The sequence below is a fragment of the Artemia franciscana genome, chromosome 14, assembly GCF_032884065.1.
Source record: "Artemia franciscana chromosome 14, ASM3288406v1, whole genome shotgun sequence".
In the NCBI taxonomy this organism is placed as follows: Eukaryota; Metazoa; Arthropoda; class Branchiopoda; order Anostraca; family Artemiidae; genus Artemia; species Artemia franciscana.
In genome coordinates this window covers 14,289,437-14,361,525 of record NC_088876.1, presented here as the reverse complement: position 1 = coordinate 14,361,525, position 72,089 = coordinate 14,289,437, and the positions used below count along the sequence as shown (strand labels likewise).

Genomic DNA, 72,089 nt, shown 5'->3' with positions numbered 1-72,089 from the left:
AGATCTGATCAACCATTCGTAAGTTAAAAATACTTATTTTTTTCTATTTTTTCCGAATTAACGGGCCCCCCACTCCCCCTCCCCACAGATGGCCAAATCGGGAAAACGACTATTTCTAATTTAATTTGGTCTGGCCCCTGATACGCCCGCCAAATTTCATCGTCCTAGCTTACCTGGAAGTGCCTAAAGTAGCAAAACTGGGACTCGTTTCAGCCAATAATTTGGTCTCTGAGAACGTATGCCCCCTCTTTACGCTTCGTGTATCATTCTAAGCTCAAATTACTCAACAAGAATTTCTGGTGGTTTAAAAGGGATACTTCTTCTGTATCTCCTGTATCTCCAACCATTTACACCCGATGGATCACAATTTCCTTACTATTGCCTCCAAACTTCGTTATTGCCTCCAAACTTCGTTGTACTCTGTACCTCTCTCCCAAAAATTTTTCCTTATCAGTAACTAAATAAATATTTGCTGGGGGTAGTTGCCTTTGCTGAAATTAGACTTCTAACTCCAAAATATTGAAATAAATCGTACTGATTTTTATACTAAATTTTGTTTTATTAAGAATGTTGTTGTTGCTGTTGGTTTCGTGGGCATAAAACATGTTTGTAATTGCACTACATGTAAGACCCTATGATTCTTAGGATAATGGAACCTTAAAATTCGGCATTTGGAATGCTCTTTACCAACTTTACTTTAAAAATAATTTAACAGCCTTAAAAAAGGTTGGCTGAATTTAGCACCAGTCATAGACATGGTCACCTAGTATTTAATACAGGGCCTTAAAATATTTGTGTAATAGGTCATTTTACAAATTTCAAAATTGTGGCTGAACTTTGTGGATGTTGACAACTTCCCAAAAATTAACGAATAAAAATTTTCATATTTTTTAGAAAACGATATTCTATATGAAAACGTTTTGTCCCCTCCTGAAAAAGTTCCATTTTGAGTACCGGGACAAAAACAGTCATCGAAGAAAAAGAGCAAATATGTCAATATTTTACTATAACTGTTTTGACAATTAGAGATCTGACACTGTTTTCCTGATTACCATTCCGTCAAAAGTAATGTATACAATCATTTATAGATTCGGACTTCAAGGTTACTCACCTTGATTTTCTGGGGGTAATGTGTGTGCAGGGGATGGGGTATTGATCTTTCTGGAATTTAAATTTGTCAAGTCCGTGAAACAGACGAAGAAGAATATAAAAAGGAAGATACACTGTCTGTCATGATATTAAGGTGCGACGTGGTGGAAAATTAAGTATATTTATAGAACAAAACAGCTGAAAGTAAGGAGCAACATTAAAACTTAAAACGAACAGACATTATTCCGTGTACCAGAGGGAGTCATAGATGTAGCATGCCTAAGCACTGTTTTCCAAAAGAAGTTCGAGGCGGAGCAACCTTGTTGTTTATCAAAGGAAGCCAGGAATTCAGCGTAAGTATTGTTGGCCAAAATAAGTTAGAGACAGAGTATGGATACTGATTGATAAAAGGTGATCAGAGGCGTAGCATATACACTATCAAGCAAAGGCTTCCTCAATGATATTGAGTGAATGATATTGAGTGACTTGTGCCTGAATGGCACAAGTCACTTATATTTAGGTGAAGGTGGGAGAGAAACTGTACAGGATGCAAGCGGTACGGCCTTACTTTGACTAGTGTTGGCTAAATGTGTAATAAGTAAAGCATATGCACTGCTAGCCAAATGATTAAGGAAATGAGCCGATATTGTTGAAAATATCAAAGAAGGAGAGTCAAGGACGGAGCGTAAGCACCTTTGACCAGAAGAGGATAGAGATAGAGCATCCTTGCTGTTTCTAAAAGAGGGTCAGAGAAGCATTGCACATATTATTCATCAAAGGGGGTGGGTCGAAGACAAAGAATTTGAACCATGGATGAAAGTTTTCAAAGTATCGCGAGTCAAATGAGTGCAACATTGTTATCTTTGCAAAGTATGGAGTGATATAATTGGAGAGGCACGAGCCTCTAAGTATGACTTTGAGTGTTCAAATCTTTCAGACTAAAAAGCCTTGCGTGACTTTAGCTTTCACAAGACGAAACCTAACCGCAACTATGCTATTAAAAAATGACAAAAAAAAATGAATAGGGGAAGTTGAAGTAAGTCAAAGGACGTCACTTTATACTCTCCACTTATACAGACTGAACGCCCTTGTATGGCTCTGGTGTAACATATCCACCTTTCTAATAGAATCTACCTTTTAAGAACTAGTTTTATAAGGGCTGTTTGCGTGGTTTGGAGGTCCTCACGCCTGGGAATGCTGTAAACTTTTGAGTGTAAGTCATAGAGCGGGAAACATGCCACGTAATTTTAATGCAATGTGGATCAGTTTTATCTTGTAATCTATATGAGATTCTAGAAGCCTAAGTGAAACACGAGTTTATCGAATTTATGATGCTTTGTCTTGTGGAAATGAGAATCAGAAAAACTAGGTTTATAATACCAGAAGGTGGAACTTGGACGATTTAATATAGAAGAACATGTTTCTAAGAACCTTAGAAACCATTTATTTATGGATTTCTGAAGTGCTTAAAGTTAGTTCCTGTCTTGCTTTAAACCAGTCAAGTTCTTGTCTCGTGTTTGCTTTGTATAATAAATACGTAGTTTATAGAAAATACTCTTGCAGTATCTCCTTTTACGAGAACCATTAGCTCTGAAAGATTTGGCTTCACGCTTACCAGTACACGCATACCAACATTATATGTTTATCAATGTAAACCCAGACATAAAAAAAGAGTAGTGAAGGTTTACAATACACTTATATTTGTTAGTGCTCGTTGCATATTCTTTATATTTTATTACCCGTCTGATTAAGGTGGATTTGGAAAATTTTGATCAATTCAAGATGATAATGAAAATTATAAGAAAGGTAGAGAAAGAATGTGTCTCTAGAAGTGAAAATAAAATGATTTCACCTGGGCACAGACCTCAAACAATGCAAAAAATTCCCTAATAATTGACTTCTGCCTTCAGGTTTCACCTATGAATCTGAAAAGAGCATAATTCTGAAGTAAGTATTATAAACAAATAACATCTTTGACATTTTAAATTTTTTGGCTGACAAAAAACACCGTTAGTTACTTTCTAAACGCAAATAACTGATTTTTCTTTTCAGAACAAATAAGCCTTTACTCTTACTACTAATCCTACTATAAAGGGCTATTCATAGCACACTTTCACCACGATCAACCAACAACCATAAAAACTAAAAAAAAAAGATGAAAACGTTCTTTCACAATGGTACCTCAGCAAGAAAGAACTTGAGTCTAATATTGATTATTTTTGTCAGGAAACTTGTGAAGAGAGCTTATGAAGAGAATTTACAGAAAAATTTATTAAAAACAAACTCCCCGTGGCCAGGCACCATTTAGAATTTGTCTCTCTTGATATCATTTACTAAACATTTTTAAAAGGAGCTCCAATGTTTGTCTACAGCAAGAAACATAATAGGCCTGTAGTAAGGGCGTATCTAGGATTTTGTTCGGGGAGGGGGGTACACAAAATAATTTAAGCACCCCATAAAAATTTATTTATATGCTGTTATACTACGCTTTTACGAGTCAGGCAATTTTTTGTCAGGGGGGGGGTTCAAACCCTATAGCACTCCCCTTCATGGATACAGCCTTGGTCTACGGTACTGGTGACAGGATTATGGCTATGGTCGCGTCAATGCTCCTTAAAAGAGAAAAATACACCAGATAAGTCTTGAAAAACATGTTCTATTTTTTATCCTCTTAGTCTGCCTAAGAATATTCCCTCTCACCACCTAAATAATCCTATCTGAATAACTACGAATAATAGCTGTTGATACACTGGCCTTAATATATGAAAAATTGATTAATAAAATTTGTCTATAGTTCAATCAGAAAACAATTTATCATCTTATATTCCAGATCCAAGCTTTGAAATATGAAATATTGAACAACAAAATTTGCCTAAAGTTCAATCAGAAAACACCTTAGTATATTATAGCCTGTTTTTCATACAAAAACAAACTTACACAATCAGCATAGATTTCGAGATTGGACAAAAATAATACACTTGAACTTCTTAAGATCATAATAAGTTACAGATGTAAGCTAAACGTAAGTGAATTGTTGATATTACATAGGAAGACCTAACGGAATCATCAGATAAAAATCTTCGAACAGGTAAAAAGTCCGCTCCGGAAGCAATAATGTCAAAACCACAGAGGTAAAGCCTAATGAAACCTACAAGCAATCTTGGAGACATCCAAGCTACTAATACCAGGAAAAGGTCGACAAATGACAATTTTCAATGGAAAGAACGCCCAGTTTGTCGCGACTTTGTAGTTACTACATCTGTCCCAAGAGATGTGTTTTCGAAGACACGGTGCTTTTACTGAGAAAAGAGGTGACCGCTTTCAAAGAATTGTCGCGACATAAAAATCCTTACAAAGTGATTTTGTCTGACCTTTTACAAAGTTAATTTCAGTAGCTACACCCTTGACCAGTAAAATGATGTACTTTCGGGGCTTGTGATAAAATAAGATATGTCTTGTACTGAGATAGACATCTAACCCTTGAAAATTATAAAATTAGCCAAAAAATACTAGTACTCAAATATCAGTTCACAAAAAACGAAAATTCAACTACTTTGCTAAACTTTACTAAAATTCAAAACTTTGCTATTTCAATTTGCTACTTCACACAACTTTGTTCCAAAGTTTTGAATTAAATTACTAATCAAAGAAGGAAATTGTGGAAAATAAACCTACAATCTTCCCTTTTTTAGGCTGTTCAGACCCAGAGTCAACCATACTCCATTTCTCAATCAAATTCTTTTTAGCTGCAGTAACTGTTGAAAACTAAGATGACACTAGAATTTTTTTTTGGCCTCTAGAGCCAGAAGAGACCACTCCTATTAGTAGCAACCCTCGACCAGACTATAGTTTAGATAGCAAAATGGCTCTGCACTAGATTTTGAGCATTGGAAAGTTTTCTTGGCTTATATCTCTTTTGGGGGCATTTTTATAGCTGACAATCTTAGTCTTGCTAAGCTACTATATTGTTGTTTGCCCCTATCCGCAATGCCGCACTATTTTTTTCACAAAGGGCTATTCTAAGGTGACTTAAGATGTTTTTGTTGGAAAAAAAAACATCGTTTGTATTTTATTGTAAGCGTGATCGATTATAATTATGCGTATGAGCAAACTGCCGCTGAAATTATGCACCCTGACTGGGTTGGTGAGTTTCAATTTAAATAAAGAGACTTAAAATCATTTTCTAAAGATTGTTTCAAATTATTGTTTTGTTCTGCAGGACCCTTTCTCACAGTCTGAAAAGTTTGACCCTTTCTCACAAGTCCACTTTTTAAAACAATAAAACAAACTTTAGCGGAAAGAGTGGGGCGTTTAGGAGGGAACAGCCCCTTTCATATACGGAGTAATTTCTGTTCGTTTTAAATTTTAATGTTGCTCCTTACTTTCAGTTGAAAAAATTTGGTTTTTTATTGAATTTCTTAACGCTTTTGAATCAATACATGATTTATTTTGGCTCTCCGCAAATGAATAATTAAAACGAAATTTGCATATTAATTTTTTTGTGGCTAAATGGCTTTCTCATAGTTTTGGTCGGACGATTTTGAGAAAAGGGGGTAAGGTAGGAGGCCTATTTGCCCTTTAATTTTTCGGTTACTTAAAAAGGTAACTAGAACTTTCAATTTTTTTTACGAACGTTTTTATTAGTAATAAATATACTTAACTTACGAATAAACTTACGTAACGAGCTTCTATTTTCGTATATTTTTATTACGTATATGAGAGGGTTCACCCCCTCGTCAATACCTCGCTCTTTACGCTAAAGCTTAAATTTTATCTCAATTCTTTAAGAATTACCCCTGAAACACAAAGGCCGTAGAATAAACAGTTGAAATTACAAAAAAAAATAGCGTAAAGAACGAGGTATTTAGGAGGAAATGAACCTCCTCATATGTGTAATAATTTCTGTTCGTTTTAAGTTTTAATGCTGCTCCTTGCATCCAGTTGAAAAAACTTTATCATATTTCTTTTTTCATTGTTTTTTTTGAAGAATGCAAGAAAATCCTGCACCCCCTTCGTGGAATGTCTCTTTCCCCTGTGATAAATTCTCCATGGAAAGATCATCCCACTTAACCCCCTCCCCTCGACCCTCCTCCCACCAACCAGAAAAAATCCCCCTGAAAATACACTTCCCAATAACCATTTCAATATGTAAATAATGGTCATAGTTTTTGACTGGCAGCTCCCAAGGGGACTGTGGCGGAGTAAGTCATACCTAAAGACATAGTTATGAGTTTTTTCAACTATGCTTAAAAATGGCCATCTCAAAACTTTCATCCGATGACTTTGGGGAAAAAATGAGCGCGAGAGGAGGCCTAGGTGCCCTCCAATTTTTTTTGGTCCCTTAAAAACGGCACTAGAAATTTTAATTTCCGTTAAATTGGGACCTTTCGCGACATTCTAGGACCACTGGATCGATACGATCATCCCTGGGGAACAAAAAAAAAAACAAAATAAAACAAATAAACACGTACCCGTGATCGGTCTTCTGACAAAAAAAATACCAAATTCCACATTTTTTGTAAATAAGCGCTTGAAACTACTACAGTAGGGTTTCTGATACGCTGAATGTGATGGTTTGAATATCGTTAAGATACTATGACGTTTAAGGGGTGTTTCCCCCTATTTTCGAAAGAAAGGTTGGAGTTTTGGTTTTTGGAGTTTTGGTTACTATTGACCGGGTCGCTCCCTACTACAGTTCGTTACCACGAATTGTTTGATATCAGGGCGAAGAACATGGTCCACCCTCCACATGTATCACAGTCATTTCAAAATGTAACCAATTGACCTCGCTTTTCTGGACCACTGAGCTTACATACTGTGAAATGCATGCGTATGGATAGCGGGCATTACAAACTGTGCCGTCCGTCCTAAATCCGGACCAACGGTCCTGCGGAATTCCGCTATTTTGGTAAATAAATATACTTTTCTTACTTTTCTCTACAAAATTTTTATAATCTTAATTGCTCGTTTCAAAGCTATTGTTTATATCTACTTGTTTTTTGTAAAGTAGTCTTGATAACATCAGCAGAATGTGCCATAAGCACGAAAATAAGCACCATAAGCACCAAAATGCACCAAATAAGGCGTTTTTGGTGCATTCCCGGAGAAAGGCTGGGATAAATAGAAAGGGTTTCCATGGCCGAAAGCCCTTAATAGGAAATTTAAAACTCCCCCTCTTATATTTTTCATCTCAGTACCCCTAGTAAGTGAACACTAAAAGACACGATTTGAAAAAAAGCTACTTAATGAAAAAAAAAATTAATTTTGATTTGGAGCAAACAACTCTTATTTATGTTTATCCTTACAGTAAAGTTTACAAAACCAAATTTTCGGAAAAATACCTTGAAATCTGATGTATCTCTCTTTTTTTCACCCCCTGGGGTGCACTGAGACATCATATAAACCTTTTTAACTCATTTTAAAGCTAATGCTTACATCAATATGCTTAGTAAAATTTATTTTTGACAACACCATCGCAAGATAGCATACGGCTCCAAAAATGGGACTTTTTGTGTCACTTCCAGAGTAGATAGGACGAACAATGTATCATTAAAATCTCCTTGGCTAAAAATTCTCAACTGGACACTTAATGTTCCCCTTGAGTACTCCTCCTCTCAGGCGCCTTAGTACGTAGAAATTAAAAACAAGTTTTGAAAAAAAAACTTCACAGTGAAAAAAATGTTTCCCTCAAATTCAACGCTAAGTCAGGAAAAATGATAAATCCTATTTATATTTATCCGAACAGTAAAAGTAAATTACGGAGACGCAGTAACTCGTTTATTGTTTATATACATAAAAACTAAATGAAAGTTAATTTCAAAAATTGAAGTTTTCTGATGGAAATTAAAACCGAAGTTGAAACTTAAAGTGAATAAAAACTATTTATTCGCAATTCACGTAACATGTATCTGTTAAACTGGTGCAAAAAATCTAGCTTATGATATTTCCCCAAGTTTGTAAAATATTCTGAAAAACTAGTGCAGTACTGAAAACTGACCTTGCTTGATTTTTATTTTAGAATTAAAATTGTGAACAAAATTTTGTGGATTTCCTGACCAGTGAAAGAGTATTCGGAGCCTTATGAATTAGTATTTTATTTTTGCGAGATACCTAAGGAGTTCTATGCTCATCCTGTTTTCTTGCGTCGAATTTGTATTTCCAGTAAAGTGCTAGTTTTCAAGAATTATATGAATATAAGGAAATACCACAACTCAGTTTACCAATTTTGCAGAAAAATATTCTGTAAAATTGGTTGCAGACTAATTTTTGGTGCTTACTTCACATGAATATTTTTTCTTCGATTTAAGTTTCATCTTCGCTCTTTACTTTAATCCGAATCAATTTTTAAACTAAAAGGCGTAGAAAGTTGAATAAAATCAGTGAAATTCTGAACGGCTTGATTCATTAGGAAAAATACGTATTAAACGAATGAAATTCGTATACGGAGTTCAATATAGGGTATTGGTCATACAGAGGCTAATATAGTAAAAGGGCCAAGGAATAAAAGTGTTGCTAATTCATAAACATTAAGAGGCAGGGGCAAAAAAATAATTTTTCAAAATCTAGGAAGGGGACAATTTTGTTGCTAATCAATGAAAGTATCCAAAAAAGTTATTTTTCAATGAAAATACAAAAAAACATTTTTTTAAGATATGGGAGGGGGATCGAGGGCAGATTTAGAGCAAAATCTTGGGAGGCCCAGTGTGACGCACCAATAATTGACCAAATTGACTAGTTTATTTAAAAAAGAGTAAAAACTGAAAAAAATATCGAAGTTGGAAAAATCTCGGGGGTGGGGGTACGGTGTCCCCCTGATCCCCCTGGATCCATCACAGGAGGGGTATTGGAGTGTCAATTTTTTCCTGCCCTATCCCCTTATTGACCCCACTGAAGGTACATATATGCTATAGCGCCTATGTTAAGTTTTTCATCCTTTGACGCGCTGTAAGACAAGTAACAGAATAGATGCCAATTATATAATTTTGACTATATATTTGCACATTAGGGGCGGAGGTCATGGTAAAGTATTTGGTCAGTGTGAAGTTAGAAAACAATTCTTACTTCATAATATTTAGAATAATCGTATCTAACACATTTTGCATGCAGACACGCTATATTTTAGACCTCCCCCAACCCTAATTTGAAAATACATGGCTCATTATATTTTCATCATGTTTTGTGATATCAAACAGTTCGTGGGAACAAACTGAAAGTAAGGAGAAACCCGGCTCAATCGTGACCGAAACTCTAAGAAACGGAACAAGTTTCATTAAGTTCCAGCAAATCTTACCCATCAAAATTTGCGAACCACAGAAAATATGCCTTATTTTCGAAAAAGGGGGGAAACACCTCCCTAAAAGTCATAGAATGTTAATGAAAATCACACCATCAGATTCAGCGTATCTGTGAACTCTACTGGAGAGGTTTCAAGCTCTTATCTTCAAAAATGTGAAAATTTGTATTTTTTGCCAGAAGAAAGATTACGAATGCGTTTTTTTTTCCAGGGGTGATCGTATCGACCCAGTGGTCCTAAAATATCGTGAGAGGGCTCATTCGAACTGAAATTGGAAGTTCTACTGCTCTTTTCAAGTGACAAAAAAAAACTGGAGGGCAACTAGACGCCCTCCCACGCTCATTTTTTCCCAAAGTCACTCGATCAAAATTTTGAGATAGCCATTTTGTTCAGCAAAGTCGAAAAATCTAATAACTATGTCTTTGAGGATGACTTAATCCCCAGCAGTGCCCAGGAGAAGGGCGGAAAGTTATGTACTTTGCCCATTGTTTACACGTAGTATTGGTTATTCGGAAGTATACAGACGTTTTCGGGGGGATTTCTTCTGGTGGGAGGAGGGGGTAATGTGGAAGGATCGTGGGAAGTTTTCATGGGGAAGAGAAATTACTATGAAGGGAGCTCTGGATTTCCAAGTATTATTTAAACATCGATGAGATATTGAATTAAAAAACAAGTTTTTTCAGTTGAAAGTAAGGAGCAACGTTAAAACTTAAAACGGACAGAAATTATTACGTATATGAGGGGGTTCGCCCTCTCGTCAGTACCTCGCTCCTTACGCTAAAGTTTTTTCCAGTACTTTCAAGAGAGCTATGTATTCTAATTAAACGGTCTTTGTGATTCAGGTGTCATTCTTAAATAATTGGGACAAAATTCAAACTTTAGCGTAAAGAGCGAGGTATTGACTAGGGGGCGAATCCTCTAATATACGTAACAGTTTCTGTTCATGTTAAGTTTCAATGTTGCTCCTTACTTTCAGTTGAAAAACTTGTCTTTTTATTTACTTTCATTAGCATTAGTCAGAGAAACAGGTTTTATTTAGATGAAGAGCTTAACATAGGCGCTATTACAGATAAGTACCCCACTAAAGAATAAAGATTCATTTTATGTCACTATAGATATTTGCCTGGTTTAATCGGGGGAACAAATGTTATAATGTTTAGTCATTCAGAGGTGAACACAAGATCTAGCCATTCAATATAAGTTTCCTTCAAAGATTTCCCGTTCATGTATGCTTTTCCATTGTGTGAAAGAAACGTGAACGTTGGTGTTCCATTCAAAGCTCATCAAACATATTTTAGATCGACAATGACATTTCCCATAATCTCTTATGCAAAGTTAGTCTTTTCACTAGAACCGCCAACACGCGTCCGATGTGATGCATCCCCTGCCTAGAACGCTATGGATATTAATCTGGATTTCCGTAGAGCTAATGGGCCACAGTGTGATGGCACCCGGATCAAATCTGTTGCACCAACAATCTCATTAAAACATTGACTTATCTGGAACTGTTCTGTCGCCTTTATACAAAAGGACTGAGATTGAATTTGTGGGGATAGCGCTTGGTAATTGAGTCTTCGTCTGACTGATAAGTAACAGATTCCCTTTGCGGATTTGAACCTAATTTAGAGTGAATCAAAAGAAGGACACAGTAAAAGGCGTTGTGTTTGAAGTCCTCAGGTTTTTTTCTCATTTTGAGAAGTAGAGAAAATTGAAGTGAAAATGATTACTATTCTTCGAAGATTCTGGCCATAACACAGTTATACATTTGACACATTAGATCGCTGAATGAGCAATCTTGATAAATGATCAGTTGATCAAAATGATGACAAACATAAATTCCTGATTTTAATTATATTGTACATTCCAGTGCAAAAATGATTAGAAGGTTTGTGAATTAGAAGGAATGAATGAATGAATTTAATTTATAGCCCGCCATACAACAACAGAAGAATGGGCGGAGTAATAAACAACGAAAGAAACATAAAAATAAACTAACAAGAAAACTTCATATTAACGCATATATAAAACACAAAAATCAAACATTTAGAAATCGGCACAGTAGATCAAATATGTACATACGCATTCAGTAGGACCGCTTAGACCTTTTAATATAGCTCTAAGCGGTATATTTTTGGTATATTTTAGTAGGTAGCTCGTCAGCATAGTTTCTATAAAACAAGGAATTGCTTATTGGGAAAAACTGTTTTGTTGTTTTGTATTGTTATTCATCGCTATCGGGACATCTTATTGACAAGGTACAAAATTAAAATTCAGTTATATGCCTAAAAATGAACTAGTTTCAAGTATTATAAAAATGAACTCGTCTAAGCGAAGACGAACTTTTTCAGCCCAATCAATTGTTTAACAGAGACAGGCTATTTGCCAACAGATTAAAATTCTAGTGATTTGGCTTTTTTTAAAATCGGTCATTGTAATGGACGGCAAGTAACGAACAATCACTGTCACTCCCCGCTCTTTACGCTAAAGTTTTTTACTGTTTTAAAAAGAAGAATTGAGAGAAAGAGTCAAACTTTAGCGTAAAGAGCGGGGCGTTGATGAGGGAGCAGCCTCTTTCATATACGAAGTAATTTCTGTGCGTTTTAAGTTTTAATGTCGCTCCTTACTTTCAGTTAAAAAAACTTGTTTTTTTTATTTAATAAAATAAAATTCAACGTGTCCAAAAATCCTAAATTGATGCTTATAAGTTCTTATACGTAAAAACCTAAAATATGTATGTTCCCCAAACAGAATAGTCATGGATGCTTGTTTATTTGTTGGTTTTTCTTTTTTCGCCAATGGTGATCGTTTCGAACTAGCGGTCATAGAATGCCGGAAGTGACATCACCTGAAAGGCAATTTTAAGCACAAGATATTATGCGCAATTCGAGTTCGATCACATTCACGGTGATGCTTCAATTTTTGCCATTCCTTGTTAAAGTATTGCAATTTGGCCACCACTAGCACCAAGATACTATGGGGCGAAAACTCTGCAACAGCCAATTGGCTTAAAATATTTTAGGTCTATGTATGAAGCTTCCCAACTTCAGAGGCTGGTGCGGCTACGTGATAGTTGATTCATTGCTTCATTGAGGAGAAAATATTTGAAATAAGCATGCAATATAGGTATTAAGGAGCAATAGCTCCTTTCTTCGTACAAAAATATTTTAATGTTTAGTACGGCTTTTAGTAAATAAATAATGGCATAGGTCATAGGTACAAGTCGAGCACATGGACTTCAGTAAACTAGGCGGACAGTACTGCCCCCAAAAAATTATCCACAGCAAGTTGCATTTTTATCATAACTTTATCACTCATAATACAAAATTTAAATGGATTTATTCATTGTATATTTCTAGCAAAAGAGGAAGAAGTCAGTAAATAACCACATTATGGTTCCTTTGATATAGACACTCGGGCATAAATAGATCTCCTGGAGACTGAATAATCGCCTGGAGTTACAAATTTTCGATCGGAGGTCACACTCCGTCATGTCAGCTTCATCTTTAAAAATAAAGTCATGAAGAAAAGTATACCATTAGTTCTGGGAATTTGTTTCTCAGCCACTTCGTCTTTAAGGGCCCAAAACGGTAGGATCCGATCACTTTGCGCAAGAAAGCTGAAAATATACTTACATGATAACTTTCTTCCATTCAGGTTAATCATCCTTTTTATAGAAGGTCTCTTCGCTAATGTTCAGTACTGCCTTCCTAGTTAGAAAGTCCTAGTTCAACTCTGACCGACGGTAAGTTTTATCATAGCTTTTTATCTTAAATATCATATACACCAGATAATGTGAAGAAATCATGGTGTAACGCAAGCCAGTGAACAGCCACCACATATCTAACAAAAACGGGTGACACCATTAGTGATACGGAAGCGGGCCTAAAAAACTAATTCTCAGTGCTGCAAATAATCGATTAAAGCTTTGCTGGTGCTAGGAAAGGAAAAGCATAAGGACCCCTCAAAAAATGTGTGTGGTTATTCCAAGTTGACATTATCTATATGAAGAACGCAAGTCTACTTGTGTGGTGTAGATGTCATGTGTATATTTTAAATTTTTACGCTTTCCTAGCCTGTTATACTTGTTATTATACTTCTGTCCTCTGAAGTACCAAAGACTGTAAAAAAGAAATCTGATAACTTAAGAAAAATTGTAGAAAACCCTGGTTTTTGGGTACGAATAGGGGAAAAACAGTTTCATTTTCATGTCCTTAGTACATTATGTGTGTGCTATTGACAATTCCCAGTTCAGCATCGCCCAAGCTTATCGATTTTAGAAGTATCTTTATCTGCTGGGGGAGAAGTTGATTTGAGTTCAAGTAACACTTTTGGGTAGTTCCTTTTCAGTAACCTTTGAAAACTCCTACGTTGAGGCTAGAAATTGCGCCATTAGTTCCGTTTTCCATTTAAGGAATAACGTTGTAAAATATATAATTTCTTTATGTAAGCAATAACACAATTTTGTTTTTATCATAACTCGAAAATAGTAAATAAAAAAAGTAATTAAATGTCATGAACCTTTACTGACTTTTATAGAGCATGATATTTGATTACAATTTATGGTTTGTATCAGATGCTAAAGTATTTGAGAAGGCATCCATGCAAACTTTTATTTGTGAATATAATAGTTTTTAATGAGAATGCAATATTATGTAATGCTTATTGACCAAAGCTCACCCCAAAATCTGTTTAAGGAGATTTGGCTTAAGATTTTCATAATTGGTCTTAAAGATCTACCGTTTCTATTACGTTCTGAGGAAATAGTAAATTCTTCCTAATGAAAATTCCACACAACATGGAAGTTCAACGGACTAACATGTCTTTACTTCCCGTTTTAATTGGTAGACTTTCTTCTTCTTTTTTAGTTTAGATCACTAGAAAAAGGAAAGAGTTTTCTCTACTTTCAATGGTACATTTCAATCTTGCTTCCTTTCAACTAATGAAATGCAATGGCAAGAATATTTCTTTACAAGAAATCTATACAAAATATCACAAAGAACAAACGTCAATACACATAGCCTATAATAATAATAATAATTTATTTATCACGAACTTCACAAAACAGAAGTTAAGTGGAGTAAATACAAAAAAATGCAAAAGTAAAACAAGAAACCAAGCTAATCACATAAGAAAAAAGACGGATAAGGCGATGAAAACATCCTAGCCTAGAAAGCACTTCAATAGCTAGCTTGGCAGATAACTTTCGAAAACACCAGTAATATCTGTCGCACAATACTTTTGAATCAGTTTTGTATTCCGGTAAGAACGAGGCAGATATAAAAGAAATTTGCAGTACCGGTAATAATTTATACGAGTACGTTTTAGATCACCGGTCAACAGAAGTGGCCGAATACCAGAACAGAAGATAGCGAAGAATACAGTACAGAAGTACAGAAGAATACCTATGTTATGTATTAAATGCAATGCAGTTTTTGCTTCTTAAAGGTGTCCTGTAGCATTATTTTTTTTTATTAATTCTATGATGAACTTGAGTTAGAATAGATCCTAGAAAGTTTCAGCAGAAAGTCTTAGAAACGTGTCACGCCAATAACGTTTACTTGAGGGTTACACTTTTTCCGACACCTTTCCATTTATATCTTGAACCTGAGACTGATATGGAAATTAAAGCTTTAGGGGGAGGATAAGTCAGTTGAAATTCTAAAATCGATTATATCAAAAGCAAAATAACAACTGACTATGTCTTACTTAAGAAATTAATTTATCTTCTGAAAGGAAAAGGCGAAGTAAACGAAGTACTTTTTTGTAAACGCCAAATACTTTTTTTTAAATATTCTCCCAGTTCTGGAATAATTTCAGCGGATTCCCCCGCCCTATTCCTGAGATCGCTATTCGGGTGCCATGAGTTACAACACCTCCTTTATTTAAACTATAAAGCTTATTCAAGACAGGATAAAAAGACAGGAAAAATTATGATAGTTCAATATTATTTTCGTTCTAAGTGCTCTAAAGTGCGTATTACTGCATATAGCAAGATTCTGACAATTACATATTGTTTCCTTGTCATTATTAGAGAAGCGCATCCATTTCTGGTTGACCCTCCTCCTCCATGGAGCAAACTAAAAATGCACAAAGTGGGCTTGCTTACAGGTAACATTACCTATAGAGTGAAGCGTATCAGTCCATGAGGCTCGCGGGCAGCGGGGCGAGATCTGTATTCTATATTCATTCAACAAAGAGTGATAAACCTCAAAAAAGAAGAAAAAACCTCAAACGAGGCTAATTAAATAAATATAGAATACAGACCTCGCCCCGCTTCCCGCGGGGCTCATGTACTAATACACTTCGCTCTTTAGGTAACGTAACCTGTAAGCAAGCCCACTTTACGCATTTTTATTTTGCCCCATGGGGGAGGAGGGTCAACCAGAAATGGATGCGCTTCTAGAATTAGCATTTCTAAGTGCTGTAAACTGGAACGAAAGTAAACATTTACCTTATGATATTATAATGGAAAATTCTGATTGAAATAAGAATTGAAGAAAGGAAGGAATATAATTCCTACGCGATAAGGAATTTTAAAACTACCTTTTATTTATTTGTTTTTTTTTTCGTTTCTCCCTCATTTTAATGTCTGCTTCAAAATTTTTCCACGTTGAAGAGTCTCCACGCGCTGTCCAATGACTTTAATCATGTTCTTTGGAGCGTAGAAATTTCTAACGTAAGGTCTGAAAAGAAGCTAGAGATAAGACTTCCATGATTCTAACATCAAACACGCTAATGGGTTATAGTGGGTGGATATGATTTGGTTTAATGAAGTATGAAAAATGTGTGATGGAACAATGAATGACATGGGAAAGTTGTTTCACTTTTGTTTACACGATGTGTTGACGAGTATTATATTATATAGCCACTGTCAAAGCGAATACATAAGGGAGTTGTAATCTTCAAAAATATTAGGGGATTGTCTTCTAATTTCTTTACAACAGGGAGAGAAGAAATAAAATAGGGAAAATTTATGAGCATGGAGTCCATTGGTAAAAACAACATTATCTTTATTTTAAGTGGATTGAGGCGGCTTAGGTTAAGGTAACTTTTTAGATGAATTGGAATAATTCCTCTATACATTAAAAACAAAAAGGAAAATTAGTATTATCACAAAAGTACATTGTCCTTGTGCATTGTCCCAAAAGTAGTGAAATTTCATATATGCAAGCTTTTGTCACAAAAATAAATTCAAAACTGAACGAGGAAATGTTTTATTTTTGAACATAATAAGTAAATAGTTGGAGTCAATTAAGTAGTCCATACAAAACTAAATATAATTTTTCATCTTTTAGAAAATAAGTGGAGATTAGAGCAGTCAGGAGGAGGGGTTCCAACTAAGCTAAGATTCTAAGGGCACTATACGTTCGAAAGGGCTAGTCTGCACATAATTTTGCAGAAATACTGGGAGAGTATTGGGTATCCATAAGGATGGGCACACTATATCTTTTTGTCTCCATCCTTGGAAGACCTAACAAGACAAAATCGGTTGATATCGGAGGAAAATGGGGGGGGGGGCATGACAGATTTTCTTGCCAAAATTCTCCTATGAAAGCTTCTCTTTGAAATAATACTCTTGTGTCCCGTCCCCTATCCAAAAAACACAAATCTGAAGACACCCTTGGTGGAGGAGGGGGGTTAAAAGTGCTGTTTATATCAATTGTATTATTTTATAGCCTATAAGCTCTTCATTGTAATCTCATTCTTTCCTGAAAAATAAGTTGCTTGGCTTTCTAAAACAGACATATCCAAAGCGAAAACAAATGAATTCAAAACAAAATCTTTCGTTTTTCTCCATTATAAAAAGCAATGGTGTAAGGGCTCTTCACCCGCATTTCTTCCATTTCTTTTGTTATGGTTTTCATATCTTCTTCATTTCCCCCTGGAGAAGTCGTGCTTTATCAGCTCAGAACAGAAATCACATATTTATAGACATTAAAGGGGGGATCTACACATCTCATCTGCAGCCCATTCTGCTTTACTTCGTATTGTGTCACATTGAAAATAGATTTCCACAGAGATATGGGATGATTGACTACAGGCCAAAATCATAGGAGGAATGCTCAGTTGACTTTGCCCACTAAATAGGCATCATTAAATGTCGAATAAAATTGACATGACTGAACAAGGCAAATTTTAAATGGACAGGTTGAATTCCTACGTCAGTTTTTGACACTAATTAAAAAAGAAAGATGAGCCGAAGTACTTGACCGTGAACGGTTTCACGGGCGAGATCAAGTGCTTCAACTATCTTATGGGTTTGATCTAAGATTATAAATGACTAAGAGAAGATATGACTATAAAGAAAGTACTAACAAACCATTTTATATGTAGGACGATAGAGCCGCCTAAGTAAAGAGTGATATGGCTTGATTGTATTTTTTTTATCAGGCCACTTCGCATGGAAGGAGCGATTACAGAAATTTCGACATTCGATTTGAAATTGAAAGTTCTAGTGCCCCTTTTTAAGAGTAAAAAATGATTAAACCGTAACTTTGAGATAGCTATTTCGTTCACAATAGTCGAAATGTGAAAAAACTATGCCTTCAGGGAGGACGTAACCCCCACGGCCCGTGGGAAAAGGCTGTAAATCATGTAAGTTACCCATTGTTTACATATAGGCTCTAGCATTGGGAAGGGGGGCGTGCTTGATCCTAGGTGTCCGAAAAGACTAAGGGAAGATGAAACTTTCAGGGCATATTGAAGAGGGTGGTTAAAATTAATCACATTATGGTGGTGAAGACATTATGTACATCCAGATTGTCAAAAGGGTGTTTCTCCTATATCTCAGGAACGAATGGGGTCATCAAGTTGAAACTTTTCAAGGAGTGTTCAGGCGGACGTCGAACTAAATCAGTAGACATTATTTGCATCCAGGTTCTCAAAAGGGTGCATCATCAGATCTCAGAAACTACTAAGGGTATTAAATTGAGACTGCCAGGGAGTGTTGAGGGGGTGTTGGGAAAAGGGTGTAGCTCCCATATCTCAGTAACGGGAAAGCGCATCAAGTTAAAACATTCAGGTAACGTTGCGGGGTACACAACCAAATCAAAGACACTATGTGCAATATTTTTCTTATACTTTTGTATTCCCCACTATTTTTTCGACGTTGTACCCCTCCCGAAATAGAACCCGTGGACGTAACTGAGTTAACCTTTGACACTAGTTTTAGGTTGGCCACTAATGTACTTGTTCCCATATTTATTAAAAGAATCTTTACAAAAACGTTACTTCGTGGGACGAATGTTTCATGATTCTTAAATACGGAAGTTTTAAGCTTTTGGTCGGATTCAATACGGCTACATTTAAATATTTCAATGCGGCTGAAAAAAATGAGCCTGTAAGAAAATAGGGTTCCCACCTCCTAGTGGGTCGAAAAAGGAAGAATTCAAAATAGGATCAGTTTAAGAAACTAAATCCTGTGCTTCTATTGTTACCGTTTGTGTCTTACCGGATGGGTGAAGGGTTGTGCGTTTTTTGTTTATTCATTGCTTATGAAATGCTTTGCATCAGAAAAAAAAACAGTTAGTTGCGTGAAATTCAGTCATTTGTCATATTCCTTATGAAGAATACAAAATACACTAAAGAAAAAATGATAATAAAAATAAAAATAAGGAAACCTTGACAAAAAATGGAAACGCACCAAACATATCAGTGTCCTCAACCGTATAAGTATCACTCAAAGGAAAGCTTATCAAACAGTTCGTGGTAACGAACTGTAGTAAGGAGCGACCCGGCTCAATAGTTACCAAAATTCTAAAAAATGGAATTTTGATACCAATAGTTACACAAAAGAATTGCATTTTAATGCTGATTTTAAATATATAGGTTTCATCAAGATCAGTTATACCCATCGAATGTTAAGAGCCTGAGAAAATTTGCCTCATTTTAGAAAATAGGGGAAAACACCCCCTAAAAGTCATGCAATCTTAACGAAAATCTCACCATCAGATTCAGCGTATCAGAGACCCTTATTGTAGAAGTTTCAAGTTCCTATCTACAAAAATGTGGAATCTCGCATTTTTGCCAGAAGACAGATCACGGATGCGTGTTTATTTGTTTTTGTTTGTTTTTTTCCCAGGGGTGATCGTATCGACTGAGTGGTCCTAGAATGTCACGAGAGGGCTCATTCTAACAGAAATGAAAAGTTCTAGTGCCCTTTTTAAGTGACCAAAAAATTGGAGGGCACCTAGGCCCCCTCCCACGCTCATTTCTTCCCAAAAGTCACCGGATCAAAATTCTGAGATGGCCATTTTATTCACTGTAGTGGAAAAACCTAATAACTATGTCTTTAGGGACGACTTACTCCCCCGCAGTCCCCGTGGGAGGGGCTGCAAGTTACAAACTTTGAGCTGTGTTTACATATAATAATGGTTACTAGGAAGTGTACAGACGTTTTCAGGGGGATTTTTTTTGGTTTAGGGGGGAGGTTACGTGGGAGGATATTTCTATGGAGGAACTTTTCATGGGGGAAGAGAATTTCAATGAAGGGGCGCGGGATTTTCTAGCATTATTTGAAAAAACAATGAAAAAATAAAAATGAAAAGTTTTTTCTACTGAAAGTAAGGAGCAGCATCAAAACTTAAAACGAACAAAAATTATTACGCATATGAGGGGTTTACCTCCTCGTTATACCTCACTCTTTACGCTAAAGTATTTTTAGTAATTTCAACTATTACTTCTACGGCCTTCGTGATTCAGAGGTCATTCTTAAGGAATTGGGACATTTAAGCTTTAGTGTAAAGAGCGAGGTATCGACGAGGGTTGAACCCCCTTATATACACAATAAAAAAATACGAATATAGAAGTTCGTTACGTAAGTTAATTCGTAAGTTACGTATAATTTTTACCAATGGAAACGTTTGTAAAAACTTAAGAGTTCTACTTGCCTTTTTAAGTAATCAAAAAATTGGAGGGGAACTAGGCCTCCTCCTTCACTCCTTTTTTCCCAAAGTCTTCCCATAATTGCAATTAATTAATATGCAAATTTTGTTTTAATTACTTATGTGCGGAGAGCCAAGATCAAAACATGCATTAATTCAAAAACGTTCAGAAATTAAATAAAAAAAAAGTTTTTTTAAATGAAAGTAAGGAGCAACATTAAAACTTAAAACGAACAGAATTACTCCGTATATGAAAGGGGCTTTTCCTCCTTATCGCCCCGCTCTTTACGCTAAGGTTTGACTCTCAACTCTACTTTTTAAAACAATAAAAAAATTTAGCGTAAAGAGTGGACCGTTGAGCAGGAAGAGCCCCTTTCATATACTGAGTAATTTCTGTTCGTTTTAAGTTTTAATGTCGCTCCTTACTTTCAGTTAAAAAACTTGTTTTTTTTTTATTTCTGAACGTTATTGAATTAATGTATGTTTTGACTTTGGCTCTCCGCACATAAATAATCAAAACGAAGTTTTCTTATTAATTTTTTTGGGCTAAATGGCTTTTTCATAGTTACGTTATATCGAATATTTGTTATAATCGGAAGATTGTGAGAAAAAAGGGGCGGGGAGAGAAGGCCTAGTTACACTCCAATTTTTTGATTACTTAAAAAGGCAACTATAACTTTTAATTTTTTACTATATAATGTTTTCATTAGTAAAAAATATACGTAACTTACGAATTAACTTACGTAACGAACTTTTATATTCATATGTTTTTATTACATATATGAGGTGGTTCACTCCCTCGTCAACACCTAGCTCTTTACACTAAAGCTTAAATTTTGTCTCAAGTCCTTAAGATTGGCCCCTGAATCACAAAAGCCGTAGAATAAATAGTTGAAATCAATAAAATTACTTTAGCGAAAAGAGTGAAGTATTACGACGAGGTGAACCCCTCATGTGCGTAATATTTTCTGTTCGTTTTAAGCTTTAATGCTACTCCTTACTTTCAGTTGAAAAACTTTTCATATTTTTTCTCCATTTTTTTTTAAATAATACTAGAAAATCCTTCGTCCACTACATTGAAATTTTCTTCCCCCATGACAAATTCCTCCATGGAAAGATACTCCCACGTAGCCCCCCCCCCTCAAATTGTCCACCCTCAAACCAAAAAAAATCCCCCTGAAAACATTTGTCACTTCATAATAACCATTACTGTCTGTAAACAATGGTCAAAGTTTGTAACTTACAGCCCCTCCCACGGGGACTGTAGGGGATTAAGTTGTCCCCAAAGACATAGTTACTAGGTTTTTTGACTATGATAATAAAATGGCTATCTCAGAGTTTTGCTCCGGTGACTATGGGGAAAAATGAGCGTGGGAGGGGGCCTAGGTGCCCTCCCATTTTGTTGGTCACTTTAAAAAGAAACTAGAACTTCTAATTTCCGTTAGAATGAGCCCTCTCGCGACATTCTAGGACCACTGAGTCGACACGATCACCCCTGGGAAAAAAAACAAAACAAAAAAACAAATAAACACGCATCCGTGATCTGTCTTCTGGCAAAAAATGCGAAAATCCATATTTTTGTAGATAGGAGCTTGAAAATTCTACAATAGGGTTCTCTGATACGCTGAATCTAATGGTTTGATTTTAAGATTTTATGATTTTTAGGGGTGGTTTCCCCCTATTTTCTAAAATGGGACAAATTTTCTCAGACTCGTAACTTTTGATGGGTAAAACTAAACTTGATGAATCTTATATATTTAAGATCAGCATTAAAAGGCAATTCTTTTGATGTAAATATTGATATCAAAATTCCACTTCTTAGAGTTTTGGTTACTATTGAGCCGGGTCGCTCCTTACTACAGTTCGTTACCACGAACTGTTTGATGCGTAATAATTTATATTCGTTTTAAGTTTTACTGTTACTTTCAGTTGAAAAAAAACTAGTTTTTATTATTTTATAACCACCAAAAGCCGAACACATAAAATCATAGTGATGAAGCTGATTAAGGTAAAATTAAATGCTAAGTTTGGCCGGAAAATAATACAAACAAATTATTTCTTATATCGGCCATTATTTTACAAAATTCGAACTTTAGCGCAAAGAGCGATGTATTGACGAGAGGGCGAACATCCTCATATACGTAATATGAGGCGTTTCACCCCCTCTTCAATACCTTGCTCTTTACGCTAAATTTTGAATTTTGATCCAGTTCTTTAAGAATGACCCCTGAATCACAAAGGCCATTTAATTAGAATAAATAGATCTTTTGAAATTACTAAAAATACTTTAGCGTAAACAGCGAGGTATTGACGAGGAAACGAACCCCCTCATATACGTACTAATTTCTGTTCGTTTTACGTTACTTCTTACTTTCAGTTGAAACGCTTGTTGTTGTTTTTTTTTAATTTCTGATCGTTTTTTAAATAATACTGGGATATCCAGCATCCCCTTCATAGAAATTATCTTCCCCATGAAAAATTCTTCCATGGAAAGATGCTCCCACGTAACCCGATCGCCCCGACCCCCCATTTCGGGGGGGACGAATCGCCTCATATTACGTATATGAGGATATTCGCGATAATGTAAAGAGCAAAAAATGAGCGTGGGAGGGGGCCTAGTTGCCCCCTATTTTTTCGGTCACTTAAAAGGGGCACTATTACTTTTAATTTCCGTTTGAATGAGCCCTCTCACGAAATTCTAGGACCACTGGGTCAGTACGATCACCCGTGGAAAAAAAACAAACAAACAAAAACAAATAATCACGCATCCATGATCTATCTTCTGGCAAAAAATACAAAACTCCACATGTGTGCAGATAGGAGCTTGAAAACTGTCCTGTGGTGGCGCAGTGGGTTTGACCTTAGCTTGGTAATACAGGCCCCAGAGATCGAATCATGCTGCAGGAATGCACTGCAGGGTCAACGCAGGGACCTTAGTAGTCAAGAAGCGTCGTTAATCCGATACATACATACAGGAGCTTGAAAGCTCTACAGATGGGCTCTCTGTTACGCTGAATATGATGGTGTGATTTTCATTAAGACTCTATGACTTTTAGGGGGTGTTCCCCCTTTTTCGAAAATAAGGTACATTTTTTCAGGCGTGTAACTTTTGATGACTAAGACTAAACTTGTCGAAAATGATTTAAAATCAGCATAAAATCCGATTCTTTTGATGTGTCTATTGGTATAAAAATTCCGTTTTTTAGAGCTCCAAACCACGAACTGTTTGATTAGCCATCGATCCTATCTTTTTCACCACAGTCAACTCAACTTGATCACCAACACATATAAGACACAGACAAACAAACCTTCGATTTTAATTATATAAATGAGAATTTGTATTTGATTATGAGAAATATCATATGTAAGGTTGCTATAGAACGATTCAAAAGAGTCTTGTGTAGATGAGTTTTTTGTGTTGTGCAGTTTTGCTAACTTTAAAAAGCGGTAAGTCACCATTCGATTTTCTGTCCGTCTGTCAGTCACTAAGTATGACGTCAATATATAAAAAAAAGCTAACTAAAAAAAAACTTAAAATAATTAAAAACTATCCTCCATAAAAAAACTGAAAAAGAGAAAAAAAACTAAAAGATAACTAAAAAAAGGAAAAAAATAAAAAACCAAAAAGAAAATATAAAAAAAAAGAAAAAAAACAAAAAAGAAAACAACTGAAAAAGAAAAAAAAATAAAAGAAAAGAAGAAACTAAAAAAAAAAAAAAAGAAAAAAAACTAGAAATAAGAAAAAAATAAAAAATAAATAAAAGAGGAAAAAATAAAAAGAAAAAATTAAAAAACAGAAAACTAAAAAAGACAAAAAGACAAAAATAAAGAAAAAGAAAAAAAAAGAAAAAGACTAAGAGGAAAAAAAGAAAAATAATAAAAAAAAAGAAAAAAATTTAAAAATAAAATAGGTAAAAAACTAAAAAGAAAAAAGAAAAAAAACTGAAGATAAACTGAAAAAACAGAAAAAAATAATAAAAAAATAAAAAAATAAACTAAAAAAACTAAAAAAGAAAAGACTAAAAAAGAATAAAACTAAAAAAAGGAAAAGCTAAAAACAATACAAAAAGGAAAAAAAGGAAAAACTAAAAAATAAAAAACTAAAAAAAAAGAACAACTAAAATAAAAGACAAAAAGACAAAAACTAAAGAAAAAGAAAAAAAGAAAAGGAAAAAACTAAAAAAAATAATAAAAAGAAAAAAACTAATAAAAGAAAAAAGAAAAAACCTAAATTAGGTAAAAAATTAAAAGAAGATAAAAAGAGAAAAACTAGAGAAACGAAAAAAGAAAAAAAAGAAGAAACTAAAAAAAAAAAAAAAACTAAAAAAACTAAAAAAAAAGAAAAAACTAAAAAAAAGAAAAAGAAAAAAAAAAATAAAATAAAATACTAAAAAGAACTATACATGACGTCATATTCAATACAACGTCAAAAAATGAAACAAACTAAAAAAAACTAAAAAAGGAAAAAACCTGAAAAAAAAGATTAAAATCTATAAATGACGTCATGTTCGCACGCGAAACCAGGCTTGCGGCTGATAGAGATAGTAAAAAAAAGAAGGCGTGTCGCTGTATTACAAAAGCAATGCGTGTATAATTATCCTAAAATGTCACCAAAAAGGGAACACCAGGAGGAAACACCAGAGCAACGCAAAACCAGGCTTACGGCTCAAAGAGAAAGGGCCAGATTAGGAATGTCCAATTTACGTCATCAGTTCCATCCAAAAATGACATAGCGTTGGCCCTTACGTCGTCCGGAATAACCACAACGTTGCTGTTTGGTGAAATAGCTGCTCTTTCCGCTTTGAAATTGCCTCTGAATATGCAGCCTACAGAAACTCCCACGTGCAACATTTCCAAATCATCTGGGATGGGTAAAGTATTGCAGCAATGCAAACTTCTTGTTTGGGACGAGTGCACAATGGCACACAAAAAATCGCTCGAGGCTCTTGACCGATCATTGCAAGATTTGCGAGGAAATTCCAAACCCTTTGGCAGCACATTAATATTGCTTGCGGGAGATTTCAGGCAAACATTACCTGTTATTCCTAGATCGACACCTGCAGACGAAATGAATGCTTGCCTTGAAAATTATAATTATATATATATATATATATATATATATATATATATATATATATATATATATATATATATATATATATATATATATATATATATATATATATATATATATATATATATATATATATATGGGTGCACGTAAAGACATTAAAATTAAATATAAATATGCGTGTCCGATTGCAAAAAGATCACTCTGCTGAAATATTTTCAGATCAATTGCTGGCAATTGGAAACGGAAAGCTCCCAGTTGACTCAATTTCAGGAAGTATACCGATGTCACTGCAACCTAGTAAAGGATGAACCACGGCTTATAGTAACCAAAAAAAAAAAAAAAAAAACATTAAAAAAAAATACGATTGAAAAATGATTATCCAAATTAGTCTTAATAATAAAATGTTAGTTCGAAATGAAATTTAATGGAATTTCGAAAAATAGCATGAAACCCCTTAAATAAAGGCGTCAGATTGAAACAAAAAAAAGGATGTTCCACGGCCCACAGTAACCAAAAAAAAAAAAAAACACGTTTGAAAAAAAAATGCGATTGAGAAAGGATTGCCATTTCTAGCTGATTCGGGAAAAGTAACTATTATCTAAATTAGTCTTAATAATAAAATGTTAGTTTCAAATGAAATTTAACAGAAATTCGAAAAATAGCATGATACCCCTTAAAAAATGGCCTCAGATCGAAAGAAAAAGTACACCATTGAAATTGTCGTGGCCAAAATCCTATTCAGGAAATTTACAGTTCCCTGGCTTGAACAACAAGTAAATTACTTTTTTCATTATAGATATCTCCGACATGTCCTCTTTTTTATTTTTATTTTTTTTATAAACTACAAACAGGGGGCACTGGATTGTCGTAGAGATTTGTTTGATGTTAAAAATTAAATCCATTTTTTTTACAGAAAAAAAGTACATCTTCGTATACAATATGATTGGTAAAAAGATCCAGTTCGGTTGTGTACAAATTGTTACAAACCGAGGTAGGTATAATAGGCGTGTCCTGGTCAAAACTGCACTCCACCTTTTGTGCTTACTCTATCCTTTATGATCCGATTCCAATTTTCCCTAATTCTTAAGATAAGTGATCTGAGCAAAGTTCGCACAAATTATTTGAAATTTTAAAATTTCTTCTCTATCTTCCACAGTAGAGAGAAGACCTGTTTCTGGTGAATAATTTGGCGTTCCGGATATTATTTAGAAGTCTAATGTACAACATAGTAAATCTACGGGTTTGGCTTATGCGCATTATTCTCTTCACCATTGTTTTGTCCGATTTTTTTGTTGCTTGTATATTTTCCTCTGGTTCTTATTACTACTCTGCATTTATATTTTTTTTTTTTTTTGCTTGCATGTGTGGGTTATAAATAAGCAAAAAATAATAAGATTATGGAAACAGCATACACTTGCACCTAAATTACCCTACTTTTCTTACATTAGAACACATATTTCAAACCTCGCTTGCGAGGAATAATAAATTGAGATTTTGAGACAGCGTCCGTTTATTGAAATAATTTCTCACCTCCCCATCCATACAATTCTAGAGTCAAATTATTATCAAAATTTGTTGCAAAATTTATCAACTACGTCTTAAAATTCCATTTGATTAATGAATTGCCCAAACTCAAGGCCAGCTTTAAAATGACTAAATTAAAAAAAAACGTTCAAGTTAAAAAAAAACAGGAATTTCTTTTAAAAAACTTAGATATAGCCAACATACATTAGCGTTTGTTTCTTGTAAAAAATATTCAAATCCAAACAACAGATTTTGATTTTATTACCAGCATCGACGCCAAGGGCTGAGAAAAAATGCTATAGAAATAATTTAGAGCGTTAAATTAGAGACCTGGCGGTCGATTCACGGCGCAGAAGAAAGAATCGACGTGGCGTGCTAACTGCCATCTACTTCGTCTATTAAACATGAAGAAGAGACCCAAATATTTGTTTGTTTTCTCTCATCCAGGTGGAATGCATAGGCTGAACCAATTTTTGTACCACGATGTTAAAAATAAGTCCTTTTCTGAAATCCTTAGAAGAAGCCATGTTGCTGATACAAGGCTTATACTAAGAATTTCGGACAAGTAATATGCAGACTAGGAAATTACAAAAAATTAGTTTATTTGAAATTGCTTTAGTCACACAAATATAATTTATTTCGTGGCAAATCATTAATGCAAATAACTTTGGAAAAATTTCTTAGTCCATTATAAATCACTTTGTGGAAGCGCTTCAGCTGGTAGTCATTTACGCACAGCTTGAGCAAAGTATGTACCACGCGGCAAACACGTCAATTGAGAGGGGGGTACAGTTTTGGTATTTTTACGGAAGAAAAATAAAAAAACACCCCCGAGGCTTCAAAACTACATATCTACTCCCCACCCCAGAATTTTCGTGAATTAATACCCCTGCCAAAAGGCGTAGTCTCCAGACTCTTCCAAAAGTACTATTACCAGTTTTCACGGGGATATATTGAAAAAATTTATCCTATATTAAGGTCTATTACTACAAAATACAATTGAGTGAAAAACATCTGTAGCGATATGGAAGCAACAATGTTGTTTCGAGCTTTTGTATATATTGGTCCGATTTTTCTTTTTATTCCTATTATGTTTGGATTCCTATGAGCTTTTGTGGTAAAATTAAATAAAAAAAACTAGTTTTTTTAACTGAAAGTAAGGAGCGACATTAAAACTTAAAACGAACAGAAATTACTTCGTATATGAAATGGGTTGTCCCCTCCGCAGTCCCTCGCTCTTTACGCTAAAGTTTGACTCTTTGCCACAATTCTACTTTTTAAAACAACTAAAAACTTTAGCGTAAAGAGCGTGGGACTGCGGAGGGGACAACCCATTTCATATACGGAGTAATTTCTGTTCGTTTTAAGTTTTAATGTCGCTCCTTACTTTCAGTTAAAAAAACTAGTTTTTTTTATTTAATTTCTGAACGTTTTTGAATTAATGCATGTTTGATTTTGGCTCTCCGCACATAAATTATTGAAATGAAATTAGTATATTAATTTTTTTTGGCTAAATGGCTTTCTCTTAGTTTTGATCAGACGATTTTGAGAAATAAGGGGTGGGGAAGGAGGCCTAGCTGCCCTCCAATTTTTCGGTTACTTAAAAAGGCTACTAGAACTTTTAATATTCAACGAACGTTTTTATTAGTAAAAATATACGTAACTTAAGAATTAACTTACGTAACAAACTTTTATATTCTTATATTTTTATTATGTGTACGAGGGGGTTTTTACCCTCGTTAATACCTCGCTCTTTACACTAAATCGTAAGTTTTGTTCCAATTCTTTAAGAATGAGCCCTGAATCAAATAGGCCGTAGAATAAATAGTTGAAATCACTAAAAATATTTTAGCATAAAGAGCGAGGTATTTATCTCCTCCTAAATACCTCGCTCTTTATGCTAAAGTATTTTTAGAACCCGTCATATGCGTAATAATCTCTGTTTGTTTTAAATTTCAATGCTATTCCTTACTTTCATTTGAAAAAACGTTTTCATGTTTATTTTTTCATTGTTTTTTTTTTTTATAGTAATGCTAGAAAATCCTGCGCCCTTTTCATTGAATTTTTTCCCCCCATGGCATATTTCTCCAAGGAAAGATCCTCCCACATAGCCCCCTCCCTCAACCCTACCCCCAAAACCAAAAAAATCCCCCTGAAAACGTCTGTACACTTCCCAATAACCATTATTATATGTAAACTCTGGTTGAAGTTTGTAACTTGCAACCCCTCCCCCAGGGACTGTGGGGGAGTAAGTCATCCCCAAAAACATAGTTATTAAGATTTTCGACTATGCTCAACAAAATGGCTATCTCAAAATTGTGATCCGTTGACTTTGGGAAAAAAATGAGCGTGGGAGGGGGCCTAGATGCCCTCCAATTTTTTTGGTCACTTAAAAAGGGCACTAGAACTTTTCATTTCCGTTAGAATGAGCCCTCTTGCGATATTCTAGGACCACTTGGTTGATACGATGACCCCTGGGGAAAAACAAAAAAAAAACAAAAAAACAAACAAATAAACACGCACCCGTGATTTGTCTTCTGGCAAAAAATGCAAAATTCCACATTTTTGTAGATAGGACCTTGAAACTTCTACAGTAGGGTTCTCTGATACGCTGAATCTGATGGTGTCATTTTCGTTAAGATCCTACGACTTTTAGGGGGTGTTTCCCCCTATTTTCCTAAATAAGGCAAATTTTCTCAGGCTCGTAACTTTTGATGGCTAAGACTAAACTTGATGAAACTTATATATTTAAAATCAGCATTAAAATGCGATTCTTTTGATGTAGCTATTTATATCAAAATTCAATTTTTTAGAGTTTTGGTTACTATTGAGCCGGATCGCTCCTTACTACAGTTCGTTACCACGAACTGTTTGATATATTTTCTTTTTTCTCAATGGTAAGGATGCCTGGTGTACACAGGCGAAATATTTTTGTCTCCTTCGGTTTTGTAAAGGTTGGCCAGTTTGGCTTTAGATCTTTTATAAGAAATTTGCACCCCTAAAACCAGATACACAAGCTAAAATGCTTCTCATTGCAAAATACAGCGTCACAGTGAAACAGTATAGTAATTTTGTAACCCTTAGATCCTCCTGAGCCATTGGTGGCGCATAGGGCGTCGACAAAGTCTCTCCATTCATCACGAAGCTGTGCGGCTGCAGTGATATCTTCCCATTGCGGAATGAGGGAAATGTTTGCCCCTTTCAGGTCCCGATCATACTGCCTCCGCAGTGTGTGTTTTGGTCGGCCTCGTCTTTGTCTTCCTTCAGGCTGCCACTGATACACTCTTGAGGGCAGTCAGTCTTCGGGCATGCGTAGAACATGACCCAAATATGTCCATCTTCGTTTCTTCAAAACTTCGGTCACCATGGGCTGGTTTGTTTTCAGCCGGATTTCCCTATTGGTAATTTTCTGATGCCAACTGATTCTGAAGATCCTTCGAAGGCAAATGTTTTCGAATCCAAGGACAAGTTTCTCAAGTTGTTGGTTGAGTTTCCAACATTCACTAGCGTACATCAATATAGACAACACATTGCTGTTGAACAGGCGCAATTTTAAACGAAGTGAGTATTGGTTGCTTCTCCAAATTGGTGTTAGTCTGTTGAAGGCGCCTGATGCTTGTCCAATCCTTCTCCTGATTTCAAATGTTGCATCGCCAGTATTTTCTATCCAGCTTCCTAAGTATTTAAATTCTTGGACCTGTTCAACAGTTTTACCAGAGCATTTGAGAGCTAGGGGGGAGCCAGATGTGGACATACTTTTTGATTTGTCGACGTTGATCGACAATCCGACCTCTCGGGCTTTTTCTGAGATTTCATCAAATAGCAGCTGTAATCGATCTTTGGCGTCTTCTAGCAGTACTATATCATCTGCAAAGTCAAGATCTGCGAATTGTTTATTGTTGACGTTTACTCCATAGCCCATAGACTATCTGAGTACGTAGTCCATAACTATTGTAAATAAAAGTGGTGATAATACACATCCTTGCTTGACACCAGTCATGATTTTGAAGTATCTAGTAACTCGATTTTCTGTTCAGACACAGCATTCTGTTTCTTTGTACACGGCGATGATCAGTTCTACTATCTTGGGGGGTATTCCATAGTATTTGAGAATTTCCCATAAGATTTCTCGGTCAACCGAGTCAAAGGCCTTTTCTAGTTCAATGAAAAGAAGATATAGCTATTTATTCCACTCCTTTGAGTCGTCAACCAGCATTCTCAGTTTGAAAATTAGGTCTGCACTTGATCTTCCAGGTCGGAAGCCGTGTTGTTCGTCACGAAGATGTTGGTCCAGTTTCTGCTGTTGGCGTTGTAGTATAATAATTGACAAAAGTTTTAAACATTGGGACTCCAAAACATAAACGTTCGAATTCATTTAAATTTATACTTTTCCTTTGGTGGACAATCAATCCTGACTGTAATTCTATTTAAAAGCTAGATACTCACACATGAACTCTACGAAATATACGCCATTTGTTTTAACAAGGAATAGGATTGATACTAAAAACAACCCTTATCGAATCATGAACATAATATAAAAATTAGATAACGATTCAAAGCTTTATTGCACAAATTTTTACAACATGACAATATGGTCCCTTTTTACATATACAGGCACTGACTAGTGACACAAAATAGGTATAGAAAAACAATGGCACACATAATTTTGTACTTGAGCAAGTGATATTCTCAAAGGATTTAGAATGTTATCTTTAAAGAAACTTGATATTTATAAACAAAGTACCCATACCAATCCAACAAATCTAACAACAACCACTTCGAATGCCCTTTATTTCAACTTTTGCATAAACTAGCATTAAATACCCTAGTTATATGAGGGATTTTAGTCTTTAGTCACTGTTATTCGTTCATTATCTTTCATTCGACAATTGTACCTGATTCTAGTAACAGCTTATCCTGCTTTATACATTTGGTAAGGGTCCATAGCTCATAGCTAATCACTAATAGGATAACGCCCCATGACATTATAAAACCAGTATCGTACCCAAAGTGTGTGTTCCTTCAATTCAGTTTCCAACGTTCACAAGAAAGCATATGTTCATTGTTTATGTCACTCATCCGACATGCTCTTTAGCTAGTTTTAGCACGTTCTGTCTTGTATTGACGATCACCCTTTACCACCTGCGGTTATACAAAAACTTTTCTCAAAACCAGGGTTTATATTGCGTCCTTATAAACAAGTCAATATTTTACCCTTGCAAAACTCCTAAAATATAGTAGATAACTAAAGGACCAGTCCATAGTATCTACATCGGTATACCATGTATATTTTATGTTCTTTCGCTGTATCTCATTTTCATATAATCTTCCTTAGAACCAAAGTGTCCCATGACAAAGCACCTGAGACTCGGTCCCAATCTGAGAGCACCTGATCCATAGGTTAAATATGCTTTCTTTTTTTCACTTTGGTTCTTAAAATTAGCTTAAGGATTATTAAACAAAATATAAATCGTTTTCTAAATTATATAGAGATGGGAAGTAAAGCTTTCAGTATTTTATTAAAGCCTTTGACGTCTAGAAAAGTTCTTTCTGATAATGAACAGTAAACAAAAAATCTACAAGATTCTTGAGACTGTTTATAACTGTTTTTTTTTTTCTTTTTAACTCTTCTGCAAAATCTGTGTCTTAAATTTAAACTGCCACTATCCATATATAGCTTATACTTTCCATCTTTTCTTTTCTAAAGTTTATTATTTTATATGATTTGGCTACCTCTGGGGTAGCCGGCTATATTGTTTATAAATAAATAAATAAATATATATATATATATATATATATATATATATATATATATATATATATATATATATATATATATATATATATATATATATATATATATATATATATATTTAAAGTTATACCTTGGATACTTTTCCCTGCCTATTTCGTAAAATTCAACAATTTTCATGATGCATACAATCTGCACAAAATGATAGATGAGTACAGTCAATGAGCCATTATAATTAAATCACATTCTAAAATTCCAGTTCTCTTTTTGAACGCACAAATTCTTAAAGCGATATGATTTATTCTTACAATTTTTTATTTTTCACAGTTTATTATCCGACGATTCTGTTCTGAATTATGCTTGACATACTTCTATCAATTTCTTAAAATCTCAATAATTTTGGCGGGCGGACAAGCGGGGGGAGGAGGGGGTTAAGGTTTAATCACAAACTTTTATAACCATATATTTTTAATTTTTTTACTAGTGAATATACTATTGAAGAATTTTTAATTTTACTATTGAAAAAGAAGAAGAAGATGAAGAAGGAAGAAAACAACAAAGTAAAAGCATGCTTTAAATGTGGTAAGAATTATTCAGCGTTTATCCTTTTTTTAAACATAAGTTAGGGTTTTTCTATATTGTATATTTTAACGCATGGCTTTATCATATTTAAAGAAAAAAGTCAGAATTTCAATATTTTACCATTGATTAGGCTCCTAGCCATGAAAAATCTACTTCATATATTCTTTTTTAATAAAAGAAAAGTTAGCCGTAAGATATGAAATAAAAGGTTATTTCAATAGCTGTCATTATTAAAAACACTAAACAGGTTGGTTCAAATTAGAGTGTCAGCCCCTTGGTTTTAATAACCGGATTTATTGGAAATCGTTAGAAAAAAGATGGCGAGGTAATCTGCAAAGATGAAACCTATTGGAGCTTTCTCTTCTTTCGTCTCTCTATGACTATGTAAAAGAAAATAATTGCGGTTTCACATTGTTATTATTTAGCGTATGCTACTTAAAAGAAAATCGTAAAATGGTCTGTCATTAGTCACTTAAAAGTAATATAAGAATCAGAAAAACTCCACGTTCCTACGGATGGCTTGCCCCCAGTCCCCCAATGCACTTCCTGGCTAAAGGGGCTTGGAACATGGATCATTTCTACCGATTTAGACTTTAAGGGACTAGAGTCGCATCCTTTACCTTACCTTATTTTTATATTCTTAAGGACCTTAAATAAATCAAGGTGGTAGGCCTACTTAGCCAACGTAACACCACTACAAAAACATCCTCAATCTATGATTTCGCATCCGTATTCGGATGATTTCATATTTATTTTCAGCTCACACAAGCCATGCTTTTAGGTCGAATCTAATTAATAATTAGTCCTTATTTCAGTTAATAATAATTATTAATGATAATAATAAGTTAATTTTAATATTAATAATTTATTAATAATAATAATTATTTAAATTAATAATAAGTCCTTTTTCAGTTAATACCTTAAAGTCAAGGAAGACCTTATACCTCAACCAAATGATAGCCATAACCACATAATCGTCAAAGACAACTGGAGAGTCATCGTTTTTACCTATCTGGTTTAAATAAATAGGAGCAAATTACTTGATCTTACAGTTTACACCAACAACCCGTTCCTAAATATATTAATGATGGCTTGATATAATTATTAATAATAAAGCTTTGTGGCATTCCAAAATAATGCAAAATTAATTCTTTTCAAGTACTGACGAATATTCCTTTATTGATGTCAATATATTGGCTTATAAATCTTTTTACCTCCTTCCTTGGAATTCAAACTTTTTTTTTGGAATTTACTGACAATAGAAGAATAAGTAAACGATCCAAAAGTATGATGCTAGAGACGATTAATCGGGAAATTGCAGACTTCGAGAGAATCTTGAGATTAATAAAAATGAAACCATACTTAATATACTGAGAATCCCTATTATTGCCACGACCGAGCACAAAAGCACCACCAATCACAGAAAACATTGAAATATCGTGAAAAACACTAAGGACGCTCCTGACATTCATCATAGTCATAGAAAGAAAAAGAGCCGAGTTTTTGCAGGAAGGAAATTGAATACAAAACATTATACAAAAGTGAAATTGTGGTGTTGAATAATGTAGCTTCATTTCTACAAAACGCTACGTATGATTATACCAGATGGTCCCTAAGGCAGAACAATTTTACCAAACTCGTTTTATTCTAAGGGAAACAGCAAAGACTATGGGAGAGCGTGGTGTCCAATTGGAAGATAAAATTCCCTTAGACTTACAGATGAACCCATTTCGATCGACCGATACCGGTCTCCCCACCCTTTTATGTGATAAATGCGACTCTGCAAGTGCGTTCAGAGAAAAGCTCCACCAGAGGATTTTTGGGAGTGCACTGGCTTATTTTTTCAAAAAAGAGCTCGATACGCGCTTTAATCTTTATCACAACATATCAAACAAAATACAGCTGACATCTATCTTAAAAACTTAGAATAGTCCCTGATTTTTACAATACCGGTATGAATGAAGATTTTTCATTCAGTTTGGAGAAACAAAAGGAATGTCAGATGAAAAAATGAAGGTGACCTCACTAGTGGGCTCGGAATCCATTTTCCAGAGCGGGATCAGACATTTGTCATGGATTTGAAAGGTAATCACAGTGATGCGGAACTTGTTGCACGACACAGGCAAGGACGGTTTGAGATCCGTATGAGAATTTGTCCTAATACAGAAAAGATTAAAATGTTAGATATCTTTTAAAAGATACATGTGTTCAAAAATCATCTGTTGTCAACGATGCGTCTCTTATAGTAACTTACCCAGCGTCGTTCAGTTTTTTAGAATGGTTTCCTTCACTAACCCGTAATCATTAATACTCACTTCCAATTTCCTCATTAAAAGCGAGAATGCACATATTTAGAGGGTAAAGTTTTATAAATTAAAAAAAAACATACTTCTCAGCAGTGGCGGTTCTGGTCTATCTTTTGCCCAGGGCAAAAAATCTTGATTAGCACCCCCCCCCCCTCCTGTTTCCCAGAAATGTTCAGGCCAAATTTAGCAAATTTTTTAATTGTTAAAAAGATTCATTTATTAACAAAATTTCACATTTATTTAAATCTGACTTTCCTTATTTAATATGAGAAAAGATATGGAAAAACCAAAATTTTGGATCCAATTTGCTTATACTTACTGCCAACCCACCCTTCACTTTATTTCAATAAAAATGAAATTTCTAAATTTTTACTTTTTTAAAGATAAATTATTAAAAATTTTGCGCCCTAAAATTTCTGCACCAGGGACAAGTGCCCCCGAAGCCCCCCTAAAACCGCCTCTGCTTCTCAGATAGATTTTACAATATGTAAAGGCAAAAAAATTGCACAAGAGATGCGTACTTAAAAACCAATACAAAAAGGGAGGCGATGCATAAAATCCCAAAAAAGAAAACATACAATGCAACTCGACATATTTAAGAGATAACTTAAGAAGACAAGTGGCAAAATAGTAAAAAAAACTGTCAAACATTGCATGCTTAATAAGCACCTTATGGTATTTGTGGTAAATATGAAATATCAGTTATTTCTGCTTTCACATCAGCATACACGGAGAATACTTCGAAATCCCATTAACTAGCCCTCTGATATATTTCTCAATAACACAAATTCAAATATTGTGACTTAAATGCACTTTTGGTCATTAAGCACCTCCTTCTTCTTGGAAATATACTGATAACCCATAACGCCCCTAACTTGTCCACTGTGTAAGTTTCTCAATATGAGAATATCAATGATTAGGTTTAAAGTTTAGACAATCAATGGAAAACCTTGTAAACTTTCTTGGTTTCATGGAAAAGTTTCTAGACTCAAATTAAATTATAAACAGGAAGCATCTCACTGGGAGAATGCAGGTTAACATTATGAAAACATAAACACATGTTTTGTTACATCAAAGACAACTTTATGTAATATATTCTTGCTTTCTAAAAAGATAGAAAATTACACTACTCAATTTCAGAATGTTCTTAAAATCTACAATCTAGAGACAACGTGCTAAAAGGACAAAACTTTAGGAAAAATTGCAGAAATAGATATAACGACAGTAAGTACATTCACCTACACTAACACCCTACGATTTTACAATAGGCTGAAAGACATTATCAACTTTTGAAAATATGATAGTGATACAAAAATGGTTGGCGCTTACGTGTTATAGTAACCCCACTCATGAAGTGAAGTTAGGTTATCATAATGAAATATACCAAAATATAATGGAATAATAATACTTTAGTAACAAAATTATGGAAAATACATAATAGAATTCAGGAAAGCAGGCCGGCCATAACCCATTATATTAAATACCTGACCTAATCCAACCCCCTCTATATATTAAATATTTAATTAAAATATACCTGCATAGTGATTTATCTCGCTCAGACTAAGCTGAATATCTCCGAGTGAACACAGAAACAGGTTTCAGTTCAGATCAAGCAGAAATTGCGATTGATATAACACGTAAGTACCAAACAGTCGTAATCAAATTTTCAGGGATAAAAATAGTTACAGAACATATATAGCCATTTAGATTAGTTTTATCATTAGATAAAACAAAAGCACCTGGAAAGCTTATATCTCAACTAAACAGACTAAACAGAACAACTAAAACAATTGAATTTAACAACATGGTTCTCTTTCACAAGAAAAAATTATTGTCCCGAAATCATCCACAGTTTAATGTTACAAAAAAAAGAAAAAAAAGATTTGTGTGACTGAAAGATTAGACTATAGAATGTGATAACTAGTCATTAATCAACATAACTATTTGGATTCTCATGTAACTCAACGCCCACGTGACTAACTCCCCTTAAACCAAAGTCCCCATTTAACTCAACCCCGTTCAATAAAAACCTCCTTCAGCTCAGCCCCAATTCAACCCAACCTCATTCTGCTCAACCCTGATTAAATTTAGCCATTGCAACATGATAGGGCTAGGTTGAATGGGGTTGAGCTGCACGGTGGTTGGGGTTAAATTCAATGATGGTTGGATTGAATGGGAGTGGAGCTACATGGATACCATATTTTGTAATTAATTTTGGTCATAAAGTTTATTTCTGAAATGTAAATATTCTTGAAATACACATATTTTCTTATGAAATGCGGAAAGATTTGAGATATCATAAATTTAAGCAGTCATTATTTTATACTAATGTATAAAGTACATGTCTTAATTTATATAAATTACATGATGATGACTCCGTTCTTTGGTCCTATGACTAGGTTCCATTTTTTTATTTATTTTTAAAAAAATAATAAAACAATTTGATAAACAACAATATTTGAGGACGCTGCACTCATTTGATAATAATTACCATTTTGTAAAACAAAGCCTTGTCCTTAAACATTCGACACCTGACAGCTTTGAACCTCTTGCGCAGTAAACACAATACCACGAAGATTTTGCTGTGCATGAATTTAAAATTTTTTTTTAAAGATTTTTCTCAACGAAAGCGGTTGACAGTTCAGTGTAAATGTACATATATTGAAAAGACAGTCCAAAAGTGGGATAAAGGCAGCAATTTTTGCATGTTTAAGTCGAAACAATATGAATAAATTCAACAGTCAAAACAGCAAATGCTACGAGAACTGTGACTTTACTTAGTTTGAAACACCAATAAGTTGAATTATACTTTAGGAAAAAATGTAAACTGAACTAACTTCTATGAAAAAGCATATTTACAATAATTAACTTAAAATCTATGCTACTAAAAACAGACAGATTGCATATTTTTATGACGGTGGAAGACACATTAACATATATTTAACCTTGGGTCACTGGATAGTCTTACTCAGCCATACAACTGTTTCTGCTTTCTGGCCGCAATTATGTTTGCTTTGAGGGACTTAAGATCTGTGGCCATTTTTAAAAATGGGTGAGATATCAACTCGGCAGATGAGGCTCTGGCTTCAACTTCAATTTGAAGACATCTATCCAGAAAACCCTGCAATAAAAATATGAAAGGTGTCAAATATGCGAATAATGAGTGTTTTGCTGCAGAAATTGTAAATGAAGAGTGTTCTCACAGTCTAGCTGTTCTAGTTAGAACACAAAGCTAGAATATTGTCTAGCAAGAAAAAATCATATGCACTAAAATATGTACATTATATATGGACATATGTACAAATATGTGGATTAAAATATGTACACATATTAGTTTTTTGTTCCGTTGAAATAATATTCGAAGCAAACCTTTGGTAGAGAGAAATTTCAAATAAAAGATATTGTGACTGAATCCTTTATTTGTTACTTTTCTCCTTTTCCTCATTTCTTCTTGACATCTGTTCGACAAACATTGCTTGAGTAATTAGATAGTGCTTTGTAGATGCCTCTAGTTGATATCCCAATCGAAAAAGTTGCACAATCAATAAGAAAGACTGAACAAACTGGAGGATGGATATGCTTGAAGAATAAAAATACATTCAATATTTTTTCATGTCGATTCAAAATTTTTGGATGTCGATTCAAAATCATATGTGTCTCATCCCAGATAACAGAGTTGTGACGTCGTCTCCACAAAAATAAAAATTAAAAATTTAACTAAATAATTTTTTACAGGCTCACTGAACGTTTTTACTCTAGACATAATGCAAACCGAACGCAAAAACTTACCATTCTGTTGACATAATTTATGACCCAAACAAAGCTTACATGGCAGTTCGACTAATAAGAGGAGTTGATTAATTCCTCTTCCTTCCTCAATACCTCCCCATTTTTGATCAAACGAGGCATGGCAGACTTGGCTGGGCCCATAGGTGTAGGAAGTGAAATGCGGCTGTAGATGAAACTGATGGTACCATACAAAAATCATTGATTATGCTGGTGAACAAATTTTTCAAGTAGTTGACACATTTCAAGATTTCCTCTTTCGTAAGCATAACACAGAGCTGTTTTCCCCATAGCATTAGTTGCACTTGGATCTGCACCGCTTTTTAAAAGATAATCAACTACATCATAATGGTTGAACATAACGGCAGCTATTAATGGAGTCCAACCTCGCATAGCGATAGAATTTGGATCCGCACGAGATAAAACAAGCAACTGACAAATTTCAAGGTTCCCGTCACAAGCAGCAAAATGTAACGCTGATAAATCAAACATAGACTTGGCATTTACATCCGCTCCATTTTCGATAAGATATTTGACTAGTTTAATATGGTTGCCCTTTACAGCCAAATGCAAAGGGCTGCGACCACAGTTGTCAAAAGTATTTATATCTACGCCAAGTGAGACCAACCACCGGCATTCAGAAAGTTTCCCTTTCGAAGCAAACTCAGACATAAGCTGTGATTTTTCATGCAAAAAATACATAATAATTCGTTTAATGTGATCAGCACACCTTACTTTAGGTATACATAGAGACGTCATCGTTCTTTACTAAATTGCTTCAAAAAGGCACTTTGAAATTGACAGCTAATCTATGTTTCTAAGATGTCTTCTAAAAACTCATAGAAAATCCGCCTTACTGAGGGAGTAAAAACAAGTCCTTCTAACTGAAGTTGAAATATTTTTGCTATTGTTGAGGTCATAGTTAATAAAGGACACTACCACCTCCAAAAGCAGGAAACTAAAGGAATAGAAGCGGAACCCCTCATTTGGTTTGACAGGCTAGCCAATGTCGAAGTCTTGAAACAGATGGGGCGGTATAAAATAATCATAAATAAATTGAGGTGGAGCGAAACAGATGCCTCTGAATTACATCATTTGCATGTGTGAAGAACATACATAAAATACAATATTTACATAATAGCCAACCATAAGAAGAAAACAGGAACTTCCAAAAAACTATGTCATAAGTAAGCAAACACTTCAAAAACACCAATGCTTCCTTACTCACAAAACTGACACTGCAAATACCAATACTCAGAAAACCGAGAATAACATGTGTTTTGCTTCTTTTCTATTTTTTAAAGTCCAGACAAGGTTTTTTTTCGAATTTGAAACAAAGAACACTTGACTAAAAGCCAAAACAAACATATTCAATAGAAATTTCAGAAAATGTTAATGTCTCGTTCAAATAGCGTAAAAAAGTGACACCAAATGATTGAATTTTAGAACGTCTAAAAAATTAGGTCTTGGCTTTGAAAACCCAAAGGAAAGGGAGCATGGTCTAGTCTAAGGTAAAGGGAGGATCCAATGCTCCGGAAACCGAATAAAATATTACGGAAACAAAAATTTAACATTCCCTATCTCATTATACGAACAAAACTAGAAAGACACAAGGAACCGATTTTTATGTCAACTTCGTAGTCAACTTCAGCAGAATAAAATTTATTTCTAAGTTATGACGTCATTTTAAGCCTTTTCAAAGCGAGAAATGGAAAAGAGCGAGAAACTTAAATTTTACAACTCCGGTGGTTTATCTGTTGGATATATCTTTTTAGCCCAACATTAGCACACAGCGTATTTCTAAGGTCCAAAGAAATGAAATTTAGCTCCATCAAACCAATGAATAAAACCAAATTTGCCTATGCCAAGCGCTATTCGTCACAGAAAACTGACTTACGACAAAGGGTGGGAAAGAGGAGGTAATTATTGTGACATGATGCAATTTATACTCAGGAAACAAATATGTCCAGATATCATCTTAAAAGAAATTATCGATTTTAAATCAACATAAAAAAAAACTTAAATGACTCTCACTTTGTTTGCAGTTTCTCACTATTCAAACTCGATGTGAAATAAAAATCTCCATAATTCAAAGAGGGAGAATTAGCAGTCGTATCCACCAAAAAATCTCTATTTTTATGATTCACCCTTGCAAGTTGAGAGGCATATCACCCCTCTAATCATTGTTGGCAATTAGTTCGGTTATCACCCGAGGCAAAAATAAAAATAAAGAAAATTTTTACCGGGTCAAGTAAACCACCGGTCCTGGTAAAAACTCGGCACATTTGGTAAAACTGTAGCTCGACGGTGAATTTTCAGAACGTAATCCTTACTCAAAATTCTGCAAATCGGTTGTTAGGACTACTCCACAAACGAAGTCATGGCCTATATAGTTTAGCTCCACACTCAGGGCCCATAGAAATAAACCATAACTAACAGTTATTATATCGGATTTTGATGGTTTCAATCGACAGGGCTTGAGAGTATCAAATGTCATTTATTATACCTTCAATGAGTGCTGATGTTGGGAACAAGCCCCAACTCAACTAAGACTCAAGCGTCTTTAAGACTCAAGACTCAAGCTTGCGTCTGAATCCATCTCCACTGGACCGGGGCGCCTTCTAATATAAATATATCATTCAGTTTATGGTGTCTAAGAAGTGATAAAAATGTGTGAAAATTATCCCACACGATTTTCGAGCAATTAACTTTTTCGTCTCCTTTTTTACTTTTAAGAGTAAACTATATAAATTATGTTGAAGAACCAAAAATATCTAAATATATTACACAAAGTATAACTATTTCTTGCATAAAGAAACGATAAAGTTCATCACAGATCGTGTCAGTCAAGAGAATCTCATTTAGTAGTTATCAATACGTGTTTTGTTTGGGCTTCAAATGGACAAATGTGTAAAAGCTACGTACGCCAGGAAATGAACCTACGACCTCCGGAGTAAAATTGAGATTGAATTGCGTAGAGCAAAGAAACTGGGAATTGGAAAAATATTTGTATATATTTTAACAAGAGATTACATAAATTCAAAAACCTCAAAAAAGAAAACAAAAAGGTTGAAGCTTAGTACCAAATTGTTGTTAGAAATCGAACTTGCTGTAATAATAAAATATCTTTGAAAAGATATCGGTATGAAAAGACAGCAAACTGTCTGCGGTTAGAAGACAAGCGACAATGAGAATCAATATATAGAAGCCTGTCACGTGCAGAGTACAGGGGCCCGGCGGCTGGTAATTGCAAAATTACCAATTATTTACCGGCAGCTGGATATAGTGAGACCAATTAAAGAAAAACCAAGACACTTAGTAGCTAAAAGTTAATATAAACATCATAGTATTTTAATAAATAAAAACAGTTTATTTTCAACAAGATTAGCGTAACAGTTGAATAGCTTTTTTTATTAGTGGGTATTTGAAAATTTTGCACAATAATATGCCAAAATGCAAGATTTTAAAATACCCCTTAATAAAGGAAGTTATACGACTGTTACGCTAAACTTGTAAAAAATTAGCGTAATAGTCGCTTGAAAATATATTTTACTAATACAAAAATACTAGGATGTTAAAATTCTCGAGGAAATTTCTGTTACACCTTAAATTGTATAAGAAAAATGTGGAAGGATTGTTTAAAAGACTATTTTGTACAGCAGTAGCTGGCAACCTAGTAAGAAACGACCAGACCCATCCTAAAAAAAGCCCATAACTCCTGGGAATAGTCGCAGATCAAAACAAGAAGTGCACTATCAGAACCAGCTTGTCCGAATCCCCTATATAGGAAACTCACCGATCCTTGGCTTGAACAACAAGAGAAATATACTGGCCTAAAACCAAGAAAAGTAGCTGAAACCACGATATTGTGCATATGTAAGACCAAAAGATTGACCCAATTGGTGAAAATGAACAATGTAAACCATCAAATGAGACTAAACATATTCCAGCAGCTAAAGAAAAGGGCATTGAAAAATTGTCTGAAGTAATCCAAGTTAAAATTGAAAATGAAGAACAAAGAAAAATGCGGTTAGAAGATAAGCGAATACGGAAATCACAACGAGTGAAAAACAAAAGTGGAAAAAAAATGTTTGCGTTTAGATTAACTGCGGCAACAAGGATCGACATGAATTAAAAAAGAAAGTTCAAAAAAAGACTGCATACATGTTACACCCACAATAGTATAAAACACGCTGATGTTTAGATTAATTTCTCAGATGAATAGACTGAAAATAAAAATATATTTTCCTTAAAACCCTGAACCCCACATTTTCCTCATAAATAAAACATTTAGTTTAAACCCTGGAAATATTTGATCAGTTTCTTGATCTTCCACGATAACATTAAAAAGTGCAACTTCACTTTTTTTTCTACGAATGAAAAAAAAATGCAGTTGCCTTTTTTTCAAATGGCAACTGCAAACGTTTTTCTTATGACCCTCTAAATATTGAGACATTTATTAGGCTAGCACGTTAATCTTAGGAAATTGAAACCAGATAAAACTTTACTAAGTATAAACTGGTATGTGTTTCACAGCAAAGATTCCTTATTTTTGATAGTAAAAAAAAAGATGCCAATGGGACGACCGAAAAAACGCAAATGTACCATTATTAAAAATCATAATTCGTTTAAACAAGAAGAAATTTTTGAACAATTAAACATGACAAGATCAAGCGGTCGACCCAAAAAACGCAAATTCATAGTGGCTGAAAATGAAGAACCTTGACAACCAAGACCAATCCGGGCAGCTAAAGCTAAGGGTATTGACAAATTGTATGAAATAATGAAAATCACAAAAAAAAGAAAAATGTGGTTAGAAGACAAGTAGCCCCGAGAATTAGAACGTGTCAAAAATGAAAGTGAAGAACAAACACACTTGCGGTTAGAAGATATGCAAAAGTGAGAATCAGAACGAGTCAAAAATGAAAAGAAAGAAGGAAGAATTACGCAGTTATATGACAAGCGACAGCGAGAATCAGAAATAGTCAAAAATAAAAGCAGATAAGAAAGAAATATTAGGTTAGAAGAACAACGCCGTCGCAATCTTCGACGCCAAGAAGCTGTGACACATAAGCAGTACAAATCTGAATTGATGACATAAACTGCACAAGTGTTAATTATAGATCACTGGGATCTTTCAATGTTATATATATTCACTAGGCAACCCTCCATTTTCCAAAGGAAAGAGTAGCAAACAAAGGTAATTGATTTGAAGATTCCTGCTTGCATGCTCGAACTACATTGCTACCTCCACAACATCCAAATGAAACGGTTTGCCATTTTTTCGGACTTCCCCTTTCCTCTAGGAAGTTCCGCGAACGAACCGGAAACTTGAACTGATTTTTCGTTCTAGCCTCACTTAACATAGGCCATGATCAAACCGTTAATAGTCATAATGTTTTTAGTTTTAAAGTGGCGGGACAGATTTATTAAAAAATCAATTCAGTGGTACATCCATCACAAACCATTGAAGTGGATTTTGAACCTCCTTCACATGGCCAAATGAACTTTTTAGACTCGATGAAGCTATTGAAGAAAGCCTCGCACATTCTTTAAATTACGGGATCTGTTGCAACCAAATCGATCTCTTAGAAGAAATTTCTGATATGCTCATTTGGTGATTTCAAACTCAATGACACCAAGTATTTCAATATACCGGTGTCATTTTAACATCGAAAATTTGAAATTAATTTGCACACCACTTTGTTTTGAAGTAGTGCATTTCAAACATTGTAATCCGTGCCCACTAAAACAGTTTTGGGTTTTTGATGGCGTCCATTCTAACCAGGCATACAAGCAGGGGTGAGGGGCCTTAGGGCCAAGCCCCCCCCCCCAAAAAACCCTCACAAGTTTCCCCCTTTGTCCCTTAACACTATATTTTTTTATAACACAATAATTCAATTTAGGCTTATCACTTGCCTAATGGAGGTCAAACAAAGGGAGGCACCAGAAGGCTCAAGAAAGCATAGCAAAGTGGAGCAACGAGACAGAGAGTGATCTAGTTTCAATTTTGGTATCAGCAGGCGAATGATTCGAAGCTCCAAGGGGCTTAAAACTCTCCTGAAATACCTGATCCCAGCACTTCATTGATTTTTGTTTTTGACTGAGTAATTCATCTCTTTCTCTCTCTTCCGTGCTTGTCATACCTTTTCATACCCAGTCTGGGCATGAAATATACCCAGATTGGGTATATTTCCATAATTTTGTTTTGTACTATCCTAACTCGGCGGCAGAATCTTGCGTTCAATTTGAGCGACCGAATGATTTTCCGTTCTTGTATCTTTCTAGTCATACAGATTTTCGAGAACGATTACTAAATCAAGATTTATCAGCGGAAATCAAACCAATTTGGCATCCATACCACATCCAAATATTAATGTGGTAATGCTACTGTGGTAGTAAATAACTGTTGCAGTATATGTTCTTGTATAAAACGAAACTAAAGAAACTGGTATTACTCACTTGAAATTCCGACGAGAGTTTATCCCACTGAGGTATGGTTGGCCTTCCATTGGCAGCAATTAGGTAAAGAGCACGCATCGGAGTTTGCTCCAGGTAAGGCGGCTTTCCATCAATCATTTCTATAGCCATTATCCCAAGTGACCAAATGTCAATTTTCTTGCCATATGACTTTCGACTCACAAGCTACAAAAAAAGGTACATTCAATTTTAGAAAATCCTCAAATGATTGTTAGGAAGCTCAGCAGCGAAGAAAAAACTTGCTGAATCACTTTAAAGGGTCATAAGTTATACCTTATACAGAAAGGCAAAAAGTGGTAAATGTCTCCAAGAGTTTTGGGGTCTTAATATTTAACAATTGCTTATTTATAAAATAATGTCCCACACAAAAGCAGGAAGTGCCTCCTGTTATCCCTTCAAGACTTATAGCTCTATACCTCTTCGTATCTTTAATTAAAGGTATTAGGACCTTGGTAAAACTTATGTAAAATTAGTTTATTGCTCAGAAGATTATACAATTTGAGCAGCCGATATTTCTTGAACCCCACACCCACCTCTGCTATTTCATGAAACGACATGGCAGGTCAGACAAACCCGTGTTTAAAATTAGCCTCGTATAAGACATTTTTACTCAAGACGTTTGGGAGCAAGGAGAGGGGCCTAACCCATAGTATTGGTTTGATAAAATTTATTTGACAGCGGTTTTAAGTGAAGTTTATTTGAAAGAGGTTGATGAGTCACATTTTCAAATGCACAATGCTAATTCCCCTTTTGACACATTGTCCTTTGAATTAATGCATATACTAGTTTATCGTTGTTATGGTATATAGTTGTAGTTTTCTTTAGATTTATAGGTGATTGATTGTGTCCAAAAGAAGAAGATTTCCGGACAATTAAGCCAAAGAATGAAGAAAGGGGACATTCAAAAACCTAAGTCTTTATAAAAACAAACTTAGGTGTATTATTGGGTTTACACTGCCGACGAATCAGCACTGCTGATTTTTAAGAGAAATTTTGAAAGAGCATTTCAAAATGCAGATATGTTTGGCACCAAGGAGGTTCAAATTTTCACAGTTCCAGATATATTCAACATGCTATTTCGCGTCAATATTGATCATGTCGCACTAAACTTTTAAATGACATATAAGTCTTAAAATTCAGAAGAGTAAGTCAATATGTTTCCGACGGTCACAGGCCTTTTCTAAATTCATGACTGAAAACAACGAGCCCTCAATTTTCTAGACATCTGCTTAGTCTCAGAATTCAATGAAATTTTGGCTCTATGCAGTTAATCGTACTTAAATCATCATATAAAAACTTGAGAACCGTATGGGTTTTCTTCTGTAATTTTCCAGCAAATTTCTGGGATTAGATACTAATTTAAACCATGCATTTTTAAGCATAAGACAAGTTGTCCATGCCTTTCTAATATAAAAAACTGAAAAACAACCTTGGCCAACTCCATAATGAGTTCCTAGAGTCAAACAAGATCCCAAGACGCCTCGCGGATCTTTAGTCCTCGAGATAGCCATAATAGACAAACTGGGAGAGTCTATGGTCTGGGATATTCGTCGTCGAGCGAAAAATCGAGTCTCGAGACATCCAAAGATCCAAGGATATCAAGGTCCCATGACACCCAAAGATCCCTTTCAGCCATAAGCATGGCATTTTGGAGCTGTGAGGATCTGATCCGTCTAGCTGGACCCAAAACTTATCTATAAGCGACAATGACTAGAACTCTTTCGCCGATTTTACAGGGTATATCTAAGCACTGCCTCAGCTAGAGTACGAGACATCTTGGGTATGCTAGGATATAATCTTAAAACCTCTTGACGAAATTAGCAGCAGACCTTTCTAGCACGACAAGTTGCTTGGAACCTCTACACTTGCTACATTGAGCTTTCCCATGCTTCCTCAGAGTGACCCACCCAATTCTAAATTTTGTTCTCAAATGAGACTTCTCAGGTTCAAACCGTTGCATGTAATATTATCTTGATTGCTAGTGTGTCTTGTTATGGAGATTTCACAGCCAAAAAGATTAAGAACGACCAGGGTTCGCTCCTTTTAAGTCACCCTCTAAGCTGTTAGCAGGTCACCTAGTCCCTTTTTCTTTTCTTTTTTTTTCCTATCAACGCGCTATTTTGACTTGTGTACTATTGTTTAGGAAAATTTTCGGTTATAAGGATCAGCTACATATACAATGTTGGAAATCAATAGATGTTCCAAAAAATAGATATTTACCTCAGGAGCCATCCAATAAGGAGTTCCAACCATGGTTTGCCTCTGTTCATCGGGTTGGATATTGGCCGAGAAACCAAAATCTGTGATTTTAACGCTTCCATCTAAGCCCAATAATATATTATCTGATTTTATGTCTCGATGAATTATATTATGAAAAAAAAGCAGATTAAAATCAGATCAAACCTAGTAAAAGAGCAAAGCAGAAGTTCCATAAACAAAAAAATAATTTAACTTGACATTTGAAAATTCGAAAATACATGAAAAAGATGTGAAACTGTTGCAAAATAATCTATGAATCATGGGAATTTATACTGACTGTTAGATGGTAGCATCGTTACTACAGAGCAATTTGGTTAAAGACCCCCTAGTTCCAAAAAGGAGTCGCGCTATCCTTGCACTGTTGCTACGTTATGTAAATTACAAACAATAAGAACTTACTGAAAAAAGGAAAAAAAAACTCGAATTTAAAGTGCATCAAGACTTAACATTAGTCTAGAAGGCTCTTGGGACAGCAAAAATATATATACGAATGATCTCTCTTCAAGACTTCGCCTCTTCCCGCACGCGCAATGACAAAGGTTCAGCGCATTACGACGGGAATAATATGATCGAATGCCAATTAGCCACTGAAACTATTGCTCTGACGTAATGGGAACTTCCCATTCAGAGCTCTAGGATGTGTGTCATTTTTGAAGAGACGTTTCGCTACTGTTCGTATATATATACATATATATATATATATGCAGTGTACACCAGCAACAACTCAGCCGGGAACATTAATTCACTTTCGTTGGTCTTGGACTGGAGGATAGCGGAGATTTCTTCAGGCAAAGGGTAAAACAAATAAGTCTGCCTTTTGATCTTACCTTACTATGAAGAAAATCAATTCCATCTAGAGTTTTCTTTAAAACACCGGCTATCTGACCTTCTCGTAACACTGTTTCAGTTACAACATCTGTTAGCGGGCCACCGTCTAATAGTTCCATTACAACCTGAAAACACGTAAGCACATCGGTTACTGATTAATACATAGAATTTCATTTCTTAGAATATATTGTCCGGTACCTTGACAGTTTCTGAGCGTAAAACAACCTGCAAAACGTTGAAAAACCTATCAAGATTACCTGAAAATATTTAACAATAAAACTATATTCTGACAAAAAAAAAAGCCAAAGGAACATAGGTATGTTAAATCTGCATGACAGTTCTAATCAAAAATCTAAATTACAGAATTTTTCTTACAAATATTAAGGGAAAAGAGAACTGAGAGCATAATTTTTTCAACTTCCAAACAGTTGTGAAACAAATTTTTGTGAAGATGGATTTTCCTGTATTAAAATGATAAAATCTTTTGGTTTACCTTGCTGCTTAGCTGTGAATAGGTTCTAACTCTCATAAAGCCTTACAGTGCAGACACTTGATGGATCAGAAACAAAACAGTTTTACCACACACACACCCCCCCCCCCCATATCCCAAAGACAAAATTTGAACACATAATGTGGTGAAGATCAATTTTACTGGATTAGAATTGCTAAATCTGTCGGTTTACCTTGCTGCTTAACCGTGAATAGATTCTAAGTCCCATATGGCCTTAGAGTGCAGATACTATTTGGATCGGAAAAGAATTTTGTTTAGCCCCCCCCCCCCCGCCCCCCACTAGCACAAAATTTGAGATTCTTTCATAGGGCGACGTGAAATCCGACTTCCAAAGAGAAACCAACTCCTATCAGAATTCTGCTTAAACAAATATGACGCACTACTTTCTTTCTGAAGTTAGTTGCGTCTCCAATCTTCTTGCAATGTGCAAAGGATATTATTACCAGTCACCATCACGAGATGCTGAACTGTTTGAACTATGTTAATCTAAAGTCAATCCATTGTTTTGCCTTGAATCATCGTAGGCTAGTATAAGGCTGCTAATTGAGAAACGTTCACACTAATGTCAAATGACATTAAATTTTAATGTAAAACATAAAATATATTGTAAAAAGGTAGAATTTAACCTTGGAAAACAAATTAGGGGAGGTCAAGGATGACCCGGACGCGATTTTTTGAAATGGTACATCTTCTAAGCCATTAGTTTTTCTGTAGTTCTAGCTTTACCATAAAATGCGTGTCTGTGAAGACTACCTTTGATTTTTTTTAATTTTTTTTTCCGAAAAAGGAAAATACTAGTTTTATTTTTTTCATTTGTCCTAAGCAACCCCTGACCATCGGGTAGGATTGGGAGGCTTTAGTATTGGCTCGGATACCCTGCTAAACTATTAGATTTGGAGGTGTTTTTTTTTTTTCAGCTAGGTATAAAGTTATGAAAAGTAAAAATGCCACCTGTACTGCCTCTTATGTTCCGCGGGGAGGAAGTTTCTAAACCATGTCGTCCACACTAACAAAACTTTCTTTCCATTTTTTCTCATGAAGGAAACCCTGAAATCACCTTGATGGACACTTTTTATTTGAGCAACATAAAGAATCTCTGCACAGCACTCGCTAAGCACAAACTTCATACAAGTGAGATCGTTTGCCACATTGGAATTGGGATCGAAGGGCTCGACGTCTTCCTTTTCACCGTGATGAAGTAAGCCGTAACTCGAAACGCCATTGAGATCAAGAGATTTACTACTACTGCTTTCAACAATTTCAAGTGACTGTCCGTGATTCGAAGATACCATGTAACATGGGGTCTCAGGCACCATAATTACTGGTCTGTCTGTTGCTACTGAGGGCAAAGAACCTTAATCCAAGAAAATATCATAGTTAAAACAATATTTGCCCGAAGAAGTTTTTCTAGGAAACGTTGTGAAGTAAGCTCTGTCACTTGAAAATCACTGTTGGGATTACGGTTATCGAGATGTAGAAGAATAAGGCACGTTTCGTTTGGTTTCGTATTTTTCACAAAATCCTTGACAAATCCAAGGAGGGTCTTACTGTTGACCTATCTGCTTGGGTTAGCGAGGCCTAGTGCTCCTGGTAATCCACAGCTTAGCATACGAGCTTGGAAGTTGACTCGTGGAAAGATATGGACCCAAGGCATAGTGTAACCAGACGCGCTACAAAAGCAGGCTATTGTCACAATTTGACCACGTTCGGTGGAGGTAGTGCGTGAAACTTCCGAAACACCATCGAAGCCAAAATCCGAGATTTAGAAAGGACGGTTGGGACTCCGTCTGATCAACATTCTATCCCCTCTCAGGCGTGTAGTTTCCTTTGAAACATGGATCATCCCTCAAGAATTTGCCAAAAAAAAAGTTTCCATAAAAACGCGGTTACAGCCACTTCCTCTAGCTCTGTAAGCCATTTACTCTGTGGGGATATTAGCGATAATTTTTTACTTCTCTATAAAAATAAGGCCATCCAGTAACAACGGATTTCGTGAAATTATGCTAAATTCATAGTCAAATTTGTGATTCAATCGTTTACTAAGTTCCAGAACATCAAAGCCTTTTTCCTTTGTGAAATTTAAATGCACAAAGAAACAGAGCAAGGAATCATGGTTACAGCCATAGCTGCGATCTTGTTGCAAGCGAACCTATTTCCTTTTTACTGAGATTAAAGTATCAAACAGTTCGTGGTAACGAACTGTAGTAAGGAGCGAACCGGCTCAATAGTAAACGAAACTCTAAAAAACGGAATTTCGATGCTAAAAGATACATCAAAAGAGTCTTTGTCATCAAAAGTTACGAGCCGGAGAAAATTTCCCTTATTTTGGAAAATAGGGGGTAACACCCCCTAAAAGTCATAGGATCTTAAACAAAAATCGCACCATCGCATTCAGCGTATCAGAGAACCCTATAGAAAAAATTTCAAGGTCCAATCTACAAAAATGTGGAATTTCGTATTTTTTGCCAGAAGACAAATCACGGGTGCGTGTTTATTTGTTTTTTATTTGTTTTTTTTTCCAGGGGTCATCGTATCGACCAAGTGGTCCTAGAGTGTTGCAAGAAGGCTCATTCTAACATAAATGAAAAGTTCTAGTGCCCTTTTTAAGTGACCAAAAAAATTGGAGGGCACCTAGGCCCCCTCCCACGCTCATTTTTTTCCCAAAGTCAACGGATCAAAATTTTAAGATAGCCATTTTGTTCCGCAGTCGAAAACCATAATAACTATGTCTTTGGGGATGACTTACCCCCCACAGTCCCTGGGGGAGGGGCTGCAAGTTACAAATTTTGACCAATGTTTACATACAGTAATGGTTACTCGGAAGTGTACCGACGTTATCAGGGGGATTTTTTTGGTTTGGGTGTGGGGTTCAGGGGAGGGGGCTAAATGGGAGGATCTTTCCTTGGAGGAATATTTCATGGGGGAAGAGAAATTCAATGAAAAGGGCGCAGGACTTTCTAGCATTACTATGAAAAAAACAAACAATGAAAATATAAACATGAAAAAGTTTTTTTCAATTGAAAGTAAGGAGAAGCATTAAAACTTAAAACGAACAGAGATTATTACGCATATGAGGGGTTCTAAAAGTACTTTAGCATAAAAAGCGAGGTATTTAGGAGGAGATAAATACTTCGCTCTTTATGCTAAAATTTTTTTAAGTAATTTCAACTATTTATTCTACGGCCTTTCTGATTCAGGGGTCATTCTTAAAGAATTGGGACAAAACAAGATTTAGTGTGAAGAGCGAGGTATTGACGAGGGGACCAACCACCTCATATATATAATCAAAAATATAAGAATATAAAAGTTTGTTACGTAAGTTAATTCTTAAGTTACGTATATTTTTTACGAATAAAAACGTTCGTTAAAAATTAAAAGATCTAGTTGCCTCGCAACTCTTTGATTCTTTCTCGCAACTCTACTTTTTAAAACAATAAAAAACTTAAGCGTAAGGAGCGGGGTGTCGAGGAGGAAAAGCCCCTTTCATATACGGAGTAACTTCTGTTCGTTTTAAGTTTTAATGTCGCTCATTACTTTCATTTCAAAAAACTTGTTTTTTTTTATTTAATTATTGTCAAGGATTTATCTGTGTGTTACCCTATGTAACCCTAATACCAGCCTTTTAGAGATAGGGCTGGTCCGAACAGAGATTTGTATCCAACCCTCGATTGTCATGTCCCACCCAACCCCATTAGTCCTTTCACAACAAAAAAGTATATTGAAAAAAATTGAAATAAATAGCACATAATCGTCTACTCTAAAACTTCCTGTGTGAGCTGCCTTTTTCCTGAAAAACTCCAGCAGCCTGGGTTACTCTATAAAATTCGAAACAGACACTCTTGAGAAAAATTTTTCGTTAAAAAACACTTTTTACAAAATAGGATACAAATAATTGCACATATCTATATCCAAACTAGCATAATAATAGGGCAGTAGATGGTGGGCCTATCTTGATTTTTTGAAAATATTTGCTAAGCCGCTAAGGGTTTATACTTGGCTTTCCAGATTAGCCTCGTGTCCAGGCCAAACCCAACCTCTCCTATCTTAGAATGACCTTATATAAAGATCAGGGATAGAGAGTGCAGCAATGATTTACATCATTGTAAGTAAAATTGAACACTTAACATCACGCTATAAAAATAGCAAAATAAAACTGTATTCACCCAATAAAGTTAAATGAGTTGATCACTCAAGTCCCTGTTTTACGATAAATTAAATCTCGAACAAAACTTTCATCCTGGATAGGGGTTGGAAGAGGGTGAGTTTAAAAAATGAGAAATTTTATTATCTTTATATTATCATCTTTAATATTTTATTATCTTTATTTATTTTTATGATTACTTTATTTTATAATATATATTTATATAAATATAAATAAGTTTATTTATAGTTTATAAAAAATATATTTATTTTTTTTTAATATTAATGTATATTTAAATATCGTATATTATCTTTTTGTATAATATTTTATTATTATTTTTATTATCTTTATATTTAATATTATATCTTTTTGCCGGGAAAGGGTAGCCATTCCTTATTGTTGCGTATCTTGCACCTTGATTTTTTTTTTTTCATGGAGTGGGGAGGTAAATTCAAGCAAAAATGACAAACATAATTCTTATATGGATGATTCTGTATTAAAAGTACGTCCAACTCATTTATTTCAACCCTTAATCACCCTTTTTTCCACCCGATACCGCAACGTAACTAAATCTCAATATTCTCACAATAACCGCAGATTTGAGCTGGAAATAAGTTGAAGATTTTTGGCCGATTGTGACAGATAATGAAAAACGTTCTCGATGTCGGACAAATTTCATGCAAAAATGCGATCCGAGTCGTCAGGTAATTATGACAACAAAAACTCTACGTTTGTTCAACTCTTTACATAATAAGCAAAACCACTCCGATGGTTTGGCAACCACCCTTATACCACAAATGTAAGGATAATAAACAATTATCCATATTAATTCATCTCAATGCCCCATCTCAGTAATACATGTTTATTACCTTCGCAAAAAAGGTAAAACTTAAGCAAACTTTATGTAAACTTAAAGGTTACTTAAGCCCACATTGACAGAGCATTTATTTCATAATTAGTAATCAACAAAAAATGTATTTACCCATAAGCGTGTGTCGAGGAAGAATCCATTTAAATAATTAACTAGATTTGGATGAATGGACTCTCTCATTATTTTTATTTCACTCAAAAGTAACTCCTTCCTTGATTGCTTAGTCATGTCTATTTCTTTGATTGCTACTAAATTACCCGTCGCTCTCTCTTCAGCTGTGTAAACAGTCCCAGAAGCCCTGAAAAACAATACCCTTTGATTACCATGGATGCAGTTAGTGGAATAGTGGACTTGGACATGAACCAATATGGGCCTTCACATTGCTACCAAAGAACTTGTGTTACATAACTTAAGCTTGTTTTCAACGGTGAACTACTTTCAGACGAATACCCATAAATAAATCTTTATCAAAAATCATATATATATATATATATATATATATATATATATATATATATATATATATATATATATATATATATATATACATATATATATATATATATATATATATATATAATGAGAATTATCGGAAGTATTAATCGACATGATACTGTAAGCCCTGAAGTTTTATAGGAAAGCGAAGAGAATCGACATCTCTCACTTGGGTCGGAGTTGTCGGATGATTCGCCAGGACCCCGATACTTGTATGTATAGCCAGGATACTTGCTTTGATAATAGGTTCACTTTTCAAAATATTGTGAAAAATTCAATAAATGTAAAGGATTCTTGTACCTCTATTTATAGTTAAATCTGAGAAAATTGTATTCTACGGTTTAAAACGCTCATTGCATGAAGCTTTAATTGCTTAAAATGGCTCTCGATTTTAATTATATTAGGCCGATTATTGCTTAGTTTGATTAGTTTTAGGACTAAATAGAAGAAACTTTTTACTTTCAACATTCCGTTTTTCTTTTCTTGATTTGTCTTCCCCATTTTGGAGTTCGTACTGCTTCGGCTGATAATTATTTTTAAACGCTTATTTTGCTGTATTGATAATACCTTTTTGTTTATACAGGCAAAACATCAGCGAATACAGTTTCTTTATTTCTATTCTATGATTCCACTGTTCTTCGACCAGTTTTCATGATCCATCTTATCATTTATCATTGGAACTACTTTTTATGATACTTTTATGAAAATGTTGTCACCACCGATACTCCACAGATTTGAGGTAACTAAAACGACTTTACCTTCTAAATAAGTTAGTTTCAAACACGAGTAATAATTATTTTTAGTATTACCGAATAATTTTAATATTCCCTTCATATTAAAATGTCTTTTCGTTAATTGGGAAAATAATCCATTTGTTTAGGACAACTTTTTAAAATCGCTCAGTTTCAGTCTGATGTTTGGATCAGTTTCCCTCGGACGTGGAAAATACTAAACTTAAAAAAGTATTGGGAGTAAGAACATCCATTCGAACTAGGAACTAGGAATATGGAACTGGGATCTAAACTTAAACAAGTGTTGGGAGTAAGAACATTCATTCGAAAATGGGCTAAAAACACGAAACTTCTACGGGCAAATAGTGACATTAGTAGCAGCAACATTTTACCTATCCAATGTAAAGGTAATAAAAATCCTTGAGGTTGAATTGCAGAAAATTGGAACAATGTCTTCTTCTATGCCCGCATCAATACAAAAAAAAAAAAATCTAATTGAGAGGGGGAGGTAACAGAAAGCTTTTTCTAAAACTATTTGCTTATGTAAAGCAGATTCAACGAAGCGTCATTTTCTCTAGCCCTGAACAGAAATTAGTTTTAGGTTGTATATTAAGTACATGTTGAAAGAGACTACAAGAGAAGGCAAAATGAATCAAATAAATCTTCACGTTCTTTACCTAACTAAAGTAAAAAACACATTTATTATTCATGCATATTACTTAGATATGATTACCTTTCTACCAGAGAAGAGACATTAAACGCAGTTTACCAATATGCAGCTGTTAAAAAATAAAATATACGTATGCACCTCATATAATTCTAAGAAATTATCACTCATATTTTAAGGGAGTTTTTAGTAAATTCCTTTTATACTCAAGTCTGACACTGGTTTGATTATGCAATTCAATTTAAAAGAGAAAGAAAATTATATTTACTGAAGTCCTTTTCAACTATACTGATGTACAAGATACTGAACATGCTTTTGTCATATTTTACTAGCATAAATGACTACGTAAGGACACAGATATAGATATTATTCAAATTGGCATTTTAAACTTAATATGACGTTAAAAAACTGTCAAACAGAATAGATGGTGATCAAAAGAGGCCATCAAGAAGTTTTTGTAGGGAGAAACTTACTGTAATTAAGTTAAAACTATTCTACTAACCTCCTGATAAGAAATTCAGCTCAAAAACCTTAAAAGCGGAAGACTGATTTATGTTCACGTTTAACAGTCTAAACAGCATAGATCTATTGGCTGTATCAATATTCTTCAATTGATACTCCCTCCTTAGAGGAGATTCCCAGCCCTTCCCCTAATTTAAGCCGTAACTGAAGGTCTTACGTTCGGTCGTAATTTTCGGCCCAACCATTATCTCTAATAAGCAAAATAATGTACAATTTACTCCGAGTTCTTCATTCTGTAACCGTTTCTTTCGTGTAGGTACTTTAGTTTAGTTGGTTTATCCGCTTTATATTCTCTAAGTTTTCTCTTCTTTTTCTTCAAATCGATCACGCAAATTCGTGCCAAGCACAGTTTAAGTATACACCAGTAGCGAATTTTTTTTCCAAACGTGACACACACACTTCGTAGCACGTAATTAGACTCTGAGTATAAACGTCAAAGCCATACATAGACTGTGAGCATGTACGTCATAGCCACAGTTTCAGCTGCTACTTGGTTTCCCATTGGAAAATGTGTCATTGCGCGTGCGCGAAGGCGGGTTCATGAATCATATCTTATTTATGCTCAGAGGTATATTTACTTAACAAAAATACTTACCCAGCACCTAGTATTTTTATTTTAACATAGGTTTGTCGGAAAGGGTCACCGGGTCGACATATTTTCGCCAGTTCCGAATTAATGTTCACTGCATTACTGTTAGTACTGGGTGGTGTTTTCCTAATAGTTGGAGGAGTGGAGATTTCTTCTTTTTCTTCAACTTTCACTTGGTTTCTGTCAACAATGGCCTGTGGAGCTGGAACGTGGTCATAATCAGGATATTCATCATCTTCAACTTTCTTTTTATCCTAAAAAGTGACAGAAATATTTAAAATTAGAAGGTCTCACACAATTACCAGAAAATTATTAATTGAACTTTTTTTCAATCTCCTGAAATTTCCCATAAAACTGGGTCCAGGATAGTTTTAAAGATATTTTATATGAAAATTTTTGATTCATGGGTTGTGCTTCGGAAATAGAAAAGAATCCTTCTTCCAGAGCAATCTCACATTACAAAAAAAGCAAAAAAACAAGAGTCCTCAATACTGCAAGAAATTTCGTATTTTGTCAGTTAAAATTGTTTGTTTGGATTTTGATGAATAAAAAACTTCAATTTTCTGCTTGAAAATACGCAATTGTTAAGTGTTATGATACAGACCTTTTCTTTTGGGAAATGCGTAAGCAGTTTTTTCGGGAGGGGGTTCAAGGCCCTTTCCCAAGAAGAAAAGACGAGGATAGGCTCCCCTAGCCAGACTAAGTTTTTGGGCAAATCCCTGGTGGTGGCAGCAGTACCCAAACCATAGTTGAGCATTTCCAAGCAAAATAAAGGTCTTTTAAACTCAGCTTTATAACTTCATGCTACTAAGCATAATCTTGTCCTGTCCTAAAAATAGAGACAATTAGTAAATGAAACAACACTACTCTCGTTAATCTTTATTGACTCGTCATATAAGTAGAGATGTACTTTCTTCTTGAAGGTATGGGATATTTGGTAACTTCCAGCTCAGACAACCTGATACACACTGTATATTATATATGAAAACACCAAAATTTCCGAACATCATATGAAATCACACGTTAAGTTTTTACCAACCTTTTCTTACCTAAATCTTTAAAAGAAACTATTCCAAAAACTTTTATTTCTTGCTATCCTCTAGAATTTGAAACTGTACGGGTATTCAAATTACCAAACAAAATTACTTTTTATTAAAGCCCCCCCCCCTTAATATTTTTATCCCAAGAAATAATCCTGGGCACGTGCCTGGTCATAGGTATATGTGCATACAGAGAGTTCAAAAGACATGCCTCGACCACTCCCGAGGAAGAATTCAGCATAAAATAATGCACTAGAAAAACTTTCTAATCAATTAAAGTAATACTAAAGCCCAAAAAATTTAACCTGTTCAAAATTAAGAAAACGTTTAGAAAATATAACTAAGAAACTGAATAGTAAAACAGCTTTGAATTTTGTTTTCTGTTCAACAGAGAAAACGCGTTAGAAACTATTGATACACTCCTGGGCCAAAAGTTATGCTATTAGCGTACTATAAGGAAAGATAATTATAGGCATGACCAGACAAGATTTGAAAGAGAATCGAATACTTGCATGGATATTTCTCTGCTTTGGAGGCAAAGGTACCGGCATATCTTCAAGTTTTGTTGGCGTTAGTCCTTCTTCTGAAAACAAAAAGTTAGTAACAAGACAAATAAGATTAAGAAAAAAATAAATTTAACAATTTTCATAGGCTAATTTCCAACTCCATTTGCGTTTACATATACTACACTTACATAACTTTTATTAAGAAAACAAGGTTGATTGCAGGAATGAAGCAAAAGTCCGGTTTTAAAAACCTACCATAAATGTGAATAATTTAATTTTTCGGGGTGTTATTTTTTTCGGTAAACTCAGCAGTATTTACAGTTCCGACGACAAGTTTCAAGCCACTTTTAGATCTTATACATGAGTGTAGATCGGAGTTAAATGTTCACCTAAACGTTAATGCTTTGAGTCGTCCTAGTCGAGTAGTTGGCGCGCTAGATTTGGAATCCTTTGTCCGAATGGCGGGGTTCAATTCCTGATGTGGCCGGTAATTTGGTTTGGGACGGGGGTCATTGGCGTGACTCTGTAATGTCAGCCAAAGTCGAACCAGCTCTAAATGGGCACCTGGAGAAATCTGGGGAAGGTAAGTAGGGGGGGGGGGGTGCAAAATCACAGGATGGCTGGCCCCCAAACCCCCATTACACTTTCTGGCTGAATGGCCTTGAAACAGAGATCAGCACCGCCAATTTGGACTTAAAGCGTCTAGTACCGCATCATTTTTTCCTGCTTTACTTTGACCCTAATTGTCTGTAGAGCCAAACTTCCTTGTTTTTCTGACCTTGCAAGCGAAATGTCTTCAATAATTCAAATGAGTCAATTACAAAATAGACAAAAACACACCTCTCGAAAGAGTAAGACAATGTAAATTGTTTCAATATATTATAATGATTGCCTTAAAAGCAACATGATGAGTCAGGTTTATTCAAGAGGACTACCGAATCAATATTTTAAATAAAGATGAAAATAAATAAGAATAAAACAATACGAACTGTCATGTTAAAACTTATGCCATATACAAAGAATTTCGGTTAAACTAGTAATAAACAAGATGACATGTGCTTGAAGGTGGAGAAAACCCACTGGAGCTATGAAATGAGGACACCATTTATCCGGGTACAAGGTAAAAAAAAATTGGTTATTTTTTTGTGAATTTGAAGCAAAAATCTTTTTAATATTTTTATTTTACTCTTTTCAGTTATACAAACTTTTAGTCAAACATGAAGACGGGAAAATATCTCTTGATATTTCATCCTGACGCAGGTCTAACGGTTCATACTCTATAAAATATCTTGCTTGCTTAACTTTATGCTAAAATCACGTTTACCTCTCCAACAAGCAATCAATAAACATAACTACTTGGCATGATGATCGTCATGCCTGTGAATGGTTTTCGACTTTCTAAAAGTTATACTTGAAGTTGTGATATTTGAAGATTTTATCCTCTAAGCAGACGAAGTCTTAAAAAAAAATCGTTTAAAATTAGGCTATATGTAGGAACAGTTTATTTTTTCTTCCTTTGTAGGAAAAGTTTCTAGCACTACTAGAATATGCACGTCCTATTTGGCTCATACAAAAGAAGAGTGACAAAATTGAAAGGGTTCAAAAGAGGTCACTACAAATGTTCCCCGTTGCCTCACTCCTTTTAACGAAAAGTATTTGAACTTGACCCCCTTTTTATCCGTCGCGAAAAACTATGCCTGAATTTCGGCTCAACCCTCCTCCTCTATCCCAACTACAAGAACTTCTTGCTGCCTCCCTTTGTCCCTCTTGGATCCCGGCTCCCCAGAGAACCGGCTGCGAAAGTTCCAAGACTAACACCAGTTTACTCTGGGTCAAAGCTTTTGCTTGTAACTTTTGTGCCTGGGCAAATTTTCTTGAGGTGACCGTGTTTTAATTATTATAAGTTTTCTTTGTTTTATATCTAATTGACTGGCTAAAAAATATCATACTTGTGCCTTGCCTATGAGGGTGTATTCTGTAAACAATAAATGATTTAATTTAATTGGATTTTTTTTTTTTTTTTTTTTTTAGTAGTTTTAAATACGAGCAATTTTGTCTAATCATCTATAGCAGGACATTATGGCTTCATTTTGAGATATGGTACAGCACTTCTTGACGGTTAATTCGTTTTAGCCGTTTTCATCTCGCCAGTCTTTACAACACTATTGCACCTGTCATGAATATTCTGCCTATCTAGAAGATATTCACAAAAACTGATAAAGTTCTATCTTATTTCATTTTGACAAATATTACTCGATACATCAGAATAGACACGTAACAAAAGACTAATAAATCAAGCACAGCAATTCCAGGAATCAGTTTCAAAATTTGGGAAAAAAACAAAAAGAAAAGCCAATCTCCCGTGGTTTTGTGTTGTGTTTAATTTATACCCGAGTTACCAATTCCTTTTTTTCGCATTAGGCTATTTTTGCACATTGCTGTCGTTGCTTTGTTAATGTGAGAATTCGAATTTTGTATTTGTCTTTTTTTCGAAAAAATAAAAGTTCAATAGGGATAGATAATTTATTAGACAATGAAAACATTTACAAAATCTCTGGATATTTCGGTCCCATATAAAGTGACTGTCTTCAGCAGATAAACTGAAACGCAGTGTTGTTTTATTTGAATCTATTGCTCAGGCCTTTTATGTTTTTGCAGAAGTGTTTTCAAATAAATTAAATTAACCATGTCTGGTGGTCTTTGAGCATAAGAAGTGGTAAATCATTGTTAGTCCAAATCTTGGTTGGTATTTATCAATTCCTGTGAATAACGTACGCTTGTGTAAAGTGACCAGTGAACGGAGACCTTTTACTACATCTTAGGAATACGAGGTCTTCGGTTAGGGAAAAGTTTTACATACACCATTGATTTTGGGCGTGATGGTCCTATATAAACTAGTAGAAAGAAAATGCTCGAGTTTCCTAAAATGTGTGTATCTTACAGTGGAATTTCTGACTTTAGCTCCTACTCTTTTCGTGTTTAAATTGGGATATTTGGAGAGTAAGTAAAATGATACTCATTGCCAAATTTCATCATTTCTAATACTATTTTTTCATAGTTTACAATAATTATTTAATTATGGAGGTCTTTATGGGTTGGTAAGAGAAGGGTGTCTCTTGTCAAAAGAATTTAAATAGAGAGAAAAAGGTTTATAGTCAGGTATTCCATATCAAGGGTATTACATCTAAATCAAAGCTTAAAAAGAACATAAAGAAAGCATACATATTATAGAAAGCTCATGGACCAAATATCGAATAATCTTAACATAAATTCCTACAAGAGAAAATATTCCTTACCATGCTTGGATAGCAGTCTTTTAATGGCATTTTCTCTTTTAAAAGATTGCTTCTTAAATAGATTAGAAGGGGAGAGGCGCTTGGCAGCTGTAAAAGAAAGCAGGACGTAAACAACAAGCAGCGAATCAAGCCGACACAATTTCTTTTCGATAGGATTTTGAAAGACAAGACACAAAAGCTATTAAACTATTGTATATGACCCATTTATTTGACAAATATATAAATAATAAAAGCTAAACAGCTTATTCTATCTCAAAGACAGGGTCAAGGTCATAGAGTAAGTCTAGAATAGTTAAATTCAGTTGACTGATTCCAGTTTATCAATTTAGCTGCAAACTCGATTCAATTAGGCGATTCCACCATGATGATAATATGGATGCATAATAAAGATACAATAGCACACCAAGTATTATGGCTGCGTAATTTATTTATACGCAGTCAACCCTGTATTCTCAACCATGTTGATAAAACTCGGTTAAACATAGTTATTTAGTTTTAAATAAGTTAATTATAAAAGAAATAAAGTGACATTAATTAGAACGAATTTTATTACAAATTGTATGTCTTCTGGTTGGACGTATTACGAACTTCTGCGTTAGATTTTATTGATGAGTATTTCAAGTTTTTGACAAATTTTTCAGCATAAAAGTGATAGATGGCGTTGAATTCCTCGTATATGATTACATTCTTCTTTTTTTGTTTCTGAGTATACTTTTTTTTAGCCGCTTTTTTGAAAATTTCTCTTCCTCAGCAGGTGTTCCATGGCGTGTTTGAAATTTAGGATTGGTAACGATGAAAAATGAAGATTAAAATCAATCTTTGGAAACCAGCTGTTCTCCTTCGTTTATACTTCAGTACCTCTGTAAAACTCAAGTACTTTTGCCCTCCCCCCCAGATTTTGAAAATGTTTTTTTTTTCTGTTTTTTTTTTTTTTTGAAAAATAGCTTTCTATATTCTCATGAAAAAACTGAAAAACAAATCCTCTCCCCGATTTTCCGTGAAATGACGCCAATGGAACATACTATGTCAAAAAAAATTTCGAACATATAATGTGCAAATCAAATTGATTAGTTTACTTAGAAACTATCATATAGATACCAGCTCCCAAAATAAAATGAAAACTAACAAGAGACCACCATAACAAACCGACAACAATTCCAAACAACTCCAAATAGTGAGGAAATTTAAAATCTTACTAGGACTTGGATGAGCTGAACTAGAAAGAGTCAATCCAGCAATGCCTGTCTTTCTAAACGGCTCTAAAAGAAAACATACACACCTTACTTTGTAAAATTGGTAATGTCGATAGTCCAAAGCTAATCAAATTATCATGATCACAGCGGTAGCTGCAATTTAGTAAAGAATGAACTACGGCCCATAGTAGCCAAAAATTACAAAAAGCGTAAAAAAAACTGGCTGGCGAGAAAAATTGCCATTCGTAGCTGATTCAGTAATGGTAACTATTATCTCGATTATTTTTAATAGTAATATGTTATCTCGAATGTTATACAAGGGTAATTGGCGTCTCTTAAGGGACAACAACTTACCCTGAAAGATATTTATGTTTCTGATGGTCGGAGGGAGAATTGCTTTTTTCTCTTATACTTGAAGGCAAGTGAGCAATGCATACAGTTTAAGAGATTGCATTTGAGCGCAATCAGCAGGTTCCAGTAAAAGATGACGAGTTCTATACGCAGGTTGGTTAGTGTAGATTTTTTTTTTGTCATTTGACAAGAGGATCGAGTTGACTATTTAAAGAAGTTTTTTAACTGGAGGAGAGGGTGTAAGGGGAATTTAGAATTTTTGTTTGGGGGAGGAGGGCAAGCTATTTTTGTCGGTCTTTACAAAAGAGTATGCGCTATAGTTTTCTTTTTGATTATACATCTGTTGCCCGACAGGCTCTTTTGTCGATAGTAGTGTAAAGAGCAATCTAGCCTTGAACGATTAGTTACGCAGCATTGCAAAAAAATTAAGTTTACCAAGAAGAGAAATGAATTTTCTTGATCCAGCCGGTTTTTGTTGTTTAATTTACTACCGATGCAAGAACAGGAAGTTGTTTCTAAACTCAGATCTATCAGCCATACAAAAAGTACAGATTAAAACTACTATGTTCGATGTTTACTGACAAAAGAAAAAACATCATGATCATTTAAAGTAAAATGAATCACGAACAATATTAAAGTTAACTTGGGTAAGTCTTTATTTCAACAGCAAAAAAAAAACAAATTTTCTTCCTCTGTTCCTCAAGAGCTGTTGAAAAATTAAAATTAATTATACATACATGTTTTATATCTTAAACATATACTGATACTGCCACAAGCAGGTTTCATCAGGAAATAAATTTTGTAATAACATACAAGTTAATCTTAGAAATGGCGCGAAAATTTAATAAGAATATAATAAGAGAACAGGAGCTAAGAGCTCATATGGCACTTGTGACGAGGCGAGAAGAGCTAAGAGCCAAGGGATCATATGGTATGAGCTCTAACAAAATTCTATGAATCAATAATCAATAGATTGATTTAAAAAGGAAAATAAGAGGCTTAATGCCGGTCAGAATTTAAAATAAGAGCTCTGAGTCACGATGAGCTTTATAGATATCAAAATTCATCAAGATCCGATCACCCACTCGTAAGTTATAAATACCTATTTTTTTCTAATTTTTCCTGTCCCTTTAGCCCCCCAGATGGTCGAATCTGGGAAAACGACTTTATCAAGTCAAATTGTGCAGATCTCTGACACGCCTACAAATTTTCATCGTCCTAGCACGTCCAGAAGCACCAAACTCGCCAAATCAATGAACCCTTCCCCCCGACTCCTCCAAAGAGAGCGAACCAAGTACGGTTATGTCAATCATGTATCTAGGACTTGTGCTTATTTTTCCCACCAAGTTTCATCCCGATCCCTCCACTCTAAGTGTTTTCCAAGTTTTAGGTTTCCCCCTACCAACTCCCCCCCCAACGTCACCAGATCCGGTCGGGATTTAAAATAAGAGCTCTGAGACACGATATCCTTCTAAATATCAAATTTCATTGAGATCCGATCACCCGTTCGTAAGTTAAAAATACCTCATTTTTTCTAATTTTTCAGAATTACCCCCCCCCCCCAACTACCCCAAAGAGAGAGGATCCGTTCCGATTATGTCAATCATGTATCTGGGACTTGTGCTTATTTTTCCCATCAAGTTTCATCCCGATCCCCTCCACTCTAAGTGTTTTCCAAGATTTTAGGTTTCCCCCCTCCAACTCCCCCCAATGTCATCAGATCCGGTCGGGATTTAAAATAAGAGCTATGAGACACAATATCATTCCAAACATCAAATTTCATTAAGATCCCATAGCCCAATCATAAGTTAAAAATACTTCATTTTTTCTATTTTTTCCGAATTATTCGGCCCCCCACTCCTCCCCATATGGTCAAATCGGGAAAACGACTATTTTCAATATAATTTGGTCCGATCCCTGATACGCTTGCCAAATTTCATCGTCCTAGCTTACCTGGAAGTGCCCAAAGTAGCAAAACCGGGACCGACAGACAGACAGACAGACAGAATTTGCGATTGCTATATGTCACTTGGTTAATACCAAGTGCCATAAAAATGGTAAGAGAAAAATAATAAGAATTTAACAAGAATAATTAAATAGAAAAAAATAATCAAAGGTATTTCAAATGTTATTTCTCACTTAACTTTGCCACTTGAAAAGTTACTAATCAATGCTAGATGCTAGAATTCTTTTACGTATTAAACAAACAAGTTTTTTTAAACTGAAAGTAAGGAGCAACATTAAAACTTAAAACAAACAAAATCACACCACATATGAGGTGTGCAGCCGCTTTTTCATCTCTCACTCTTTACGCTAGTCTTGAAGTTCTTAAAAATACTCCTCATTCAAATTAAGCAGCCCTTATGTTTGAACAGTCTTTCTTAAAGAATTGGGACAAAAAGTCAAACTTTAACGTAAAGAGGGAGGATTAAGGAAGGGACAGCGCCCCTCATGTACGAAATAACTTATGTCCCTTTTAAGTGTTAATGTTGTTCTTTTCTTTTAATTGAAAAAGCTTGTTTTCAAAATTTATTTTCTGACCATTTTTCAAATCCTGCCATGAAATCTCCTTCCTTTCCCTCCCCTGTGCAAATTTACCCTGAAAACTTTCCACTCCACGAAAAAACCTCTCTGGTTTTTCCCCTCTGTGGAAAATATCCTCCCCTGCAGAAAATTTTCCCCCAAAAAATTCCGTTTCTTTTCCATTAACAAATATTAACTGTGAGCAATCAGCAATTTGCGTAGCTTACATATTTTTCCCCAGGGACCATTGGGGTCGTGTCATCCCCAAGGGCTTATTTATTGGACCTTACAACTTCTGATCGGACATTTCATCAGATGCCACAGAGAACAAGGGGGCGTGGGAGAGGGCTAGTTTTCCACCAGTCTTTTTAGTCATTAAATAAAAAAAAAACTAATTTTTTTAGCTGAAAGTAAGGAGCGACATTAAAACTTAAAACGAACAGAAATTACTCCGTATATGAAATGGGTTGTCCCCTCCGCAATCCCTCGCTTTTTAGGCTAAAGCTTTTAATTGTTTTAAAAAGTGGAATTGTGGCGAAGAGTCAAACTTTAGCGTAAAAAGCGAGGGATTGCGTCTGTACACTTCCCAATAACCATTACTATATGTAAACACTGGTCAAAGTTTGTAACTTGCAGCCCCTCCCCCAGGGATTGTGGGGGAGTAAGACATCCCCAATGACATAGTTATTGTGATTTTCGACTATGCTGAACAAAATAGCTATCTCAAAATTTTGATCCGTTGACTTTGGGAAAAATAAGCGTGGGAGGGGGCCTAGATGCCCTCCAATTTTTTTGGTCACTTAAAAAGGGCACTAGAACTTTTCATTTCCGTTAGAATGAGCCCTCTTGCAACATTCTAGGACCACTTGGTCGATACGATGACCCCTGAAAAAAAAAAAAAAATAAAAAAAAATAAAAAAATAAAAAAATAAACCCGTGATTTGTCTTCTGGCAAAAAATACAAAATTCCACATTTTTGTAGATAGGAGCTTGAAACTTCTACAGTAGGGTTCTCTGATACGCTGAATCTGATGGTGTCATTTTCGTTAAGATCCTATGACTTTTAGGGGGCGTTTCCCCCTATTTTCCTAAATAAGGCAAATTTTATCAGGCTCGTAACTTTTGATGGGTAAGACTAAACTTGATGAAACTTATATATTTAAAATCAGCATTAAAATGCAATTCTTTTGATGTAGCTATTGATATCAAAATTCAATTTTTTTGAGTTTTGGTTACTATTGAGCCGGGTCGCTCCTTACTACAGTTCGTTACCACGAACTGTTTGATTTAAAAGGAAACCAGAACTTCTGATTTCCATTCAAATGAGGCCATTCCCGATCTCCTATGGCCGTTAGTTCGATACAATTACGCCTGAAAAAAAAAAGAACAAAAAACAAACCAACAAAGAAACACGTATTCGTGATCTTTCTCCTGACAAAAAATACATAATTCCACGTTTTTGTAGATATGAGCTTGAAACTTCTATATTAGAGTTCTCTGATACGCTGAATCTGATGGTGTGATTTTCATTAAGATCACTTGACTTTTTTTGGAGTCTTCCCCTTTTTTGCAAAACCAGTCTAATTCTCTCAGGCTCGTAGCTTTTAATATGTAACATTAACTTTTGGAATCAGCATAAAAGCCAATTTATCTGATGTATCTATTCATATCAAAATTCCGATTTTTTGGTTACGGTTATTTTTGGAGTTTCAGTTACTATAGTGCCGAGTCAATTCTCAATTCAGTCAAAGTTCGTTACCAAGAATTGTCTGATTAATATCTAAAAAAGAAAAAGAAACGTAGAAGAATAGATGATTATTGGCCACGAATTTCCGTTATGGCCTTTTTAGTGACACCCACTTGGTGAGATATTTGGCAAAAAATATTTTATAAAGTGTTGGGCCCATAGAATTTGGGCATATACCCTATTTTGTGCTCCGCCGATGTGAGATGGGATATATCATCATCCTGCATCTCATTAATATCTACATTAATATTAATAATAGAGAAGATGAAACTTGCAGGACTACGATTTCAACTAGCCGCTATCCGCATTTGTGAAATATGTAATCTACTAAGATTTTTCGACTTTGAGCGTCTATATTGCAATATTAGGATCACATTTACGATCAGCATATTCAAAAAAGAGGTTAAATAGATACCACTTTTCGTGAAAACCAAATCCTACTTGTGACATATGTACTCAATTTTTTTTTTTTTTTTTTTTTGGACATCTTTATTTCATCTAAATGTTTAAACTTTTGTCTTTTCGGAAGCTACCCTAAATGATCCCAAAACAACCGTAATTCAAAAAAGATGGGAGGGTGTCTACGCCTATATGAGTGAACTCAGCTATTTACATAACTTGTGACCCTTTACTCCATCAGCTGCACACATCATGCCAACCTTATGCATTTTACCGTTGTGATTAAATCAAATATATGCAAAACTTGATTTGAAGTCTTTTAACGTTGGAGGGGCTTCTGGGGGCACATGAGGAATTGAAATTTTGTATCCATATAAAGTCCAGGCTGAGATGTAGATTCGGATTAATCCAGCTTTGACATGACTCGAGGGTGGCGTTTAGGGAGTGGGTTTTTCTCAATTCTTTTCATTTACAAATAACCTGAAGGGATTTTCAGTTCTTAATGTGGAGCGAAAGTTAGTGCTTGAGCTTGGCCTTTGGGCTTTCTGAACAAAAATTCGACCTTAGTGGGGAAGGAGGATCCAGGATTTCTTACCAGCAGGGCATCTATCCGAATGGATAGTCAGATTTCGAAAACACTTGGTCGGAAATAAGAACTAATGTCTTACATATTTCTTTTCAGAATAAGAGCGCAAGTTGACCTATAGTCGACGGAAAGGGGGCAGATCCCTGAATTATCGTCGTCAATACCTCAAGCAGATGATATTATGGGATTTCAACTAATCTCTGTAGAAAATAAGAATAAGCGGCTTATCTTTACTTTTTATCAGTACATGTCTCATTTAGTCTCTGTAGAGGGAGGGGGATGGGATAAAATTGTCCTCTGAACTTCTAGCAAAGGGGATTCTTGAATGAAAATGGAACCTTATGTATTGAAAGGGTAATTTTTTTTTTACTTTTTCTGTCCTGGTAGAGTCCATCTTCAGTGATGGGAAGAGGCAGGGTCCATAAATCAAGTCTTCGGGACACTAGACAGAAAAGATGGCCGAATCTCAACGAAACTTTGTAGGAAGTTAGGGATGATATACAAGTCATGTCTTTTGGAAATCTGGACTCGATCTAACCTTCCTGGCAGAGCGACTCATATATATTTGTTCCATCGCAACATCTACCAAAAGGGGCTATCAGATCTAAAAAAAAAAATAAAAAATCTGATCGGAAGAAATATTAAGTATATTATTTCTGCCTTTTAAGAGTTTGTATTCGACAGATGTAGGAGAAGGAGTCCTAAAACTCCTTTCATCAGGAAACTTTCCAGATGAGGGTGTCGGATCTTAATGAAACTTGGCGGGAAGTAAAAGCCAACACTCTAGCTATGCCTTTTGAGGATAAAGACCCACTCCAAACTATGGGGAAATATGAAACAAGCGTCTCGACGCATATGCCAACAGAACAACATACATAAGGCCTTGTAAAAGCTCAACTATCCAAAGTTGGAAGTAACATTTTATGTACTATTTTTCACTTTTCCAAGTCACGTGCCAATTCAATCTCCATGAGGAATGAGGAATGGCGACCACAATCTCTAGTAGAATAATCATTTTCAGCAGGGGTTTTCGGAGAACAATCAGACCCAGTGGGGAAGAAAGATAGTGTCTTAATTGTGCCTCTTGTGAGTTTGGACTCGTTCCACCTTCCGTGGAAGGCAAGAAAAAGGGTGGTATTATGCAAGTTTCGAATCCAATTAACAATTTGCTTAAATTCCTGTGCAGGTTTCTTCTTCTTAGTTTTCAAAAATGTCAGTTTCAAGAAGATGCCAGTTCAAAAACTAAAAATATTTAAGGTATCGTTTTAAGGACGACGCAGATGTTCATCTTGGACAAATTTTTTACTTCCCTTCAAATCTGTACACATGTTTTTGTAATTACAGTTATATAGGATACTATACTTAAAATATTAAGTCTACATCACAGTAGAGATATCCCTAAATATTTACATATTTAGGGATATCTAGATATCTCTACTGTGGTCCACATACAGAGTATGACTACAATGTGCCGCACGTTTTACAATTGACAAGATTTTTAATCCAATCAAGCTCAAAAGACCAGTATTACACACACACACACAAACAAGATTATAATAAGTTAAAAGATGAAACATCCGGACAAGGTTTTTACCTTATCAATTGCTTAGAAACTCTGAATCTTAACTGAAAAACAGTTCCAATGCTTGTCCAGATTTAATTCTTTTTATCTATCTCACTATTAAAATTTTAAAATATACGTTGTTAAAGGGATTACAATCAAATTTACATCATTAAACTGAAGTACATTTAAGGACAACCAACAAGACAATTCACACTCAATCACAGGAACTTACTCGATTTAAAAACGTCAGGTTCATGATTACTCTCATCATCTACTCTTAAAGGAGCAAGAAGACCATAAAGTGTGTATGCTGCCAGTGGCATTACTAAAAATACCAAATTTCAGTCATTCTAGTGCGCTGAATAGTAATTCTATATTAGACTTTCCAAAACAAAGGAAATAGACACAACGAGTCCAAATGATTGGGAATGCAAAAAAATACTCATTCAAGAATGTCAACACAAAACACATAAATTTATATATTACTTAAGCATGAAGTCAGGAATCCGCAATGAATCTCATATTTATTCTAGATGGATGATTTCTCCCCTCCTTGAGATTTTAAATGATAAGACGGATCTCGTAACTAAAAGGGGGCCGCAAGCACAAAAGAAACCACGTAAATATAAGGCTACTGATAATAGTAATAACGTATTTCTACCCTCTTTACAAAATTGAATGTACTAAGAGAAGTAGTCGAAGATCAAGTTAAGAGATCGCACAATTTAATTCTAGAACTACATCATTAGGAGAAAAGGCCACAGTATTTTCTCCTTATGAAATCTATTCTAGTAATTCCTTATGAAAATATCAATCTATTAAGCTCATGAAAGCTAATAATAATTATTATTCATTATTATAATTATCATATTATTTATTATATTAGCTTATTACTATATATATATATATATATATATATATATATATATATATATATATATATATATATATATATATATATATTATTATCATTATATTAGCTTATTAAAGCTTGTTAAAGCTATTCACTCATTCTGATCCATTAAAGAAAAAATAAAAAGAAAACTCCTTGCCTCCTCAATACATAACGATTCCAAGTCCACATTGGCACCTCAAGAATATGCTAGCAAAAAAAAGAAGAAACAGAGATCGGATTAGAATAGGTGAAAAAACTCCAAATTGGGAGATAGAAGAAGACGGGTGGTGCAAAAAAAAAACCAACAAACAAATATTAAAGAGCCTTTCTGGCGATATCTTATAAAACTTGCTCTTTACTCAACCTAGCGGCCACACAATTTCCTCGGCTTTTGAGATTACAAGTGATTTGGTCACCTTATACTTTAACCAAACAGGAGAAATAAGTGATTTAGCGAATGACTGTAAGGCCAACACTGACGGTCTCTATTGCTTGGTTACAATGATGGAAGCTCACGAAAACATTCAAATTCTACAAGCACAATTTCCAAGTTCAGCATGGCACGCCTTATGTTTAGCTTCTTCATATTTTCGTAACGAAGATCTT

The 72,089-nt window shown here is 34.9% G+C and overlaps 2 protein-coding genes and 1 long non-coding RNA gene across 3 annotated transcripts in view; all 3 read right to left on the bottom strand.

Moving 5' to 3' along the window:
- The window catches only part of LOC136035820 (uncharacterized), a 14,116-nt gene extending 9,990 nt beyond the window's left edge, over nt 1-4,126 (bottom strand). The window contains exon 1 of the long non-coding RNA XR_010619516.1: nt 4,027-4,126. This is a non-coding gene — a long non-coding RNA (uncharacterized LOC136035820). The remainder of the gene's footprint in view (nt 1-4,026) is intronic.
- A 29,340-nt stretch (nt 4,127-33,466) lies between these two features.
- Nucleotides 33,467-48,133, bottom strand: LOC136035364 (serine/threonine-protein kinase PAK 2-like). Its single transcript, XM_065717122.1, has 3 exons — nt 47,990-48,133; nt 45,752-45,934; nt 33,467-38,624 (listed from the first exon to the last, which is right to left on the bottom strand). The coding sequence occupies exons 1-3, from the start codon at nt 48,020-48,022 to the stop codon at nt 38,472-38,474; spliced, it is 369 nt and encodes a 122-aa protein (XP_065573194.1). The 5' UTR covers nt 48,023-48,133; the 3' UTR covers nt 33,467-38,471.
- Nucleotides 48,134-48,166: 33 nt separating this feature from the next.
- Nucleotides 48,167-70,911, bottom strand: LOC136035741 (serine/threonine-protein kinase PAK 3-like). Its single transcript, XM_065717711.1, has 7 exons — nt 70,821-70,911; nt 63,422-63,484; nt 58,936-59,006; nt 57,390-57,637; nt 54,491-54,677; nt 48,856-48,981; nt 48,167-48,172 (listed from the first exon to the last, which is right to left on the bottom strand). The coding sequence occupies exons 1-7, from the start codon at nt 70,909-70,911 to the stop codon at nt 48,167-48,169; spliced, it is 792 nt and encodes a 263-aa protein (XP_065573783.1).
- Between the last annotated feature and the right edge of the window lie 1,178 nt (nt 70,912-72,089).

Excerpts from the sequence above, each read along its gene's own strand:
- LOC136035364 (XM_065717122.1), bottom strand. The coding sequence starts at position 48,022 with ATGGTTGGAACTCCTTATTGGATGGCTCCTGAG. Across the intron at positions 45,935-47,989 it reads CTTATTGGATGGCTCCTGAG|CTTGTGAGTCGAAAGTCATA; the intron begins GTAAATATCTAT and ends CTTTTTTTGTAG. Across the intron at positions 38,625-45,751 it reads AACTCTCGTCGGAATTTCAA|GGTTTTCTGGATAGATGTCT; the intron begins GTGAGTAATACC and ends TTTTTATTGCAG.
- LOC136035741 (XM_065717711.1), bottom strand. The coding sequence starts at position 70,911 with ATGCCACTGGCAGCATACACACTTTATGGTCTTCTTGCTCCTTTAAGA. Across the intron at positions 59,007-63,421 it reads TTCAGCTCATCCAAGTCCTA|AAGAAGGACTAACGCCAACA; the intron begins GTAAGATTTTAA and ends TTTTGTTTTCAG. Across the intron at positions 48,982-54,490 it reads TCCTCGACACACGCTTATGG|GTTGTAATGGAACTATTAGA; the intron begins GTAAATACATTT and ends ACGTGTTTTCAG.